Source organism: Procambarus clarkii, chromosome 67, assembly GCF_040958095.1.
Source record: "Procambarus clarkii isolate CNS0578487 chromosome 67, FALCON_Pclarkii_2.0, whole genome shotgun sequence".
NCBI classification, from domain to species: domain Eukaryota; kingdom Metazoa; phylum Arthropoda; class Malacostraca; order Decapoda; family Cambaridae; genus Procambarus; species Procambarus clarkii.
The window spans coordinates 6,396,957-6,469,045 of NC_091216.1; the positions used below are offsets into that span (position 1 = coordinate 6,396,957).

Below are 72,089 nucleotides of genomic sequence, written 5' to 3' on the forward strand. Positions count from 1 at the left end.
ACAGGGAGACTGATGAGTATACCAGCATCACGGGGAGACTGATTAGTATACCAGCATCACGGGGAGACTGATGAGTATACCAGCATTAAAGGGAGACTGATGAGTATACCAGCATTAAAGGGAGACTGATGAGTATACCAGCATTAAAGGGAGACTGATGAGTATGCCAGCATCATAGGGAGACTGATGAGTATACCAGCATTAAAGGGAGACTGATGAGTATACCAGCATTAAAGGGAGACTGATGAGTATACCAGCATCACAGGGAGACTGATGAGTATACCAGCATCACAGGGAGACTGATGAGTGTGCCAGCAACGCGGGGAGACTGATGAGTATACCAGCATCACGGGGAGACTGATGAGTATACCAGCATCACGGGGAGACTGATGAGTATACCAGCATTAAAGGGAGACTGATGAGTATACCAGCATTAAAGGGAGACTGATGAGTATACCAGCATTAAAGGGAGACTGATGAGTATGCCAGCATCACAGGGAGACTGATGAGTATACCAGCTTCACGGGGAGACTGATGAGTATACCAGCATCACGGGGAGACTGATGAGTATACCAGCATCACGGGGAGACTGATGAGTATACCAGCATCACGGGGAGACTGATGAGTATGTCAGCATCACGGGGAGACTGATGAGTATGCCAGCATCACAGGGAGACTGATGAGTATACCAGCATTAAAGGGAGACTGATGAGTATACCAGCATTAAAGGGAGACTGATGAGTATACCAGCATTAAAGGGAGATTGATGAGTATGCCAGCATCACGGGGAGACTGATGAGTATGCCAGCATCACAGGGAGACTGATGAGTATACCAGCATTAAAGGGAGACTGATGAGTATACCAGCATTAAAGAGAGACTGATGAGTATACCAGCATTAAAGGGAGACTGATGAGTATGCCAGCATCACTAGGAGACTGATGAGTATGCCAGCATCACAGGGAGACTGATGAGTATGCCAGCATCACGGGGAGACTGATGAGTATGCCAGCATCACAGGGAGACTGATTAGTATGCCAGCATCACAGGGAGACTGATGAGTATGCCAGGATCACAGGGAGACTGATGAGTATGCCAGGATCACAGGGAGACTGATGAGTATGCCAGCATCACAGGGAGACTGATGAGTATACCAGCATCACAGGGAGACTGATGAGTATGCCAGCATCACAGGGAGACTGATGAGTATGCCAGCATCACAGGGAGACTGATGAGTATGCCAGCATCACAGGGAGACTGATGAGTATGCCAGGATCACAGGGAGACTGATGAGTATGCCAGCCTTACTGGGAGACTGATGAGTATGCCAGCATCACGGGGAGACTGATGAGTATGCCAGCATCACAGGGAGACTGATGAGTATGCCAGCATCACAGGGAGACTGATGAGTATGCCAGGATCACAGGGAGACTGATGAGTATGCCAGGATCACAGGGAGACTGATGAGTATGCCAGCATCACAGGGAGACTGATGAGTATGCCAGGATCACAGGGAGACTGATGAGTATGCCAGCCTTACTGGGAGACTGATGAGTATGCCAGCATCACAGGGAGACTGATGAGTATGCCAGCATCACGGGGAGACTGATGAGTATGCCAGCATCACGGGGAGACTGATGAGTAATGATAAGTATGAATTGAAGATTGAAGTTCAAATGGCATGAGATGGAGGGAAAGTAGGAATATGTCAAGAAATGATGAATTCATTTGGAGTTAATCAGGATCAATGATGTTCACTAATTAAAAATCAATACTTAAAATTAATCTGATTAAACCTCTGAAAATCATTCATTTCTTTCTTCATTCACTAAATTTTCAGGATCCAGTTAGGCTCTATATTAACTTACTCGTCAAAACAGGAATATAAATAGGCAATCCCTTTGAGCTGGTTGTGGGGGGTGCCACCTGGGCAGGGGTCAGTAATTTGATCTTGGATTCCTCTATATAGGCCTAACATGTATATATCTACACTGTCTGCCTGTCCCTAAGCTTAAGCTCTCGCAACATGTACAAGTAATCACAGATCTTACTAAATATCTGGTTATCAAGATCTCTTTATTTCGCTCCATCAGTAATCAATATCTAATATAGATGACTAGAAACTGAATGACTGTAATAAATACCAATACCAGATTCCATACCTTTCATGTTCCGACATTAACCTTTCCTCGTCCTAATTACTTATAATTACTTCTTACAATTACTTTACAATACATTAAAGATACCATCCTTGACTACGGCTTGGACATACATAATCATACAAAAATGAAGCAGCTTCACTGAGTGATGAGTTGTTGGGTAAGGAGAGGTGAGGTTGTGTAGTGTGAGGGTAGCGGGAGGGAGAGGTGAGGTTGTGTAGTGTGAGGGTAGAGGGAGGGAGGGGTGAGGTTGTGTGGTGTGAGGGTAGAGGGAGGGAGAGGTGAGGTTGTGTAGAGTGAGGGTAGAGGGAGGGAGAGGTGAGGTTGTGCAGTGTGAGGGTAGAGGGAGGGAGAGGTGAGGTTGTGTAGTGTGAGGGTAGAGGGAGGGAGAGGTGAGGTTGTGTAGTGTGAGGGTAGAGGGAGGGAGAGGTGAGGTTGTGTAGTGTGAGGGTAGAGGGAGGGAGAGGTGAGGTTGTGTAGTGTGAGGGTAGAGGCAGGGAGAGGTGAGGTTGTGTGGTGTGAGGGTAGAGGCAGGGAGAGGTGAGGTTGTGTGGTGTGAGGGGTAGAGGGAGGGGAAGGGGGAGAGATGAGTGAGGGGAACAGAGAGAGAGAGAGGAGTGAGTGAGGGAGACGTATGGTGTGAGAGAGGAGTGAGTAAGTGTTACGAACCCGGATCCAGCGTCCGAGCACGGAGCAGTGACGACCGCGCCATCTGTGGGTCAGCTCCCGAAACCCCCACCAAATGGACGATGACACCTCGTGAGGACAAGGTGTACTGGCCACAAGGGCCAGTTTCTAGTCCTGTTCAGCGCTCAACACAGCCGCTGCTGACCTCTGGTGAGGTGGTGCTCAGACACCAGCGCCATCTATGGAGTGGATAGGTGGGCGTTTGTGTCTGAGCCTGTAAGTGAGGTGCCTTAGTGTGTCCCAGTTATTGATGACGTGTCTGCTTACAGAGTCGACCTGGGACTGCTGTGATGGAAGTTGAGTGAGTCTACCCGAGGCAGCCATCTCCATACCTTGTGCTTTGCTGCAGCAGCTGTGAAGTCGTCCCCCGGAAGAACACTGTGGTGTTACCCTGCCAGTGGAGTGGCAGTAGAAGGATTACCCGGGACCGACTGCTGGAGACGATTATCCACTGGGGTATTGAGGACAGGAGAGTGATTTGTGGTATCACACGAGGCTCCTGTCTAGGGCGTTACCCTAATATCGCCCGTGGAGTGGCCTGACCAGCGTTGTTGGTCCGGAACCTGCCAGCAGACCTGCTGGATTTGTGGTTGACGGCCTCCACGGCGGTGCCCCCAGTAGAACTGTGTTTTGGCTGGCCTGTGTTTGGGGTAGACTCAGCTTGGTCGAAGGATTCGTCAAGAGACCACGAAAGCACCGAGGACTCAGCACCGAGAGAGTGGATCCAGAGTCTTCAGGAGAAGACAATTGTGTGAATAATTCCCCTGTATAGTGTTAATACCCCTTCCCCTGTGTACTCTTTTTATATATTATTTATTGGTGATGGTAATTATAGTCTTAAGTTCTTAACTTTCTTTCCCTTCCCCCTTTAAGTTTCTTGTGTCACGGATCACATCCCTTGAAAGCCACTACTGGCTTGGGGTCGGATACAACTTCCTCTAACAACATCAGAGTAAGAACCCCGTTGCGTCCCGAGAGGGCCGTAACAGTAAGAGGTTCCAGGCTCACGTCCAGTGGTCCCAAGTGGTGACTTACTCAGGTCACGCGACTCAATATACTCAGAAACACTATCAGATCACAGCGGGAATATATCACCACAGTGAATACGCAGCTCGTCTCCAGAAGTGGAAGTAGTCACAGTAACGGTGTGCTCTCAGGCACCAATATGACCTCATAGTAGTTACAGTAACGGTGTGCTCTGAGGCACCAATATGACCTCATAATAGTTACAGTAACGGTGAGCTCTCAGGCACCAATATGACCTCGTAGTAGTTATAGTAACGGTGAGCTCTGAGGCACCAATATGACCTCATAGTAGTTACAGTAACGGTGTGCTCTGAGGCACCAATATGACCTCGTAGTAGTTACAGTAACGGTGAGTTCTGAGGCACCAATATGACCTCATAGTAGTCACAGTAACGGTGAGTTCTGAGGCACCAATATGACCTCATAGTAGTCACAGTAACGGTGAGTTCTGAGGCACCAATATGACCTCGTAGTAGTTACAGTAACGGTGAGTTCTGAGGCACCAATATGACCTCATAGTAGTCACAGTAACGGTGAGCTCTGAGGCACCAATATGACCTCGTAGTAGTTACAGTAACGGTGAGTTCTGAGGCACCAATATGACCTCATAGTAGTCACAGTAACGGTGAGCTCTGAGGCACCAATATGACCTCATAGTAGTCACAGTAACGGTGAGCTCTGAGGCACCAATATGACCTCATAGTAGTTACAGTAACTGTGTGCTCTGAGGCACCAATATGACCTCATAGTAGTCACAGTAACGGTGTGCTCTGAGGCACCAATATGACCTCATAATAGTTACAGTAACGGTGAGCTCTGAGGCACCAATATGACCTCATAGTAGTTACAGTAACGGTGAGCTCTGAGGCACCAATGTGACCTCATAGTAGTTACAGTAACGGTATGCTCTGAGGCACCAATGTGACCTCATAGTAGTTACAGTAACGGTGTGCTCTGAGTCACCAATATGACCTCATAGTAGTTACAGTAACGGTGTGCTCTGAGGCACCAATATGACCTCATAGTAGTTACAGTAACTGTGTGCTCTGAGGCACCAATGTGACCTCATAGTAGTTACAGTAACGGTGTGCTCTGAGGCACCAATGTGACCTCATAGTAGTTACAGTAACGGTGTGCTCTGAGGCACCAATGTGACCTCGTAGGTCTCTGACTCCGATTTTATTAACTTTGGACAAACTGGAAAAGATTTTAAATATATGACTAATGTGTCCGGCCACGCGTTGCTGTGGCTCATGAGTCACAGCAACCTTTCCCGGTCTCGTACTCTTCCCCACCATTCCCCACTCTCCTGCTCTCCTCGTCCTCCCAACCATTCCTCGCTCCCACGTCCTCTCATCCTCCCAATTATTCCCCTCTCCCCCATCTCCTCGTCCTCCTCCACCATTCTCCCCCCTCCCCCTCACTTTGTCATCCCCACCATCCTCCCCACCATCCACCACTCCACCGTCCCCTCGTCCTCCTAACCATTCCCCACTCCAACATCCCATCGTCCTCTCCATCATCTTCCCCCTCTTCCGACGCCTCGTACTTTCTATTATTCCCCTCTCCCCCGTCCCTTCATCCTTCCCACCATCCCCCACTCCCCTGTCCCCTTGTCCTCCCCACAATTCTCCATTCCCCTGTCCCCTCGTCCCCACCATCCCCAGCTCCCCCGTCCCATCGTCCTCCCCAACTATCACCCCCCTCCCCTGTCCCCTCGTCCTTCCCACTATCCCCCACTCCCATCTATTGTACTCGCCACTATTCTCCACTACCTTGTATAATGCATTCCCAAATGATCTGATGTTCCCATCAGAAAATTAGGAACGTCAATTCATCTGATGTTCCAATCACTGAAATATTAGAAAAATAGTTAAAAAAAAGAAATTAAAAAAAATGAATAAAGATAAACTATACTCACGAAATATGAACGGTATGGTAAACAACACAGCTCAGTTCCAATGCAATGTCACACAAAATAATTAAATCAAAAGGAAAATAAATCGATAATCTACGAAAATTTAATTTATCAATGTAATTCGAAACATTGATAAAAAATCGTAACGTATTTAGTATAACGTGTGTTCCTCTTACATGTAACAGATTACGCTGTTTAAAAAACAACAACATATTTTTACCTGTCTCAGGTGTGGCACCTATACTTAAACTCACGAAATGAACGGGATGGTAAACAAAACAGCTCAATTTCAATGCAATGTCACACAAAATAGTGAAATCAAAATGAAAATAAATAAAAATCTATGGAAATTCATTTTAGCAATGCAACTGGAAACATTGAAATGGAATCGTAACTCATTTAGTATAGTGTGTGTGTTGCTATTACGTGCAATAAATGGAGCTGTTATTTTTTAAAATATGTTTTACCTGTCACAGGTGTGGCATCTATATAGTAGGTATATAAAACACACACGTGTATTCGAATGGAACGTTGTGGTAAACTTTCAAAGCAATCCGTGAAGAACTTTCAGACATTAAAGCATGTGTTGCTCTTACATCCAACAGATGGCACTGTTTTTCAAATAAGCTTGTTTTTTCCTGTCACAGGTGAAGTATGTATATAGTAGATATATAAACACACGCGCCTATTTGAATGCAACGTTTTGTCAAAATTTTAAAGCAATCGGCAAAGAGGTTTCGAAGATTCCCTCACATGAAAAATACATGAAAAACACAGTTTTCCCAAAAAAAGCATGTTTTCCCTGTCACAGACGTGACATCTAAATAGTATGTATATAAAAATCAGCTCGGATGCGAATGGAACGTTGTGTGAAAATTTGAAAACAATCGGTGAAGAACTTTCGGATATTAGTGATTTAACAAACGAACATTTCCATTTTGATTTATATAGATATATATTTATTTATATAGATAGATGTTATTTATATAAGATAGATTTATATAGATAGATGTTAATAAAACCTAACCTAACTCTCGTAGGCCTAACTCACCCTATCTGAGGCCTTATAATAGCGCATATGTGGGCAATACTAGGCCTATGGAAAATTAAAGTTTGGTTTTAGCTTTATTTTTTCCTGACAATAAAATAGTACCAAAAATGGCTTATTGGAGCTCCATTACTACTTAATGGTACGATCAAACACAGTTACACAAAATATTACACTTGAGGAGGCTGGGTCGGCAGACAGTAGTGAACACTGCAGAGAAGAAGTTTCCACAAACAACAACGAGCAACAAGTAATATGCAACAAAATACTTTCTCATTTACAAGGCAATCGATCCCAATGTTTTTCCAAAAGAGATATTGTTGATTGACAGCTTTTTCAGTGTTGAATATAGTTGTAAGCTTGTCACAAGATTGTCTCTATTTTCAGTCGTTATTACGACCGTGTGCAGAAGTATTTGGGTCATGTAGTTTGCGGCGAAAGGCCTAGTTACCTAATTTAACTGCGTAGTCAATCCTGATGAGTTAGGTGCACCGGATTACAACTAACTAAAGTGTTTTGGCAATATAGGTAAATTCTTCTAAAGATTCATAAGAATATACAAAATATTGAAACCGTTGAGGTCCTATTGGCCCGTACGAGGCAGCTCCTATTTAAATCCCCATAGATTTATTCCTATAAATGTTTAAAATATGCTTGAAACATTCAAGGTATCCCAAGCCTATTAGGTTACTCGGTGGGCTGTTCCACCAATCATCAACCCTGTTTCTAGATCAGTATTAAGGAGATTGAACACGTAAATAGGCAGGCACACACACACACACACACACACACACACACACACACACACACACACACACACGCACGCACGACTCCATACACAGTTTAAAATATAGATATGATAGAGCCCAGTAGGCTCAGGAACCTGTACACCAGTTGATTGACAGTTGAGAGGCGGGACCAAAGAGCCAAAGCTCAACCCACGCAAGCACAAATAGGTGAGTACAAATAGGTGAGTTTACACACACACACACACACACACACACACACACACACAGGCCTGGTAGCCTGGTGGATAGCGCGTAGGACTTGTAATTCTGTGTCGCGGGTTCGATTCCCGCACCAGGCAGAAACAAATGGGCAAAGTTTCTTTCACCCTGAATGCCCCTGTTACCTATCAGTAAATAGGTACCTGGGAGTTAGTCAGCTGTCACGGGCTGCTTCCTGGGGTGTGTGTGTGTGTGTGTCGTGTGGGGGGGAAAATAAGTAATTAGTAAACCGTTGATTGACAGTTGAGAGGCGGGTCGAAGAGCAAAGCTCAACCCCCGCAAACACAACTAAATGAATACAACTAGGTGAATACACCTACATTTGGCAGGAATAAGGGAAGCTTGGCAGGGGGAAGGGGGAGTAGTAGTAGATGGAGTAGAGAGTGTGAGAGTGGTGGGGGTCAGCCAAGGGGGGGGGGGGCGACCAGCATGACCCTTCACTGAGAAAGAGTTCAATCATAATCCATGGATTGTTTGAAGCCAAGGCACCATCGAGGCAGGAAACGATGGAGATTGAAGATTTGGAGCAACAGGGGATCGTGAGTGATATCAGAGCCCAGATGGCAGGGAAAGAGGTGCAAGTCCCCTGATGCATTGGGCCATAAATCTGTGACAAGAACGACCTGTCCTGGTACAGTTCACTAACGAAGAGCCAGAGGATTACATACTGCATCACAAATACTTACTCAGAGGTAGCGAAAACTACTATAACGTGTATATTGATAAATATATGACGAAAGAGGAACAGATAGCCCACAGGGCGAGCAAACCTCCACAATACAACTCTTCCTATTTGAGCGTAGTTACACACCCCAGTGCTAACCAGCTCACACCTGCTTCCCAGGTCACTGCCTCCCCAAATCAGCCCTCCCTGCCCCTGCTTTTCTCCCCAACACCTCCCCTGATCCCCTCTGACCCCACTACATTCAAATCCATCTGCTTCATCCCACATTCCAAGGACCCCCTCATCCCCCTCAACCCCCATAACCCACCCAACCCTCATCCCTCAACCCCTAAAACCCACCCAGCCCTTCATCCCCTCAACCCCCAAAACCTGCTCGACCCTCACCCCTCCTCATCCCCTCTTCTTCCATGTGACTCCGCTACCCTTGCGAGGGGGGGGGGGGGGTCCACATGGACCCCCCCCCCCCGGTGGGGGACTGGGGGATCCCCCTACATTTTCCTCCATTTCCCTCTTCCCTCCTTCTGCCCCAATGCCCACACCTACCCCTGAGTTCCCCCTGACTAATACAACCTCCCTCCCATTATTCTCACTATCCATGTTCCATCTGCCCCTCTTCCCCCCCACCCCCCTCTATCCTCTTCCCCCCCAACTGTCAACCTCTATATGACTCCCAACCTTACGCTACCTCCCTAACCCCTCTATGCCTATCACACCCTCCCTAATCTTCAGACCCAGTATGCCCTTCCTACTCCAGACCTACCTACCCAGACCCTACCCCAGACCATACTACCCTACCTTCCTAGATGCCCAGCCCCATTCGCCCCCCAAGCACCCCTCCCGACACCTTTTACCCCCCAGACTACCCCCGAATTCCCCAGAATCCCCCAACACTCCCCGCATCCCCCCAGATACCCCCCGGATGCCCCCTAGACACCCCTCGGATCCCCCCAGCCCCCAGTCACCCCTCCAGATCCCCCGGATCTCCCTAGTTCCCCATTCACCTTCCCAGACACCACCCAGATTCCCCAGAACCCCAGAAAAAGGGCGAACTCTGGTACAAGAGTTTCCATGAAGAATCTCAAGGTTTGGTACACCAATGCTGATGGGGTATCTAATAAAGCAGAAGAGATAAAAGAAAAAGTGAGTGAGGCAGATCCTGACATAGTTGCAATTATGGAAACTAAAAAAAATGACATGATCTCAGATGCAATCTTTCCAGAGGGCTACCAGGTGATAAGAAAACAGAGGACACAGAGACAGGGAGGGGGAGTAGCACTCCTAATAAAGCGGAAATGGAAGTTTGAAGACCTGGGAAATCGGGTTACCAATGACAGCATAAGCTTCATACATAGAACTCTGACAGCAGATGGGAGGAAGAATGTTATCTTAGTAATCTACAATCCCCCCTCCTAAACAGTAGAAGACCCAGGCAGGAGTATGATCACAACAACAAGGCATACATAGGTGAACTGCAGAAGGCAGCAACACTAGCCCACAGAAAGAAAGTGAAGCTGCTGGTCATGGGGAACCTAAATCATGGAGAGATAAACTGAGAATCAAGGAATCCCCATGGAGGTGGACAAGACGTGGGGAGCAAAGTTAGTAGATGTTATAGATAGGAATTTCCTAACACAACATGTGAAGGAAGACACAAGGGAAAGAGGAGGGTATACACCGAGCCCATTAGACCTGATTTTCACCCAGAACGTAGAAGACATCGAGAATTCGGAGCATGAAATACCTCTAGGGGCCAGCGACCATTGTGTCCTAGTCTTTGACTACATGATGGAATTCAAACTTGTGACCATGGGACAAGAGGTCTGTGAAAGGAGAGTTGACTACAGGAGGAACTATAGGAGGATATGGGACTATCTAGGTGAAGTGTAGTGGGAGGTAGAAATTAGAGGAAAAACAGTCCAAGATATGATGGACCTAGTCATACTGAAATGCCAGGAGGCCGAAGAGAGATTTATACCAACAGTAAAGGGAAAAAATAAGAGGAAATATAATAACCCATGGTTTAATAGACAGTGTCAGGAAGCAAAAATGGCCAGCAGGCGGGAGTGGAGAAAGTACAGAAGACAAAGGACAGAGGACAACAGGATCAGATACAACAGAGCTAGGAACGATTACATAAACATAAGACGAACATCGGAAAGGGACTATGAGAACGATATTGCGATCAAAGCGAAAAAAGCAACCTAAGTTACTACACAGCCATATAAGAAGAAAAATGTTGGTGAACGACCAAGTGACAAGACTAAGGAAGACAGAAGGGGCATATACTGAAAGTGACAAGAAAATCTGCGAGGCACGAATGCCAGTTTCCATGGAGTGTTCACTACCGAGCCTGAGCAGCTCCCATTGTTAGAAGGGGTTACCCAAGATGAAAGACTATCAGATATAGAGATGACAGCAAGGGAGGTAATGAAACAGTTGACAACACTGGATGATACTAAAGCATTTGGACCAGACAAAGTATCACCGTGGATACTAAAAGAAGCAGCGCAGGCACTCAGTGTGCCTCTGGCAATGATCTTTAATGAGTCACTTATGTCGGGAGAATTGCCCAGTTGCTGGAAGACGGCAAATGTCGTACCGATCTTCAAGAAAGGCGATAGGGAGGAGGCACTTAACTATAGACCTGTATCTCTGACAAGCATCCCCTGTAAAATACTGGAAAGAATAATTAGGCTACGACTGGTTGCACACCTGGAGAACGTTAGGTTTGTGAACCATCATCAACAAGGGTTCTGGAAAGGGAAATCGTGCCTAACAAACCTTTTAGAATTCTATGATAAAATAATGAGGATAAGACAGGACAGAGATGGTTGGGCAGACTGCATATTTCTGAACTGCCAAAAAGCCTTTGATACATTACCGCACATGAGACTGCTGTTCAAACTCGAGAGGCAGGCGGGGGTGGGAGGAAAGGTCCTAGCATGGATATGGAACTACCTAACAGGAAGGAGCCAAAGAGTTACGGTAAGGGGCGAGAGTCGGACTGGCGAACAGAAACTAAAATACCACAAGGATCGATGCTGGGACAAATTCTATTTCTAGTAAATGTTAACGACATGTTTACAGGAGTAGAGTCCAACATGTCGATGTTCGAAGATGACGCAAAGTTGATTAGAAGAGTTGTGACAGATGAGGATTGCAGGATCCTCCAAGAGGACCTGAACAAGATGCAGAGATGGTCAGAGAAATGGCTAGTGGAATACTGGAGTTCAACACGAGCAAATGTAAAGTTATGGAAATGGGACTAGGAGATAGGAAACCAAAGGGACAGTACACAATGAAGGGGGAACAGCCTTCCTGTGACGACGCGAGAAAGAGACCTGGGAGTGGACGTAACACCTAATCTATCTCCTGAAGCACATATAAATAGGATAATGACAGCAGCATACTCAACACTGGCATAAATGAGAACATCATTCAGAAACCTAAGTAAGGTGGCATTTAAGGCACTTTACACTGCCTATGTGAAGCCAGGCTTAGAGTATGCCGCCTCATCATGGAGTTCCCATCTGAAGAAGCATATAAGGAAACTGGAAAAGGTTCAGAGGTTTGCAACGAGACTCGTCCCAGAGCTACGAGGGATGGGATATGAGGAGCACCTGAGGGAACTGTGCCTTACGACAATAGAAAGAAGAAGAGAGAAGGGGGACATGATAGGAACGTATAAAATACTCAGGGGGATTGACAGAGTGGACATAGACGAAATGTTCAAACTGAATAGTAACAGAACGAGAGGACATGGGTGGAAGCTGGAAACTCAGATGAGTCACAGGGATGTTAGGAAGTTTCCTTTCAGCGTGAGAGTAGTAGCACACACACGCACACACATCCATAACGGCCATACCACGTTGAGAACACCGATTCTCGTCCGATCAGCGAAGTTGAGCAACGTTGGGTTTGGTTAGTACTTGGATGGGTGACCGCCTGGGAGCACGAAATGCTGTTGGCAATAATGCTTTTGGTTTGCCACCAGACTAGTACCCGAGCTGAGAGGTATGAGCTACGAGGAGAGACTACGGGAATTAAACCTCACTTCACTGGAAGACAGAAGAGTTAGGGGAGATATTATCACCATATTCAAGATTCTGAAGGGAATTGATAGGGTAGATAAAGACAGTCTATTTAACACAAGGGGAACATGCACAAGAGGACACAGGTGGAAACTGAGTGCCCAAATGAGCCACAGAGATATTAGAAAGAACTTTTTTAGTGTCAGAGTGGTTGACAAATGGAATGCATTAGGGGGTGATGTGGTGGAGGCTGACTCCATACACAGTTTCAAGTGTAGATATGATAGAGCCCGATATGCTCAGGAATCTGTACACCTGTTGATTGATGGTTGAGAGGCGGGACCAAAGAGCCAGAGCTCAACCCCCGCAAACACAACTAGGTGAGTGCACACATACACACACACACACATTCACACACACACACACACACACACACACACACACACACACACACACACACACACACACACACACACACACACACACACACACACACACACACACATACACACACACACACACCTCCCCCCTCCCTCCCTCACCTGCTCTCTCCCTCTCCTCTCTCCCTTCCGCCTCTCTCTCCATGTCCTCCCCTTCTAATTTCTTTTCACTTCAGTGGAAGGGTCGGATCCCCCCCCCACTCTCCCTTTATCACTTCCTTTCTCTCTCTCTCTCTCTTTCTCTCTCTCTTCCTCTCTCTCTCTCCCTCACCCATCCCGCTCTGCCCTCCTGACAAATCCTATCACGGCACAACTATAGGAACAGGGTCAAGCATGGCAGCCAGAGGTACCAGGGGAACAGGGAAGAGCCAAGGTGACGAAATGAAGGATATGTTCGCCCAGTTTCTGGAGGACATCAAGAGTGAGATGCAGGAAATGAAATAGAGCCCTCAAAGAGAATGGTATCGAGGCTGAGAATCACAAAACCATCCAGGGAGAAGGTGGTAATAGTTTTTTGGATGAGAATGCCACAATAAAAGCAACATTTGCGGAAATACTAAAAAAAATAACTCTGAAGTTATGACTGCAGTGATGGAGGTGGCCATGAAAGCAGCCACCTCACAGGAGGCAGCATGCTCCACTAGCCAACTGCTGGAAAGGAACAGATCAGTGATTGCTGTGGGTATTAAAGAGCAGGAAGGCTCTAATAGGACAGAGTGGAATGACAAGGACAAAGCAGCAGTGAATGAAGTACTAAAGGCACTAGACATGGAAGGGGCTGAGCATAGCATTGAGAAGGTTTTCAGGCTAGGCTGGTACAACAAAGACCGATACCGAATGATAAAGATAGTGTTTGCAAACGAGAGCACAAAGGAGAAGATCCTATCAAGGAAGAGCTCCCTGAAAAACGTGGGAAAATTCAAAAATGTATTCCTCCAGAGAGACATGACAAGGTAGGAGAGAGCCGTGGCGGCAGAAGCAAGGAAAAGGCGCAGGGCGATAGGGGAAAACCAGGAAGTCACAGCTCCCAACACAACACCCCCAGAGGCGAGGGGGGAACCCACAACCAGCTACCCAGTAACACCAGAAGGGAGGACAACCCCGCCTCCCTCCTCTGCATAGAAACCCCCCCTACCCCATACCCTCCCTGCCCGCACTCAAATGTTCAGCCAAATCTCCCTCCCCCCACACCCAATCCCCACCCTTCTACCCCTCCCCTCCTCCCGAGTCCTCCCTCCCCAGCCCCTTTCCTTCCCGTCCTCCCTACCCTTTCACCCCATACCCTCCCCCTTCACTGGATCCCCCGCCCCTCATCCCAGTATCCTCTGAGACCCTGTTATCCACCTCACAGGTCCTCACACCCATGGAACAGCCTCCCCCACCAGCAGAACACTCACCAAGGAGGCGATTTGAGAAGGGACAGAAGAAAGTGAGCCTCAAAGCGATGTACACTAACATAGATGGAATTACAAATAAAGCAAATGAGCTTGGAGAACTGGTACTAAAGGAAAACCCAGACATAATAGCCCTCACAGAAACAAAGATCACGAAAACGATAACAAACGCAGTGTTCCCACAGGACTATTATGTTATGAGGAAAGAGAGGGAAGGATGAGGTGGGGGTGGTGTAGCTCTGCTGGTAAGAAAAGGCTGGGATGTTGAGGAGATTGATATTCAGGGCTGTGAAGGTTTCAGTGACTACATAGCAGGTACTGTAACAAATGGAGGGAAAAAAATTATAGTTGTAGTCATATATAATCCACCACCAAATGACAGAAGACCTAGACAGAAATATGATAGAAACAACATGGCCACCATTAACATAGTTGAAAGAGCAGCTTCTGTTGCTAGCAGGAATGGATCTGAACTACAAATTATGGGAGACTTCAACCATGGGAAGATAGATTGGAAGAACAGAGACCCGCATGGAGGACCAGAAACATGGAGAGCTAAGCTGCTGGACGTGGCAACAAGAAACATTCTAAGCCAGAACATCAAAGAACCAACAAGAATGAGAGGAGAAGATGAACCAGCAATGCTTGATTTGATATTTACCCTAAATGAGTGGGATATAAGGGAAGTTAAGATGGAAGCGCCCTTGGGAATGAGTGACCACAGTGTATAACTTTGAGTACCTGGTAGAGCTAGGACTTATCTCCCCCAAAAAAGAACTAGGAATCAAAAGGCTGGCATACCGAAAGGGGAATTATGAACAGATGAGAAGTTTCCTAAGTGAAATACCTTGGGACACAGACCTCAGAGATAAGTCTGTACAGGGTATGATGGACTATGTTACCCAAAAGTGTCAGGAGGCAGTAAACAGGTTCATCCTGGCCCAAAGGGAAAAATCCGAGAAGCAACAGATGAATCCATGGTATAATAGGGCATGTATGGAAGCGAAGAAACTGAACAAAAGGGCGTGGAGGAACTTCAGGAATAACAGAACACCAGAAAGCAGAGAGAGATACCAGAGAACCAGGAATGAGTACGTCAGGGTGAGAAGAGAAGCAGAGAAAAGTTTTGAAAATGATATAGCAAACACAGCCAAGACCGAACCAAAGCTACTAAACAGTCACATCAGAAGGAAAACAACAGTGAAAGAACAGGTATTGAAACTTCGAACAGGCGAGGACAGGTATACAGAGAATGACAGAGAGGTGTGTGAAGAACTCAACAAGAGGTTCCAGGAGGTCTTCACAATAGAACAAGGTGAGGTCACTGTGCTAGGAGAAATGGAGGTAAACCAGGCGGCCTTGGAAGAGTTCGAAATTACGAGAGAGGACATCAAGAGACACCTGCTGGATCTGGATGTTAGAAAGGCTGTTGGTCCAGATGGGATCTCACCATGGGTACTGAAAGAGTGTGCAGAGGCACTTTGCTTGCCACTCTCCATAGTGTATAGTACGTCACTGGAGACGGGAGACCTACCAGAAATATGGAAGACAGCGAATGTGGTCCCAATATACAAAAAAGGCGACAGGCAAGAGGCACTGAACTACAGGCCAGTGTCCTCGACTTGTATACCATGCAAGGTGATGGAGAAGATCGTGAGAAAAAACCTGGTAACACATCTGGAGAGAAGGGACTTCGTGACAAATCGCTAACATGGGTTCAGGGAGGGTAAATCTTGCCTTACAGGCTTGATAGAATTCTACGATCAGGTGACAAAGATTAAGCAAGAAAGAGAGGGCTGGGCGGACTGCATTTTCTTGGATTGTTGGAAAGCCTTTGACACAGTACCGCATAAGAGGCTGGTACATAAGCTGGAGAGACAGGCAGGTGTAGCTGGTAAGGTGCTCCAATGGATAAGGAAGTATCTAAGCAATAGGAAGCAGAGAGTTACGGTGAGGGGTGAGACCTCCGATTGGCGTGAAGTTACCAGTGGAGTCCCACAGGGCTCTGTACTCGGTCCTATCTTGTTTCTGATATATGTAAATGATCTCCCGGAGGGTATCGATTCATTTCTCTCAATGTTTGCGGACGATGCTAAAATTATGAGAAGGATTAAAACAGAAGAGGACTGTTTGAGGCTTCAAGAAGACCTAGACAAGCTGAAGGAATGGTCGAACAAATGGTTGTTAGAGTTTAACCCAACCAAATGTAATGTAATGAAGATAGGTGTAGGGAGCAGGAGGCCAGATACAAGGTATCATCTGGGAGAGGAAATTCTTCAGGAGTCAGAGAAGGAAAAAGACTTGGGGGTTGATATCACGCCAGACCTGTCTCCAGCAGCACATATCAAGAGGATAACATCAGCGGCATATGCCAGGCTGGCCAACATACGAACGGCATTCAGAAACTTGTGTAAAGAATCATTCAGAACTTTGTATACCACATATGTCAGGCCAATCTTGGAGTATGCAGCCCCAGCATGGAGTCCATATCTAGTCAAGGATAAGACTAAACTGGAAAAGGTTCAAAGGTTTGCCACCAGACTACTACCCGAGCTGAGAGGTATGAGCTACGAGGAGAGACTACGGGAATTAAACCTCACTTCGCTGGAAGACAGAAGAGTTAGAGGGGACATGATCACTACATTCAAGATTCTGAAGGGAATTGATAGGGTAGATAAAGATAGTCTATTTAACACAAGGGGAACACGCACAAGGGGACACAGGTGGAAACTGAGTGCCCAAACGAGCCACAGAGATATTAGAAAGAACTTTTTTAGTGTCAAAGTGGTTGACAAATGGAATGCATTAGGAAGTGATGTGGAGGAGGCTGACTCCATACACAGTTTCAAGTGTAGATATGATAGAGCCCGATAGGCTCAGGAATCTGTACACCTGTTGATTGACGGTTGAGAGGCGGGACCAAAGAGCCAGAGCTCAACCCCCGCAAACACAACAAGGTGAGTAGAACTAGGTGAGTACACACACACGCACACACACACACACACGGCCGGCCGAGCGGACAGCACGCTGGACACGTGATCCTGTGGTGCCGGGTTCGATCCCGGGCACTGAAGGGAAACAATGGGAAGAGTTTCTTTCACCCTATGCCCCTGTTACCTAGCAGTAAATAAGTACCTGGGAGTTAGTCAGCTGTCACGGGCTGCTTCCTGGTGTGTGAGTGTGGGGGGGGGGAGGTACTACAAACGGTTGATTGACAGTTGAGAGGCGGGCCAAAAGAGCAGAGCTCAATCTCCGCAAGCACAACTAGGTGAATACAAACACTCACGTTGTTGACGATCTAATCATTTACACCTATTTTAGACTGGCACGACCCTACTCATCAAACTCTGCGCGCCTGTATGAGTATTAAGTAGTTGCCCTCAGTCACTCACATATAGTTGTCCAATGGTTCCCAGTCTTGATCTGAAGTTCTGTGTTGCACTTCGGGTCCTCATTAAACAAAGTCAACACTGGACCAGTTCTCTCTGCTCCATATATGAGGAGATTGTGAGGACCCCGAGTGTGAGTCTTTGCTGGAAGGTCCCAGGAGTGTACAGGTTCTGCTGGAAGATCCCTGGAGTGTAAATGTTCTGCTGGAAGGTCCCTGGAGTGTAAAGGTTCTGCTGGAAGGTCCCTGGAGTGTAAAGGTTCTGCTGGAAGGTCCCTGGAGTGTAAAGGTTCTGCTGGAAGGTCCCTGGAGTGTATAGGTTCTGTTGGAAGGTCCCTGGAGTGTATAGGTTCTGCTGGAAGGTCCCTGGAGTGTACAGGTTCTGCTGGAAGGTCCCTGGAGTGTAAAGGTTCTGCTGGAAGGTCCCTGGAGTGTATAGGTATTGCTAGAAGGTCCCTGGAGTGTGCAGGTAACCCACGTCTCGTTTAGCACAGTTGCTTCATTCTTTACTAATTGACAAAAATATTTAAATATAAGCTGTCTAATTCCATCCCGTCTTCCTAATAGTACGTCGCATTTTGACGTATACTTTATCAAAGGCCAAAGACTGTCGTACTGGAAAATGGCAGCGGCTGCCGCAAATAACATAATGTCCAGTTTTGAGTTCATGGGTTTTCTGGTAGGATAGGCACTTTAGCACGACGGTTTCTTGACGTTAGTAACGCTCGCGAGAACGGCTGTGTATTTACCAAGCTACAACAGTACATGTAGTATTTACCAGGTACCAGCAGTATATGTAGTATTTACCAAGCACCAACAGCATGTAGCATTTTCCGAGCTCCAACAGTATATGTAGTATTTACCAAGCTTCACCAGTACATGTAGTAGATAATGGTTTGTATCTTGTATTTTTTACCAGCCATGAGGACTTTCCTTCCTCTTGTACAGTGTTCCCAAAATTTCCCGAGGTTGCAGGTGGCCCTCCACAGTCGCCCTCAGACACCTGCCCCTCCACAGTCGCCCTCAGACACCTGCCCCTCCACAGTCGCCCTCAGACACCTGCCCCTCCACAGTCGACCTCAGACACCTGCCCCTCCACAGTCGCCCTCAGACACCTGCCCCTCCACAGTCGCCCTCAGACACCTGCCCCTCCACAGTCGACCTCAGACACCTGCCCCTCCACAGTCGCCCTCAGACACCTGCCCCTCCACAGTCGCCCTCAGACACCTGCCCCTCCACAGTCGACCTCAGACACCTGCCCCTCCACAGTCGCCCTCAGACACCTGCCCCTCCACAGTCGCCCTCAGACACCTGCCCCTCCACAGTCGCCCTCAGACACCTGCCCCTCCACAGTCGCCCTCAGACACCTGCCCCTCTACAGTCGACCTCAGACACCTGCCCCTCCACAGTCGCCCTCAGACACCTGCCCCTCCACAGTCGACCTCAGACACCTGCCCCTCCACAGTCGCCCTCAGACACCTGCCCCTCCACAGTCGCCCTCAGACACCTGCCCCTCCACAGTCGACCTCAGACACCTGCCCCTCCACAGTCGCCCTCAGACACCTGCCCCTCCACAGTCGCCCTTAGACACCTGCCCCTCCACAGTCGCCCTCAGACACCTGCCCCTCCACAGTCGCCCTCAGACACCTGCCCCTTCACAGTCGCCCTCAGACACCTGCCCCTCCACAGTCGCCCTCAGACACCTGCCCCTCCACAGTCGCCCACAGACACCTGCCCCTCCACAGTCGCCCTCAGACACCTGCCCCTCCACAGTCGCCCTTAGACACCTGCCCCTCCACAGTCGCCCTCAGACACCTGCCCCCCCACAGTCGCCCTCAGACACCTGCCCCTCCACAGTCGCCCTCAGACACCTGCCCCTCCACAGTCGCCCTCAGACACCTGCCCCTCCACAGTCGCCCTCAGACACCTGCCCCTCCACAGTCGCCCTCAGACACCTGCCCCTCCACAGTCGCCCTCAGACACCTGCCCCTCCACAGTCGCCCTCAGACACCTGCCCCTCCACAGTCGCCCTCAGACACCTGCCCCTTCACAGTCGCCCTCAGACACCTGCCCCTCCACAGTCGCCCTCAGACACCTGCCCCTCCACAAGTAACAATAGTGTATTAATAATAATGACATTGATGAAGGTGAAGGATCCAATATAAGTGTGTATTATAACCCAAGTTATCCCATGTATCCTACAGCAGAAATTGACATTTCAGACTGAAACTGAGGAATACATAGTGACAATTGTATACTGCACCTTGAGAAACGATGTAGGTTACATACGATTGTGTTTTGTTTTAATTCACTAACACATATATTGAGTCTTTCCTTCACCTCCATGCATGCCCCAGGACATGGTAGAAAGTTTCTACAATGGTATTAACAACATTGATGATGACTGACTATTCTTATTGTAACAAAAATAAAAGTTATGTCATTACTAACAAAAATATACTAATAAAAGTGAATGCTTGTTAATAAGTAAACATGTATTTCAGCCATAGGTTAGAGCCGCTAGTAAGGTTACAGTCACTAGTAAGGTTACAGTCGCTAGTAAGGTTACAGTCACTAGTAAGGTTACAGTCGCTAGTAAGGTTACAGTCACTAGTAAGGTTACAGTCGCTAGTAAGGTTACAGTCGCTAGTAAGGTTACAGTCGCTAGTAAGGTTACAGTCACTAGTAAGGTTACAGTCGCTAGTAAGGTTACAGTCGCTAGTAAGGTTACGTCACTAGTAAGGTTACAGTCGCTAGTAAGGTTACGTCACTAGTAAGATTACAGTCACTAGTAAGGTTACAGTCTCTAGTAAGGTTACAGTCGCTAGTAAGGTTACAGTCGCTAGTAAGGTTACAGTCTCTAGTAAGGTTACAGTCGCTAGTAAGGTTACAGTCGCTAGTAAGGTTACAGTCGCTAGTAAGGTTACAGTCGCTAGTAAGGTTACAGTCGCTAGTAAGGATACAGTCGCTAGAAAGGTTAGTCACTAGTAAGGTTACAGTCGCTAGTAAGGTTACAGTCGCTAGTAAGGTTACAGTCACTAGTAAGGTTACAGTCGCTAGTAAGGTTACAGTCACTAGTAAGGTTACAGTCGCTAGTAAGGTTACAGTCGCTAGTAAGGTTACAGTCACTAGTAAGGTTACAGTCGCTAGTAAGGTTACAGTCGCTAGTAAGGTTACGTCACTAGTAAGGTTACAGTCGCTAGTAAGGTTACGTCACTAGTAAGGTTACAGTCACTAGTAAGGTTACAGTCTCTAGTAAGGTTACAGTCGCTCGCAAGGTTACAGTCTCTATTAAGGTTACAGTCTCTAGTAAGGTTACAGTCGCTAGTAAAGTTACAGTCGCTAGTAAGGTTACAGTCTCTATTAAGGTTACAGTCACTAGTAAGGTTACAGTCGCTAGTAAGGTTACGTCACTAGTAAGGTTACAGTCGCTAGTAAGGTTACAGTCTCTATTAAGGTTACAGTCACTAGTAAGGTTACAGTCGCTCGTAAGGTTACAGTCTCTATTAAGGTTACAGTCTCTAGTAAGGTTACAGTCGCTAGTAAGGTTACAGTCACTAGTAAGGTTACAGTCTCTATTAAGGTTACAGTCACTAGTAAGGTTACAGTCACTAGTAAGGTTACAGTCTCTAGTAAGGTTACAGTCACTAGTAAGGTTACAGTCGCTTGTAAGGTTACAGTCACTAGTAAGGTTACAGTCTCTAGTAAGGTTACAGTCGCTAGTAAGGTTACAGTCGCTAATAAGGTTACAGTCTCTAGTAAGGTTACAGTCACTAGTAAGGTTACAGTCGCTAGTAAGGTTACTGTCTCTATTAAGGTTACAGTCGCTAGTAAGGTTACAGTCACTAGTAAGGTTACAGTCTCTAGTAAGGTTACAGTCACTAGTAAGGTTACAGTCACTAGTAAGGTTACAGTCGCTAGTAAGGTTACAGTCGCTAGTAAGGTTACAGTCTCTAGTAAGGTTACAGTCGCTAGTAAGGTTACAGTCGCTAGTAAGGTTACAGTCTCTATTAAGGTTACAGTCACTAGTAAGGTTACAGTCGCTAGTAAGGTTACAGTTGCTAGTAAGGTTACAGTCTCTAGTAAGGTTACAGTCACTAGTAAGGTTACAGTCGCTAGTAAGGTTACAGTTACTAGTAAGGTTACAGGCTCTAGTAAGGTTACAGTCACTAGTAAGGTTACAGTCGCTAGTAAGGTTACAGTCGCTAGTAAGGTTACAGTTGCTAGTAAGGTTACAGTCTCTAGTAAGGTTACAGTCGCTAGTAAGGATACAGTCGCTAGTAAGGTTACAGTCGCTAGTAAGGTTACAGTCACTAGTAAGGTTACAGTCACTAGTAAGGTTACAGTCACTAGTAAGGTTACAGTCGCTAGAAAGGTTACAGTCACTAGTAAGGTTACAGTCGCTAGTAAGGTTACAGTCGCTAGTAAGGTTACAGTCGCTAGTAAGGTTACAGTCACTAGTAAGGTTACAGTCACTAGTAAGGTTACAGTCACTAGTAAGGTTACAGTCGCTAGTAAGGTTACAGTCGCTAGTAAGGTTACAGTCACTAGTAAGGTTACAGTCACAAGTAAGGTTAAAGTCGCTAGTAAGGTTACAGTCGCTAGTAAGGTTACAGTCTCTAGTAATGTTACAGTCACTAGTAAGGTTACAGTCGCTAGTAAGGTTACAGTCGCTAGTAAGGTTACAGTCACTAGTAAGGTTACAGGCTCTAGTAAGGTTACAGTCACTAGTAAGGTTACAGTCACTAGTAAGGTTACAGTCACTAGTAAGGTTACAGTCACTAGTAAGGTTACAGTCGCTAGTAAGGTTACAGTCGCTGGTAAGGTTACAGTCATTAGTAAGGTTACAGTCACTAGTAAGGTTACAGTCGCTAGTAAGGTTACAGTCGCTGGTAAGGTTACAGTCGCTGGTAATGTTACAGTCATTAGTAAGGTATTCACGTGACAATTTAAGTTCAGATAACAGTGCAATTATGTATATTCATAACACTATAATCTTGTTTATTACTTAGTAATTATATAATTGACATCGTTGTAACATCTATCGCTCCATCCCCCTAGCCTCCCACCTCTCCCTCCATCCCCCTAGCCTCCCACTTCTCCCTCCATCCCCCTAGCCCCCCACCTCTCCCTCCATCCCCCTAGCCTTCCGCCTCTCCCTCCATCCCCCTAGCCCCCCAATTCTCCCTCCATCCCCCTAGCCTCCCACCTCTCCCTCCATCCCACTAGCCTCCCACCTCGCCCTCCATCCCCCTAGCCCCCCAATTCTCCCTCCATCCCCCTAGCCTCCCACCTCTCCCTCCATCCCACTAGCCCCCCGCCTCTCCCTCCATCCCCCTAGCCCCCCACCTCTCCCTCCATCCCTCTAGCCCCCCACCTCTCTCTCCATCCCCCTAGCCTCCCACCTCTCCCTCCATCCCCCTAGCCTCCCACCATCCCCCTAGCCTCCCACCTCTCCCTCCATCCCCCTAGCCTACCACCATCCCCCTAGCCTCCCACCTCTCCCTCCATCCCCCTAGCCCCCCACCTCTCTCTCCATCCCCCTAGCCTCCCACCTCTCCCTCCATCCCCATAGCCCCCCACCTCTCCCTCCATCCCCCTGGCCCCCCACCTCTCCCTCCATCCCCCTAGCCCCTTAACTCTCCCTCCATCCCCCTAGCCCCCCACCTCTCCCACCATCCCCCTAGCCTCCCACCTCTCCCTCCATCCCCCTACCCCCACACCTCTCCCTCCATCCCCCTAGCCCCCCACCTCTCCCTCCATCCCCCTAGTCCCCCACCTCTCTCTCCATCCCCCTACCCTCCCACCTCTCCCTCCATCCCCCTAGCCCCCCACCTCTCCCTCCATCCCCCAAGCCCCCCACCTCTCTCTCCATCCCCCTAGCCTCCCACCTCTCCCTCCATCCCCCTAGCCCCCCACCTCTCCCTCCATCCCCCCAGCCCCCCACCTCTCCCTCCATCCCCCTAGCCCCCCACCTCTCTCTCCATCCCCCTACCCTCCCATCTCTCCCTCCATCCCCCTAGCCTCCCACCATCCCCCTAGCCTCCCACCTCTCCCTCCATCCCCCTAGCCCCCCACCTCTCCCTCCATCCCCCAAGCCCCCCACCTCTCTCTCCATCCCCCTAGCCTCCCACCTCTCCCTCCATCCCCCTAGCCCCCCGCCTCTCCCTCCATCCCCCTAGCCCCCCACCTCTCCCTCCATCCCCCTAGCCCCCCACCTCTCTCTCCATCCCCCTAGCCTCCCACCTCTCCCTCCATCCCCCTAGCCTCCCACCATCCCCCTAGCCTCCCACCTCTCCCTCCATCCCCCTAGCCTACCACCATCCCCCTAGCCTCCCACCTCTCCCTCTATCCCCCTAGCCTCCCTCCATCCCCCTAGCCCCCCACCTCTCTCTCCATCCCCCTAGCCTCCCACCTCTCCCTCCATCCCCCTAGCCCCCCACCTCTCCCTCCATCCCCCTGGCCCCCCACCTCTCCCTCCATCCCCCTAGCCCCTTAACTCTCCCTCCATCCCCCTAGCCCCCCACCTCTCCCACCATCCCCCTAGCCTCCCACCTCTCCCTCCATCCCCCTAGCCCCACACCTCTCCCTCCATCCCCCTAGCCCCCCACCTCTCCCTCCATCCCCCTAGTCCCCCACCTCTCTCTCCATCCCCCTACCCTCCCACCTCTCCCTCCATCCCCGTGGCCCCCCACCTCTCCCTCCATCCCCCTAGCCTCCCACCTCTCCCTCCATCCCCTTAGCCTCCCACCTCTCCCTCCATCCCCCTAGCCTCCCACCTCTCCCTCCATCCCCCAAGCCCCCCACCTCTCCCTCCATCTCCCTAGCCTCCCACCTCTCCCTCCATCCCCCTAGCCTCCAACCTCTCTCTCCATCCCCCTACCCTCCCACCTCTTCCTCCATCCCCCTAGCCCCCCACCTCTCCCTCCATCTCCCTAGCCCCCCACCTCTCCCTCCATCTCCCTAGCCCCCCCCCACCTCTCTCTCCATCCCCCTAGCCCCCTGCCTCTCCCTCCATCCCCCTAGCCTCCCACCTCTCCCTCCATCCCCCTAGCCTCCCTCCATCCCCCTAGCCCCTCACTTCTCTCTCCATCCCCCTAGCCTCCCACCTCTCCCTCCATCCCCCTAGCCCCCCACCTCTCCCTCCATCCCCCTAGACCCCCACCTCTCCCTTCATCCCCCTAGCTTCCCACCTCTCCCTCCATCCCCCTAGCCTCCCTCCATCCCCCTAGCCCCCCACCTCTCTCTCCATCCCCCTAGCCTCCCACCTCTCCCTCCATCCCCCTAGCCTCCCACCTCTCCCTCCATCCCCCTAGCCCCCCACCTCTCCCTCCATCCCCCTAGCCCCCCACCTCTCCCTCCATCACCCTAGCCTCCCACTTCTCCCTCCATCCCCCCTAGCCTCCCTCCATCCTTCTAGCCTCCCTCCATCCCCCTAGCCTCCCACCTCTCCCTCCATCCCCCTAGCCTCCCTCCATCCCCCTAGCCTTCCGCCTCTCCCTCCATCCCCCTAGCCTCCTACCTCTCCCTCCATCCCCCTAGCCCCCCACCTCTCCCTCCATCCCCCTAGCCCCCCACCTCTCCCTCCAAACCCCTAGCCTTCCGCCTCTCCCTCCATCCCCCTAGCCTCCCACCTCTCCCTCCATCCCCCTAGCCCCCCACCTCTCCCTCCATCCCCCTAGCCCCCCACCTCCCCCTCCATCCCCCTAGCCTTCCGCCTCTCCCTCCATCCCCCTAGCCTCCCACCTCTCCCTCCATCCCCCTAGCCTCCCACCTCTCCCTCCTTCCCCCTAGCCTCCTACATCTCCCTCCATCCCCCTAGCCCCCCATCTCTCTCTCCATCCCCCTAGCCTCCCACCTCTCCCTCCATCCCCCCAGCCTCCCACCTCTCCCTCCATCCCCCTAGCCCCCCACCTCTCCCTCCATCCCCCAAGCCCCCCACCTCTCTCTCCCTCCCCCTAGCCTCCCACCTCTCCCTCCATCCCCCTAGCCCCCCACCTCTCCCTCCATCCCCCCAGCCCCCCACCTCTCCCTCCATCCCCCTAGCCCCCCACCTCTCTCTCCATCCCCCTAGCCCCCCGCCTCTCCCTCCATCCTCCTAGCCTCCCACCTCTCCCTCCATCCCCCTAGCCTCCCACCTCTCCCTCCATCCCCCTAGCCTCCCACCTCTCCGTCCATCCCCCTAGCCTCCCACCTCTCTCTCCATCCCCCTAGCCTCCCACCTCTCCCTCCATCCCCCTAGCCCCCCTCCTCTCCCTCCAACACCCTAGCCCCCCATCTCTCTCTCCATCCCTCTAGCCTCCCACCTTTCCCTCCATCCCCCTAGCCCCCCACCTCTCTCTCCATCCCCCTAGCCCCCCACCTCTCCCTCCATCCCCCTAGCCTCCCACCTCTCCCTCCATCCCCCTTGCCCCCCGCCTCTCCCTCCATCACCCTAGCCTCCCACCTCTCCCTCCATACCCCTAGCCTCCCACCTCTCCCTCCATCCCCCTAGCCCCCCACCTCTCTCTCCATCCCCTAGCCTCCCACCTCTCCCTCCATCCCCCTAGCCTCCCACCTCTCCCTCCATCCCCCTAGCCCCCCACCTCTCCCTCCATCCCCTTAGCCCCCCACCTCTCTCTCCATCCCCCTAGCCTCCCACCTCTCCCTCCATCCCCCTAGCCTCCCACCTCTCCCTCCATCCCCCTAGCCCCCCACCTCTCTCTCCATCCCCCTAGCCCCCCTCCTCTCCCTCCATCCCCCTAGCCTCCCACCTCTCTCTCCATCCCCCTAGCCTCACACCTCTCCCTCCATCCCCCTAGCCCCCCACCTCTCCCTCCATCCCCCTAGCCCCCCACCTCTCCCTCCATCCGCCTAGCCCCCCACCTCTCTCTCCATCCCCCTAGCCCCCCGCCTCTCCCTCCATCCCCCTAGCCTCCCATTTCTCCCTCTATCCCCCTAGCCTCCCACCTCTCCCTCCATCCCCCTAGCCTCCCACCTCTCCCTCCATCCCCCTAGCCTCTCACCTCTCCCTCCATCCCCCTAGCCCCCCACCTCTCTCTCCATCCCCCTAGCCTCCCACCTCTCTCTCCATCCCCCTAGCCTCCCACCTCTTCCTCCATCCCCCTAGCCCCCCACCTCTCCCTCCATCTCCCTAGCCCCCCACCTCTCCCTCCATCCCCCTAGCCCCCCCACCTCTCTCTCCATCCCTTTATCCCCCCGCCTCTCCCTCCATCCCCCTAGCCTCCCACCATCCCCCTAGCCCCCCACCTCTCTCTCCATCCCCCTAGCCCCCCACCTCTCCCTCCATCCCCCTAGACCCCCACCTCTCCCTCCATCCCCCTAGCCTCCCACCTCTCCCTCCATCCCCCTAGCCCCCCGCCTCTCCCTCCATCCCCCTAGTCCGCCACCTCTCCCTCCATCCCCCTAGCCCCCCACCTCTCTCTCCATCCCCCTAGCCTCCCACCTCTCCCTCCATCCCCCTAGCCTCCCACCATCCCCCTAGCCTCCCACCTCTCCCTCCATCCCCCTAGCCTACCACCATCCCCCTAGCCTCCCACCTCTCCCTCCATCCCCCTAGCCTCCCTCCATCCCCCTAGCCCCCCACCTCTCTCTCCATCCCCCTAGCCTCCCACCTCTCCCTCCATCCCCCTAGCCCCCCACCTCTCCCTCCATCCCCCTGGCCCCCCACCTCTCCCTCCATCCCCCTAGCCCCTTAACTCTCCCTCCATCCCCCTAGCCCCCCACCTCTCCCACCATCCCCCTAGCCTCCCACCTCTCCCTCCATCCCCCTAGCCCCACACCTCTCCCTCCATCCCCCTAGCCCCCCACCTCTCCCTCCATCCCCCTAGTCCCCCACCTCTCTCTCCATCCCCCTACCCTCCCACCTCTCCCTCCATCCCCGTGGCCCCCCACCTCTCCCTCCATCCCCCTAGCCCCCCACCTCTCCCTCCATCCCCCAAGCCCCCCACCTCTCTCTCCATCCCCCTAGCCTCCCACCTCTCCCTCCATCCCCCTAGCCCCCCGCCTCTCCCTCCATCCCCCTAGCCCCCCACCTCTCCCTCCATCCCCCTAGCCCCCCACCTCTCTCTCCATCCCCCTAGCCTCCCACCTTTCCCTCCATCCCCCTAGCCTCCCACCATCCCCCTAGCCTCCCACCTCTCCCTCCATCCCCCTAGCCTACCACCATCCCCCTAGCCTCCCACCTCTCCCTCCATCCCCCTAGCGTCCCTCCATCCCCCTAGCCCCCCACCTCTCTCTCCATCCCCCTAGCCTCCCACCTCTCCCTCCATCCCCCTAGCCCCCCACCTCTCCCTCCATCCCCCTGGCCCCCCACCTCTCCCTCCATCCCCCTAGCCCCTTAACTCTCCCTCCATCCCCCTAGCCCCCCACCTCTCCCACCATCCCCCTAGCCTCCCACCTCTCCCTCCATCCCCCTAGCCCCACACCTCTCCCTCCATCCCCCTAGCCCCCCACCTCTCCCTCCATCCCCCTAGTCCCCCACCTCTCTCTCCATCCCCCTACCCTCCCACCTCTCCCTCCATCCCCGTGGCCCCCCACCTCTCCCTCCATCCCCCTAGCCTCCCACCTCTCCCTCCATCCCCTTAGCCTCCCACCTCTCCCTCCATCCCCCTAGCCTCCCACCTCTCTCTCCATCCCCCAAGCCCCCCACCTCTCCCTCCATCTCCCTAGCCTCCCACCTCTCCCTCCATCCCCCTAGCCTCCCACCTCTCTCTCCATCCCCCTACCCTCCCACCTCTTCCTCCATCCCCCTAGCCCCCCACCTCTCCCTCCATCTCCCTAGCCCCCCACCTCTCCCTCCATCTCCCTAGCCCCCCCACCTCTCTCTCCATCCCCCTAGCCCCCTGCCTCTCCCTCCATCCCCCTAGCCTCCCACCTCTCCCTCCATCCCCCTAGCCTCCCTCCATCCCCCTAGCCCCTCACTTCTCTCTCCATCCCCCTAGCCTCCCACCTCTCCCTCCATCCCCCTAGCCCCCCACCTCTCCCTCCATCCCCCTAGACCCCCACCTCTCCCTTCATCCCCCTAGCTTCCCACCTCTCCCTCCATCCCCCTAGCCTCCCTCCATCCCCCTAGCCCCCCACCTCTCTCTCCATCCCCCTAGCCTCCCACCTCTCCCTCCATCCCCCTAGCCTCCCACCTCTCCCTCCATCCCCCTAGCCCCCCACCTCTCCCTCCATCCCCCTAGCCCCCCACCTCTCCCTCCATCACCCTAGCCTCCCACTTCTCCCTCCATCCCCCCTAGCCTCCCTCCATCCTTCTAGCCTCCCTCCATCCCCCTAGCCTCCCACCTCTCCCTCCATCCCCCTAGCCTCCCTCCATCCCCCTAGCCTTCCGCCTCTCCCTCCATCCCCCTAGCCTCCTACCTCTCCCTCCATCCCCCTAGCCCCCCACCTCTCCCTCCATCCCCCTAGCCCCCCACCTCTCCCTCCAAACCCCTAGCCTTCCGCCTCTCCCTCCATCCCCCTAGCCTCCCACCTCTCCCTCCATCCCCCTAGCCCCCCACCTCTCCCTCCATCCCCCTAGCCCCCCACCTCTCCCTCCATCCCCCTAGCCTTCCGCCTCTCCCTCCATCCCCCTAGCCTCCCACCTCTCCCTCCATCCCCCTAGCCTCCCACCTCTCCCTCCTTCCCCCTAGCCTCCTACATCTCCCTCCATCCCCCTAGCCCCCCATCTCTCTCTCCATCCCCCTAGCCTCCCACCTCTCCCTCCATCCCCCCAGCCTCCCACCTCTCCCTCCATCCCCCTAGCCCCCACCTCTCCCTCCATCCCCCAAGCCCCCACCTCTCTCTCCATCCCCCTAGCCTCCCACCTCTCCCTCCATCCCCCTAGCCCCCCACCTCTCCCTCCATCCCCCCAGCCCCCCACCTCTCCCTCCATCCCCCTAGCCCCCCACCTCTCTCTCCATCCCCCTAGCCCCCCGCCTCTCCCTCCATCCTCCTAGCCTCCCACCTCTCCCTCCATCCCCCTAGCCTCCCACCTCTCCCTCCATCCCCCTAGCCTCCCACCTCTCCGTCCATCCCCCTAGCCTCCCACCTCTCTCTCCATCCCCCTAGCCTCCCACCTCTCTCTCCATCCCCCTAGCCCCCCTCCTCTCCCACCAACACCCTAGCCCCCCATCTCTCTCTCCATCCCTCTAGCCTCCCACCTTTCCATCCATCCCCCTAGCCCCCCACCTCTCTCTCCATCCCCCTAGCCCCCCACCTCTCCCTCCATCCCCCTAGCCTCCCACCTCTCCCTCCATCCCCCTTGCCCCCCGCCTCTCCCTCCATCACCCTAGCCTCCCACCTCTCCCTCCATACCCCTAGCCTCCCACCTCTCCCTCCATCCCCCTAGCCCCCCACCTCTCTCTCCATCCCCTAGCCTCCCACCTCTCCCTCCATCCCCCTAGCCTCCCACCTCTCCCTCCATCCCCCCTAGCCCCCCACCTCTCCCTCCATCCCCTTAGCCCCCCACCTCTCTCTCCATCCCCCTAGCCTCCCACCTCTCCCTCCATCCCCCTAGCCTCCCACCTCTCCCTCCATCCCCCTAGCCCCCCACCTCTCTCTCCATCCCCCTAGCCCCCACCTCTCCCTCCATCCCCCTAGCCTCCCACCTCTCTCTCCATCCCCCTAGCCTCACACCTCTCCCTCCATCCCCCTAGCCCCCCACCTCTCCCTCCATCCCCCTAGCCCCCCACCTCTCCCTCCATCCGCCTAGCCCCCCACCTCTCTCTCCATCCCCCTAGCCCCCCGCCTCTCCCTCCATCCCCCTAGCCTCCCATTTCTCCCTCTATCCCCCTAGCCTCCCACCTCTCCCTCCATCCCCCTAGCCTCCCACCTCTCCCTCCATCCCCCTAGCCTCCCACCTCTCCCTCCATCCCCCTAGCCCCCACCTCTCTCTCCATCCCCCTAGCCTCCCACCTCTCTCTCCATCCCCCTAGCCTCCCACCTCTTCCTCCATCCCCCTAGCCCCCCACCTCTCCCTCCATCTCCCTAGCCCCCCACCTCTCCCTCCATCCCCCTAGCCCCCCCACCTCTCTCTCCATCCCCTTATCCCCCCGCCTCTCCCTCCATCCCCCTAGGCTCCCACCATCCCCCTAGCCCCCCACCTCTCTCTCCATCCCCCTAGCCCCCCACCTCTCCCTCCATCCCCCTAGACCCCCACCTCTCCCTCCATCCCCCTAGCCTCCCACCTCTCCCTCCATCCCCCTAGCCCCCCGCCTCTCCCTCCATCCCCCTAGTCCGCCACCTCTCCCTCCATCCCCCTAGCCCCCCACCTCTCTCTCCATCCCCCTAGCCTCCCACCTCTCCCTCCATCCCCCTAGCCTCCCACCATCCCCCTAGCCTCCCACCTCTCCCTCCATCCCCCTAGCCTACCACCATCCCCCTAGCCTCCCACCTCTCCCTCCATCCCCCTAGCCTCCCTCCATCCCCCTAGCCCCCCACCTCTCTCTCCATCCCCCTAGCCTCCCACCTCTCCCTCCATCCCCCTAGCCCCCCACCTCTCCCTCCATCCCCCTGGCCCCCCACCTCTCCCTCCATCCCTCTAGCCCCTTAACTCTCCCTCCATCCCCCTAGCCCCCCACCTCTCCCACCATCCCCCTAGCCTCCCACCTCTCCCTCCATCCCCCTAGCCCCACACCTCTCCCTCCATCCCCCTAGCCCCCCACCTCTCCCTCCATCCCCCTAGTCCCCCACCTCTCTCTCCATCCCCCTACCCTCCCACCTCTCCCTCCATCCCCGTGGCCCCCCACCTCTCCCTCCATCCCCCTAGCCTCCCACCTCTCCCTCCATCCCCTTAGCCTCCCACCTCTCCCTCCATCCCCCTAGCCTCCCACCTCTCCCTCCATCCCCCAAGCCCCCACCTCTCCCTCCATCTCCCTAGCCTCCCACCTCTCCCTCCATCCCCCTAGCCTCCCACCTCTCCCTCCATCCCCCTAGCCTCCCACCTCTCTCTCCATCCCCCTAGCCTCCCACCTCTTCCTCCATCCCCCTAGCCCCCCACCTCTCCCTCCATCTCCCTAGCCCCCCACCTCTCCCTCCATCCCCCTAGCCCCCCCACCTCTCTCTCCATCCCCCTAGCCCCCTGCCTCTCCCTCCATCCCCCTAGCCTCCCACCTCTCCCTCCATCCCCCTAGCCTCCCTCCATCCCCCTAGCCCCTCACTTCTCTCTCCATCCCCCTAGCCTCCCACCTCTCCCTCCATCCCCCTAGCCCCCCACCTCTTCCTCCATCCCCCTAGACCCCCACCTCTCCCTCCATCCCCCTAGCTTCCCGCCTCTCCCTCCATCCCCCTAGCCTCCCTCCATCCCCCTAGCCCCCCACCTCTCTCTCCATCCCCCTAGCCTCCCACCTCTCCTTCCATCCCCCTAGCCTCCCACCTCTCCCTCCATCCCCCTAGCCCCCCACCTCTCCCTCCATCCCCCTAGCCCCCACCTCTCCCTCCATCACCCTAGCCTCCCACTTCTCCCTCCATCCCCCTAGCCTCCCTCCATCCTTCTAGCCTCCCTCCATCCCCCTAGCCTCCCACCTCTCCCTCCATCCCCCTAGCCTCCCTCCATCCCCCTAGCCTTCCGCCTCTCCCTCCATCCCCCTAGCCTCCTACCTCTCCCTCCATCCCCCTAGCCCCCCACCTCTCCCTCCATCCCCCTAGCCCCCCACCTCTCCCTCCAAACCCCTACCCTTCCGCCTCTCCCTCCATCCCCCTAGCCTCCCACCTCTCCCTCCATCTCCCTAGCCCCCCACCTCTCCCTCCATCCCCCTAGCCCCCCACCTCCCCCTCCATCCCCCTAGCCTTCCGCCTCTCCCTCCATCCCCCTAGCCTCCCACCTCTCCCTCCATCCCCCTAGCCTCCCACCTCTCCCTCCTTCCCCCTAGCCTCCTACATCTCCCTCCATCCCCCTAGCCCCCCATCTCTCTCTCCATCCCCCTAGCCTCCCACCTCTCCCTCCATCCCCCTAGCCTCCCACCTCTCCCTCCATCCCCCTAGCCCCCCACCTCTCCCTCCATCCCCCAAGCCCCCCACCTCTCTCTCCATCCCCCTAGCCTCCCACCTCTCCCTCCATCCCCCTAGCCCCCCACCTCTCCCTCCATCCCCCCAGCCCCCCACCTCTCCCTCCATCTCCCTAGCCCCCCACCTCTCTCTCCATCCCCCTAGCCCCCCGCCTCTCCCTCCATCCTCCTAGCCTCCCACCTCTCCCTCCATCCCCCTAGCCTCCCAGCTCTCCCTCCATCCCCCTAGCCTCCCACCTCTCCGTCCATCCCCCTAGCCTCCCACCTCTCTCTCCATCCCCCTAGCCTCCCACCTCTCTCTCCATCCCCCTAGCCCCCCTCCTCTCCCTCCAACCCCCTAGCCTCCCATCTCTCTCTCCATCCCTCTAGCCTCCCACCTTTCCCTCCATCCCCCTAGCCCCCCACCTCTCTCTCCATCCCCCTAGCCCCCCACCTCTCCCTCCATCCCCCTAGCCTCCCACCTCTCCCTCCATCCCCCTAGCCCCCCGCCTCTCTCTCCATCACCCTAGCCTCCAACCTCTCCCTCCATACCCCTAGCCTCCCACCTCTCCCTCCATCCCCCTAGCTCCCTACCTCTCTCTCCATCCCCTAGCCTCCCACCTCTCCCTCCATCCCCCTAGCCTCCCACCTCTCCCTCCATCCCCCTAGCCCCCCACCTCTCCCTCCATCCCCTTAGCCCCCCACCTTTTTCTCCATCCCCCTAGCCTCCCACCTCTCCCTCCATCCCCCTAGCCTCCCACCTCTCCCTCCATCCCCCTAGCCCCCAACCTCTCTCTCCATCCCCCTAGCCCCCCACCTCTCCCTCCATCCCCCTAGCCTCCCACCTCTCTCTCCATCCCCCTAGCCTCACACCTCTCCCTCCATCCCCCTAGCCCCCCACCTCTCCCTCCATCCCCCTAGCCCCCCACCTCTCCCTCCATCCGCCTAGCCCCCCACCTCTCTCTCCATCCCCCTAGCCCCCCGCCTCTCCCTCCATCCCCCTAGCCTCCCATTTCTCCCTCCATCCCCCTAGCCTCCCACCTCTCCCTCCATCCCCCTAGCCTCCCACCTCTCCCTCCATCCCCCTAGCCTCTCACCTCTCCCTCCATCCCCCTAGCCCCCCACCTCTCTCTCCATCCCCCTAGCCTCCCACCTCTCTCTCCATCCCCCTAGCCTCCCACCTCTTCCTCCATCCCCCTAGCCCCCCACCTCTCCCTCCATCTCCCTAGCCCCCCACCTCTCCCTCCATCCCCCTAGCCCCCCCACCTCTCTCTCCATCCCCCTATCCCCCCGCCTCTCCCTCCATCCCCCTAGCCTCCCACCATCCCCCTAGCCCCCCACCTCTCTCTCCATCCCCCTAGCCCCCCACCTCTCCCTCCATCCCCCTAGACCCCCACCTCTCCCTCCACCCCCCTAGCCTCCCACCTCTCCCTCCATCCCCCTAGCCCCCCGCCTCTCCCTCCATCCCCCTAGCCTCCCACCTCTCCCTCCATCCCCCTAGCCTCCCTCCATCCCCCTAGCCCCCCACCTCTCTCTCCATCCCCCTAGCCAACCACCTCTCCCTCCATCTCCCTAGACCCCCACCTCTCCCTCCATCCCCCTAGCCTCCCACCTCTCCCTCCATCCCCCTAGCCCCCCACCTCTCCCTCCTTCCCCCTAGCCCCCCACCTCTCCCTCCATCCCCCTAGCCCCACACCTCTCCCTCCATCCCCCTAGCCTCCCACTTCTCCCTCCATCCCCCTAGCCTCCCTCCATCCCCCTAGCCTCCCTCCATCCCCCTAGCCTCCCACCTCTCCCTCCATCTCCCTAGCCTCCCTCCATCCCCCTAGCCTTCCGCCTCTCCCTCCATCCCCCTAGCCTCCTACCTCTCCCTCCATCCCCCTAGCCCCCCACCTCTCCCTCCATCCCCCTAGCCTCCTACCTCTCCCTCCATCCCCCTAGCCCCCCACCTCTCCCTCCATTCCCCTAGCCCCCCACCTCTCCCTCCAAACCCCTAGCCTTCCGCCTCTCCCTCCATCCCCCTAGCCTCCCACCTCTCCCTCCATCCCCCTAGCTTTCCGCCTCTCCCTCCATCCCCCTAGCCTCCCACCTCTCCCTCCATCCTCCTAGCCCCCCCACCTCTCCCTCCATCCCCCTAACTTTCCGCCTCTCCCTCCATCCCCCTAGCCTCCCACCTCTCCCTCCATCCCCCTAGCCTCCCACCTCTCCCTCCATCCCCCTAGCCCCACACCTCTCCCTCCATCCCCCTAGCCCCACACCTCTCCCTCCATCCCCCAGCCTCCCGCCTCTCCCTCCATCCCCCAGCCTCCCACCTCTCCCTCCATCCCCCAGCCTCCCGCCTCTCCCTCCATCCCCCAGCCTCCCACCTCTCCCTCCATCCCCCAACCTCCCGCCTCTCCCTCCATCCCCCTAGCCTCCCACCTCTCCCTCCATCCCCTAGCCTCCCACCTCTCCCTCCATCCCCCAGCCTCCCGCCTCTCCCTCCATCCCCCTAGCCTCCCACCTCTCCCTCCATCCCCCTAGCCTCCCACCTCTCCCTCCATCCCCCTAGCCTCCCACCTCTCCCTCCATCCCCCTAGCCCCACACCTCTCCCTCCATCCCCCTAGCCCCACACCTCTCCCTCCATCCCCCAGCCTCCCACCTCTCCCTCCATCCCCCAGCCTCCCGCATCTCCCTCCATCCCCCTATCCTCCCACCTCTCCCTCCATCCCCCAGCCTCCCGCCTCTCCCTCCATCCCCCTAGCCTCCCACCTCTCCCTCCATCCCCCTAGCCTCCCACCTCTCCCTCCATCCCCCTAGCCTCCCACCTCTCCCTCCATCCCCCTAGCCCCACAATTCTCCCTCCATCCCCCTAGCCCCACACCTCTCCCTCCATCCCCCAGCCTCCAGCCTCTCCCTCCATCCCCCAGCCTCCCACCTCTCCCTCCATCCCCCAGCCTCCCGCCTCTCCCTCCATCCCCCAGCCTCCCACCTCTCCCTCCATCCCCCAGCCTCCCGCCTCTCCCTCCATCCCCCTAGCCTCCCACCTCTACCTCCATCCCCCAGCCTCCCACCTCTCCCTCCATCCCCCAGCCTCCCACCTCTCCCTCCATCCCCATGTCAATAATCACAGCGTGCACAGTCATCACTTGGAAAGCTCCTGGGGCCAGAGTAATGACCTTAGCATGCACAGTCATCCCCTGGATGGCTGCAGTGACCATGACAATTATCTCAGCGTGTTCAGTCATCGGCTGGAAGGCACCCAGGATGAAGGCAATAATGTTAGCGTGCACAGTCATCGCCTGGAAAGCACCAGGACCATTGAATGATCTTATCGTGCACAGTAATCGTCTAGAAAGCTCGAGGGACCATTGGCAATGTGATCTTAGCAAGTACATCATTACCTAGAAGGCACCCCGAACCATGACGATGATATCAGCGTGCACAGTCATCTCCTGGAAGACACCTGGGACCATGGTAAAGACCATAGCATGCACAGTCATCGCTTGGACAGCTACAGGTACATTGCAATGATCTCGGCTTGCACAGACATCGTCTGAAAGGCACCGTGGACCAAGGGGATGATCTTAATGTGCACAGTAATGGCCTAGAAGGCACCAGTGACCACGGCAATGATCCTAGTATTCACATCATTGCCTAGAAGGTACCAAGCACCATGGGAATAATCTCCGCGTACTTAGTAATCGCCTGGAAGGCACCTGGGAGTCCAGGGACCATGGTAATGATCTCAGAGCGCGCAGTTATTGCCTGAAAGGCACTAGGCACCATAGCAATGATCTCAGAGTGAACAGTCGTCGTTTGGAAGGTACCCGGGACCATTACAATGATCTCAGCGTACACAATCATCTCCTGGAAAGTACCAGGGACCAAAATAATGGTCTCAGCGTTCACAATCATCGATTTTAAGGCACCCGGGACAATGACAATGATCTTAGCATGCACAGTCATCGCCTGGAAAGCTCCAGGGACCATGACAGTGATCTTAGTGTGCACAGAAATCACCTAGATGGCACCAGGGGCCATGGCAATGATCTCAGCGTGCACAGTCATTGCATGGAAACCTGCAGGGGACCATGGCATTGATTTCAGCGTACACATTCGTCGCCTGGAAGTCACCTGGGACAATAGAAAAGATGTCAGCATGCACGGCCATCGCCTGGAAGGCTCAAGGAAACACGGCAATAATATAAGAGTGCACAGTCATCGCCTGGATTGCACCCGGTACTATGGCAATAATTTTAGCATGCATAGTCATCGCCTGGAAGGCATCAGGGACCATGGCAATGATCTTACTGTGTACAGACATCGCCTGGAAGGCACTAGGGACCTTAACAATGACCTCAGCGTGCACAAACATCGCTTGGAAATCTCAAGGAACCATGGTAAGGATCTTAGCACGCAGAGTTATCGCCTGGAAGGCACCAGGGATCATTGGCAATGATCTTAACGAGCACAGTCATCGCCTGAAAATTTCTAGGGACCATGACAATGATCTCAGCTTTCACAGTCATCGCCTGAAAGGCTCCAGGGACCATTGCAATAATCTCAGCATGCACAGTCATCACCTGGTAAGCACCTGGGACCAAGGTAATGACCTTAGCGTGAACAGTCATCGCCTGAAACGCACCAGGGACCATAAAAATAATATTTGCATCCACAGTCTTTTCCTGGAAGGCACCAGAGACCATGGAAATGATCTCAGCGTTCACAGCTATCACCTTCAAGGCACCACCCGCCAAACACACACCGAAACTACGACGTTGGTACAACGTTCAAACAAGTTTTAACACCACCTAACCAGTTATAACAACCAATATAGCAAGTTGTAACAACGTTCTAATACGTCATAAACACGTTAAGCCAAGATGTAACAACATTATTACAAGTTGTAACAAGCGGAAAATAGAGACAGTTTCGGTTTGTGTTTCCAGGGCAGGGACAATGGCATTTATATCAGCATGCATGGTCTTCGTCTGGAAGGCATCCAGTACAATAGCAATGATCTCAGCAAACACAGTCATCGGCTGGAAGACGCCAGGGACAATTTCAATTATCTCAGTGTGCACAATCATGGCCCGAAGACACCATGGACAATGGTGATGATATTAGAGTGCACAGTTATCAGCTGGAGAGCACCCAGCTTGATGGGTGATCATAACAATGATATCAGTGTGCGCAGTCATCTCCTGGAAGGCACCACGGACCATGTCAATGATCTCCGCATGCACAGTCATTGTTTGGAAGTCATCTGGAACCATGGCAAAGATGTCAGCGTACACAGTAATCGCCTTTAAAGCTCCAGGGGAACATAGAAAAGATTTTAGAGTGCATAGACATCGTCTGAAAAGCTCCAGAGATCATGGTAATGATCTCAGAGTGTACAGTCCTCGTGTGAAAGGCACCAGGAACCATGGCAATGATCTCAGCGTGCACATTAACCGCCAAAAAGGCACCAGGGACCATTGCAATGATATTAGCATACACAGTCATTGCTTGGAAGGCACCAGGGACCATGACAATGATCTCAACGTGTTCAGTCATCGCCTGGATGGCTCCAGGGACCATGGCAATGATCGATTCATGCGCAATCATCGCCTGAAAGGCAATGACTATGTCAAATGGACCATGTCAATGATCTCAGAGTGCACAATCATCGTACTGAAAGCTCCAGAGACCAAGGTAATGATCTTATCGTGCTCCGTCATCGCCTGGAAGGCACCCGGGACCATGGAAATTATGTTAGTTTGCACAATCATCGCCTGGATGGAACCAGGGACCATAGCGATGAGTTTAGTGTGCACAGTCATCGGCCGGAAGGCACCACCGACTATGGCAATGATGTTAGCGATCACTGTCATCGCCTGAAAGGCAACGGGTACCTTGTAAGTGATCTCAGAGTGCACAGTTATATCCTTGAAGGCACTAGGGACCATAGCAATGATCTTACTATGCACAAACATCGCCTGGAATGCACCAGGGATCATGGCAATAATCTCAGTGTGCACAGTCATCACCTGGAAAGTACCTAGGACCTTGGTAATGATCTTAGCGTGCACAGTCATCACCTGTAAGGCACCAGGGACCATTTGAATAATATAAGCATGCACAGTCATTTCCTGGAAGGCACCCAGGACCATAGCAATAATATCAGCCTGCACAGTCATCACCTGGAAGTCACAAGGGACCATTGCAATGATTTTATCGTGCACAGTAATCCCCTAGAAAGCAACAGGGGCATGACATTTATATCAGTGTGTACAGTCATCTCCTGGAAGACACGAGGGACCATGGCAATGATCTCATCGTGCACAGTCATCGCTGGAATGTACCCGGGACTATAGCAATATTCTCAGCATGCACAGTCATCGTCTGGAAAGCTCCAGGATACCATAGCAAAGATTTTAGCGTGCATAGTCATCGCCTGGAAGGATCCAGGGACCATGTCAATGATCTTAGCGTGCGCAATCATCGCCCAGATATCCACCCAGCATCGTGGCAATGATGTTAGCGTGCACAGTCATCGCTTAAGAGGCACAAGGTACCATGGCAATGATCTCATCTTGCACAGGTATCGCCTGGAAGGCACCAGGGATCATGACAATGATGTAAACTTGCACAGTTATTGCCTGGAAATCTCCTGGGGACCATGGTAAGGATATTAGCATTCGCAGTCAAAGTCTGGAAAGCACCAGGGATCATAACAATGATCTGAGCGTATACAGTCATCGCGTGGAAGGTTCCAGGGACATTGACAATTACCTCATCGTGCACAGATATCGTCTGGATGTCTTCTGGCACAATTGCAATGATTTCAACGTGCATATTCATCACCTGGAAGGAACCCGGGACCATGTCAATGATCTTAGAATGCACAGTCATCGCCCAGAAGGCTACCCAGGACCATGGCAATGATGTTTGCATTCAGTGTCATTTGCCAGAAAGGCACCCTGACCATAGTAATGATCTTAGTGTGCACAGTCATCGCCTAAAAGGCACAAGGGACCATAGCAATGATCTCAGCATGCACAGTCATCGCCTGATAGGCATTAGTGACCATGTCAATGATCTCCGCGTGCACTGTCATCGCGACCATGGCAAAGATGCCAGAGTGCACAGTCATCGCCTGGAAGGCTCAAGGAAACACGACAATGATTTTAGCATGCACACTCATCGCCTGGAAAGCTCCTTGATGCGATAGCAAACGTTTTAGCGGGCATAGTCATCGCCTTGAAGGACCCTGGGTCCAAGATAATGATCTTATCTTGCACAATCGTCGCCGCCCAGATATCCACCCGGCACTATGGAAATGATGTTTGCGTGCACAGTTATAGCTTGGAAGGCACAACGTACCATTGCATTATTTTAGTGTGCACAGTCATCGCTTGGAAGTCATCTGGGACCATGGTAAAGATGTCAGCGTGCACAGGCATCCCCTGGAAGGCACCAGGGACTTTGGAATGATCTCAGCATGCATACGCAACGCCTGGAAAGCACAAGGAACCATAGCAACGATCATAGCCAGCACATTCGTCGCCTGGAAGGCTCCAGGGGAAACGGCATTAATCTCAGCGTACAATGTCATCGCCTGGAAAGCTCCAGGGGACCATAGAAAAGATCTTAGCGTGCAAAGTCATCGCATGGAAGGATCCTGGGACTATATCAATGATATTAGCATACACAGTTATCGCCTGGAAGGCTCAAGGGACCATGGTAATGATCTCAGCGTGAACAATAATCTCCTAGAGGGCATCAGAGACCATTACAATATTCGCAGCGTGCACTTTAATTGCCAAAAAGGCACCAGGGACCATTGCAATGAACTTATCATAATCATCATCATCTAGATGGCACCCGGCACAATATCAGTGATATCATCGTGCACAATCATCTCCTGGAAAGCGCCAGGGACTATAACAATGATCTCAGTGTGCACAGTCATCACCTGGAAAGCTCCAGGAACCGGGGTAATTAAAGCGTGCACAGGCATCGCCCAGAAAGCTACCCGGGACCATTGCAATGATGTTGGCATTCACAGTCATTGCTTGGAAGGCACAAGGGACCATGGCAATGATCTCAGCGTGCAAAGACATTGCCTGGAAATCTCCAGGGGGACCATGACAATGATCTCGACGTGCACAGTCTTTACCCGGATGATTCCAGGGACCATGGCAATGATATTTACGTGCACAGTCTTCCCCTGAAAGGTAACAGGGACAATGCCAATGATCTCAGAGTGCTCAACCATCGTATTGATGGCTCCAAAGACCTTGGTAATGATCTTAGTATGCACAGTCATCGCCTGGAAGGCCCCAGAGCCCATGGCAATGATTTTAGCATGCTCAGTCATTTCCGGGAAGACACTCAGGACCATAGCATTGATATCAGCGTGCACAGCCATTGCCTGGAAGGCACCAGGGTACATAGTAGTGATCTCGTTTACAGTCATCGTCTGGAAGGCACCAGGGTACATAGTAATGATCTCGTTTACAGTCATCGTCTGGAAGGCACCAGGGACAATGGCATTAATCTCAGCGTGCACCAGCGGGAAGGCACCATGGACCATTGAGATGATCTTAGAGTTCACAGTAATCGGCTGGAAAGCACCTAGGACGAAGGCAATGATGTTAGCGTGCACAGTCATCGCCAAGAAAGCACATGGGACCGTTGCAATGATCTTATCGTGCACAGTAATCGCCTGGTATGGCACCTGGGATTATGGAAAAATGTCAGCATGCACAGTCATCACCTGGAATTCACCAGGGATATTTCAATGATCTCAGCATCTAAAGACATGGCTTGGAAGGTACAAGGGACGATAGCAATGATCTTAGCATGCACAGTCATCGCCTGAAAGGCTACAGGGAACACGACAATGATCTAAGCGTGCACAGTCATTGCCTGGAATGCACCCGGGACTATAACAATGATCTCAGCTTGCCCAGTCCTGGCCAGGAAAGCTCCAGGACAACATTACAAAGATTTTAGCGTGCATAGTCATCGCCTGGAAGACTCCTGGGACTATATCAATGATCCTGGCGTGTGCAATCATCGCCCAGTTATCCATCCGGCACCATAGCAATGATGTTAGCATGCACAGTCATCGCTTGGATGACACAAGGCACCATGGAAATGATCTCAGTGTGCAAAGCCATAGACTGGAAGGCTCCAGGGTCGATTGTAATGACCGTAGCATGCACAGTCATCTCTTGGAAGACACCAGGGACCATTGCAATGAACTTAGTTTGCACAGGTATCGCAGGGAAGGCACCAGGGATCATGCCATTTATCTCAGAATGCACGGATATCGCAAGGAAGTCTCCAGGGACCATGTCAATGATCACAGCGTGTTCAGCCTTCGCCTGGGAAGGCACCAGGAACAATTGCAATTCTCTTATCGTGCACAGCCATTGCCTGGAAAGCTCCAGGGACCATCGTAAGGATCTTAGCATGCACAGTCATCGCCTGGAAGGCACCAGGTACCATGGTAAGGATCTTAGCATTGCACAGTTATTGCCTGGAAGGTTCCAGGGACCATGACAATGATCTCAGCGTGCACAGACATCGCCTGGAAGTCTACAGGGAATTCAATGACTTAAATGACTTCAATGTCAATGACTTTAGCGTCCATAGGCATCACCTGGAACCATGTCAACCGGGACCATGTCAATAATCTTAGCATGAAAAGTCATCGCCCAGAGAGCTACCAAAGACCATGAAAATGATCTTGATGATCATTGTTGGTGCATGCCATGATTGTAGCATGCATCAACATCGCCTGGAAGGCATCATGGTCCCAAGAAGCAGAGAAGCTTTGAGAAGCAACAGAAGAATCCATGGTATAATAGGGTATGTATGGAAGCAAAGAGGCTGAACAAAAGGGCGTGAAGGAACTTCCGGAATAACAGAACACCAGAAAGCAGAGAGAGAGATACCAGAGAACCAGGAATGGGTATGTCAGGGTGAGAAGAGAAGCAGAGAAAAATTATATAGCAAACAAAGCCAAGACCCAACCAAAGCTGCTCCATAGTCACATCAGGAGGACACCAACAGTGAAAGAACAGGTAATGAAACTTAGAACAGGCGAGGACAGGTATACAGAGAATGACAATGAGGTGTGTGAAGAACTCAACAAGAGGTTCCAGGAGGTCTTCACAATAGAACAAGGTGAGGTCACTGTGTTAGGATAGGGGAAAGTAAACCAGGCGGCCTTGGAAGGGTTTGAAATTACGAGTGAGGAGGTCAAGAGACACCTGCTATGTGTGGATGTTAGAAAGGCTGCTGGTCCAGACGGGATCTCACCATGGGTACTGAAAGAGTGTGCAGAGGCACTTTGCTTGCCACTCTCCATTGTGTATAGTAGGTCACTGGAGACGGGAGACCTACCAGAAATATGGAAGACGGCAAACGTGGTCCCAATATACAAAAATGGCAACAGGCAAGAGGCACTGAATAACAGGCCAGTGTCCTTGACTTGTATGCCATGCAAGGTGATGGAGAAGATCGTGAGAAAAAACCTAGTAACATATCTGGGGAGAAGGGACTTCGTGACAAATCGCCAACATGGACTCAGGGAGGGTAAATCTTGCCTGACTGGCTTAATAGAATTCTACGACCAGGTGACAAAGATTAAGCAAGAAAGAGAAGGCTGGGGGGGGGACTGCATTTTCTTGGATTATCGGAAAGCCTTTGACACAGTACCGCATAAGAGGCTGATACATAAGCTGAAGAGACAGGCAGATGTAGCTGGTAAGGTGCTCCAGTGGAAAAGGGAGTACCTAAGCAATAAGAAGCACTGAGTTAAAGTGAGGGGTGAGACCTCAGATTGGCGTGAAGTCACCAGTGAAGTCCCACAGGGCTCTGTACTCGGTCCTATCTTGTTTCTGATATATGTAAATGATCTCCCAGAGGGTATAGATTCATTTCTCTCAATGTTTGCTGACGATGCCAAAATTATGAGAAGGATTAAGACAGAGGAGGACTGCTTGAGGTTTTAAGAAGACCTAGACAAGCTGAAGGAATGGTCGAACTAATGGTTGTTAGAGTTTAATCCAAGCAAATGTAATGTAATGAAAATGGGCGTAGGGAGCAGGAGGCCAGATTCTAGGTATCATTTGGTAGATGAAATTCTTCAAGAGTCAGAGAGAGAAAAAAACTTGGGGGTTGACATCATGCCAGACCTGTCCCCTGCAGCCCATATCAAGAGGATAACATCAGCGGCATATGCCAGGCTGCCAAACATAAGAACGGCATTCAGAAATTTGTGTAAAGAATCATTCAGAACTTTGTATACCACATAGGTCAGGCCAATCCTGCAGTATGCAGCCCCACCATGGAGTCCATATCTAGTCAAGGATAAGACCAAACTGGAAAAAGTTCAAAGGTTTGCTACCAGACTAGTACCCGAGCTGAGAGGTATGAGCTACGAGGAGAGGCTACGGGAATTAAACCTCACTTCGCTGGAAGACAGAAGAGTTAGGAAGGACATGATCACCACATTCAAGATTCTCAAGGGAGTTGATAGGGTAGATAAATACAGGCTATTTAACACAAGGGGAACACGCACAAGGGGACACAGATGGAAACTGAGTGCCCAAGTAAACCACAGAGACATTAGAAAGAACTTTTTTTAGTGTCAGAGTGGTTGACAAATGGAATGCATTAGAAAGTGATGTAGTGGAGGCTGACTCCATATACAGTTTCAAGTGTAGATATGATAGAGCCCAATAGGCTCAAAAACCTGTACACCTGTTGATTGACGGTTGAGAGGCGGAACAAAGAGCCCGAGGTCAACCTCCGCAGGCTCAATTAGGTGAGTACCAGGGACTATGGTAATAACCTTAGCGTGCACAGTCATCACATAGAAGGCACCAGGGACCATGACAATGATATCACTGTGCACAGTCATCTCCAGAAAGGCACCCGGGACCATGACAACGATCTCAGCGTGCACAGTCACCACGTGGAAGGCACCCAAGATTATTGAAAAGATTTAAGCGTGCACAGTCATCGCCTGGAAGGCACCCAGGACATTTCAATGATCTCAGCATGCACAGTCATCGCCTGAAAGGCTCCAGAGAACATAGCAACGGTTTCAGCGTACACAGTAATCGTACACTGAAAGAGACCATGGTAATAAAATTAGTATGCACAGTCATTGCCTGGAAGGCACCTGGGACCATGGCAATGATATCAGCGTGCACAGACATCGCCTGGAGGGCATCAGAGACCATGGTAATAAAATTAGCATGCACCGTCATTGCACGGAAGGCACCCGGGACCATGGCAATGATATCAGCGAACACAATCATCGCCTGGAATGCACTCGGGACCATGGCAATGATCTTAGCATGCACAATCATCGCATGGAAAACTCCAGGGACCATTACAATGATCTTGGCATGCACAGTTATCGTTTGGAAGACCCCAGAAACCATGGCACTAATATTAGCATGCACAGTCATTGCCTGGAAGGCACCCAGAGCCATGGCAATGACATTTGCGTGCACATTCAATGCCTGGTAGGCACCAGGGCCCATGGCTATGATCTCTACAGGCTCAGTCATCTCCCGGAAGGAACGAGGGTCCTAATCAAAGATATCAGGGTGCACAGTCATCACGTGGAAGGCACCAGGGACATTGCAATGAACTCAGCGTTCTCAATCATCGAATGGAAGCCTCCAGGGAGCATGACAATTATCTCAGCATGCACAGTCATCGCCTGGAATGCACCCGGGACCAATGGCAATGATCTTAGCGTGCACAGTGATTTCTTGGGAGGCTCCCTGGGACCATTGCAAGGATCTCAGAGTGCACATACATCGCCTGGAAGGAACATCGGAACATAGCAATGATCTCAGCATGCAAAATCATCGCGTGGAATGCACCCGGGATTATGGCAATAATCCTAGCGTCCACAGTCATAGCCTGGAAAGCTCCAGGGACAATGGAAAGGATCTTAGCATGCACAGTCATCGCATGGAAGGCACCAGGAATCATGGAAATGAACTTAGCGTGCACCTTAGTCGCCTGGAAGGTTCCAGGGACCATGGCAATGATCTCAGAGTACACAGATATCGCCTGGTATGCACCCGAGACCGTTGCAGGGGTCTTAGCATGGACAATCATCGCAAGAAAGCTCTAGAGACCTCGGCAATGATCTTAGCGTGCACAGTCATCGCCTAGAAGGCACCCAGAGCCATTACAATGATATCAGCATGCACAGACATCGCCTGGATGTCACACGGGACTATGGCAATGATCCCTCCGGGCACAGTCGTCGCCGGGGAAGAAAAAAAGGGCCTTGGCAAAGATCTCAACGTGCTCAGTCATCGCCTAGACGGCACCAGGGACATTGCAATAGTCTCAGCGTTCACAGTCATTGTCTGGAAAGTACTCGTGCCAATGACAATGTTCTTAGTGTGCACAGCCAACGCCTGGAAGCCACCCGGGACTATTGCAAAGATCTCAGTGTGCACAGTCATCGTCTGGAAGGCACCATGGACCATAGAGATGATCTTTGGGTGCACAGTCATCGGCTGAAAAGCATACAGAACCAGGACAATGATGGTAGCGTGCACAGTAATCGTCTAGAAGACACCAGGGACCATGGCAATGATTATAGCGTGCACAATCATCGCCTAGAATGCACCCTGGTCCATAACAATGATATCAGCGTGCCCAGTCATCTCCAGGAAGGCTCCAGGGACCATGGTAATAATCTCAGTGGGCACATTAATCGTCGCCTGCAGTACACCATGAACCATGGCAATGATCTCAGCCTGCACAGTCATCGAATGGAAGGCACCCAGGACGAAGGAAAAGATCTCAGCGTGCAGAATGATCGCCTGGCAGGCACCCAAGTCATTGCAATTATCTCAATTATCTCAGCGTAAACAGTCCTCGCCTGGATGACTCCAGGGAACATAACAATAGTCTCAGCATGAACAGTAATCGTCTAGATAGCTCCAGGGAACCATAGCAATGATTTTAGCGTGTATTGGCATCGCCTGGAAGGAAGTCGGAACCATGTCAATGATCTTTGCGTGCACAGTTATCGCCTGGATGTCACCAGGGACCATGGCAATGATCTTAGCATGCACAGTCATTGCTTGGAAGGCACCAGAGACCATGACCATAACATTAGAATGCACAGTCATCGTCTGGAATGCACCCGGGATCATTGCAATGATCTTAACATGGACTCCAGGGACCTGTAAGCCTCGAAGGACCATGGTATTGATCTTAGCGTGCATAGTCCTCGACTAGAAGGCACCAGAAACCATTGCAGTGATCTTATCGTGCCCAGTCATCACCTGGAAAGCTCCAGGGACCATGGTAGAAATCTTATCGTGTACAGTCATTGCCTGGAAGATTCCAGGGACAATGGCAATGATATCAGCGTAAACTAACTTCGCCCTGGAAGTCTCTAGAGTCCATTGCAATGACTTTAGCGTGCATAGTCATCACCTGGTAAGAACTCGGGACCATGTCAATGATCTTAGCACGCACAGTAATCGCCCAGAAAACTACGAAGGACCATTGCATTGATGTTAGCGTGCATAGTCATCGCTTGGAAGACACCAGGGACCATGACAATGATCTTAGATTGTATAGTAATCGTCTAGAAGGCACCAGGAACCATGACCATGATCTTAGCTTGTACAGTCATCTCGTGGAAGGCTCCATGGAACATGTTAATGATATCAGCGTGCACAGTCATCGCCTCGATGGCTCCAAGGACCATGGAAATGATCTTAGCGTGCACAGACCTCGCCTGGAATGCACATAGGACCATACCAATGATCTCAGCATGCGCAGTCATCGCCTTAAATGCTCCAGGGAAGATAGCTACTATCTCAACGTGCACAGGAGGTATCGCCTGGAATGCATCAGGGACCATGGCAATGATCTTAGCGTGCAGTCATTTCCTGGAAGTCTCCAGAGACCATAGCAATGATCTCAGTGTGCACAGTCGTCTCCTGGATGGCTTCAAGGACCATGGTAATGATCATAGTGTGCAAAGTCATCGCTCTGAAGCAATCCAGAACCATGGAAATGTTGCTAGCATGCACAATCATATCTTGGAAGTTACAGTGACCATGGTAATGATCTCAGCGTTCACAGTCATCGCCTGGAAGGCACCCGAGACAATGGCAATGCTCTCAGTGTGCCAGGCATTGCCTGAAAGGCACCCGGGACCATTGCAATGATTTCGGCCTGCACAGACATCGCCTGAAAGGCACTATGGGACATGGTGATGATCTTAGCATGCACAGTCATCAACTAGAAAGCACCCAGGACGAAGGCAATGATGTTAACGTGCACAGTCATTGCCTAGAAAGCACCTGGGACCATTGCAATGATCTTAGTGTGCACAGTCATCTCCAAGAAGTCACTAGAGACCATGATGATGTTCTCAGCGGGCAAAGTCATCTCCTGCAATGAACAAGGGACCATGACAATGATCTCAGTGTGAACAGTTATCGCCTGGATTGCACCCAGGACCATGGCAAAGATCTTAGCGTGTACAGTCATCACCTGGAAGGCTCCTGGGACATTGTAAGGATCTTACCGTGCACAGTCATCGATTGGAAGGCAAAAGGGACAATAATAAGGATTTCAGCATGCACAGGCATCGCCTGGAAGGCTTCAAAGAACATGGCAATGGACTCAGCGTGCAAAGTCATCGGTTGGAAAGAACCCAGAACCAAAGCAATGATCTTAGCGTGCACAGAAATCGTCTGGAAGGCTCCACGGACCATTGCAATGATCTTAGCGTGCACAGTCGTTGCCTGGAAGGCACCCAAGACCATTACAATGATCTCAGCGTGCACAGACATCCCAGGGAAAGCACAAGGGGCCATAGCAATGATCTCAACATGCACAGTCATCTTGAGGTTATCTTGAGATGATTTCGGGGCTTTAGTGTCCTCGCGGCCCGGTCCTCGACCAGGCCTCCACCCCCAGAAAGCAGCCCGTGACAGCAGACTAACACCCTAGGTACCTATTTTACTGCTAGGTAACAGGGGCATAGGGTGAAGGAAACTCTGCCCATTGTTTCTCGCCGGCGCCCGGGATCGAACCCGCGACCACAGGATCACAAGTCCAGTGTGCTCTCTGCTCGGCCGACCGGCTCCCTAGTCATCGCCTAGTGTTGGAAATAACCAACAGTTTTCATACATCCTTTGTATTTTTATACAACATTTTTTGTATTAACATTAAGTAATTACTAAAAATTACTAACTTCTAAAATTAACCATAATCATGATTTTATAAAGCCCAATGTTCTGTTAAATCCTTCCTACTGCGTGTGTCGCCAGGCAGCGACGGGAATATTTCCACATATTGTTGGATTTAAAGAGAGTCCAGTTCATTACTTCCTTTACTCAGGATAATTGCTTACTAACAAGTATATTTACGTAGCACATTACTGCTTACTGGAACTTCCTTATTTAGTAGAATTCAACCAGTCCAATGGAAATTATTAAAAGGGTAAAATAGTTCCCCTTTATATACCTCTCATTTATTCACGCAGCTTTAATAAACCAACTTACGCTACAAGAGGTTATATTATAACATGAAAAATTTAATTGTGACAAATATTAGTCACAACTTCTTCCTTCCCTAATTAACTTCGAAATACATAAATTCATTTACGCTCGAGGTACCTAGCCCGAGCCGCGCATGTGCAATCGAAGGAAGGAGGAGACTTGACGCCATTACCAGCGTGCAAAGAGTTACTGTGTTGAAGAGCTCCCACTAAACGACTCATCTATGTCACCCTTGCATCAGCGGGTGCCAGAGTTCGTGGAGATCTTCTTCTGCATTCAACACAATTTCCTGAGAGCATAATTTCTTTATTGTCCCTACTGATATTTGTTAAAAAGTCCACTTTATTTAACATTTTCTGTGCAGGTTGCTCGTACGTTAAGCCACGCGACGACAACATAATCAATGTTAGTTTCATTTAATTCTTGGTTTCCACTTTCAATCAGCAATAGTGGCATATTAAGTCTAGCCTATACTATTTGTACATTTAATTTAGCTTTCAGCTGGAGTAGTAGCGGCGAGAGGAGAAGAATAATCTTTCATTCCATGTGCATGTCTGGTCAGCGTGTTGCGACAAGTGTGACCTCGTGACCGCCCAAAACATTTTACTATCAAATCCACAAAATAACTTAGCTGAACTTACATTTATAGTATTGTAGTATTTTTATAGAGTTCTAACAATTAAGCACAAGAATAACTTGCAGGCGATGAGTCACAATAACGTGGCTGAAGTAGACAGCCGACAGTGAAGAAGACAATCGACTTGAGTCCAAACACGCTTAAATTCAAATATTGGAGTCAAGTTTTCCCACACCTGGAAAATGTCCGGCAGGGAACCATGGCAATGATTTTAGCGTGCAAAGTCATCGCCTGGAAGGACCAGGGATCATGTCAATGATCTTAGCGTGCACAGTTATCGCCTGGAAGGCTCCAGGGACAATAGCAATGATATCAGTGTGCTCAGTCATCGTTTGGAAGGCTCCAAGGACCATTTTAATGGTCATATCGTTTACAGTCATCACCCAGAAAGCTCCCTGGAACCATGGCAATAATGTTAGCATGCACAGTCATCGTTTGGAAGGCCTCAGGGACCATGGCAATCTCTTATTGTGCACATTAATCGCCTAGAATGCTGCAGGGACCATAGCAATGATCTCGGCGTGCGCAATCATTGTATGGAAAATTCGCGGGGACCATGGAAATGATCTCAAAGTGCACAGTCATCGCCTGGGTGGCTCCATTGACCATGGCAATAATCATAGCGTGCAAAATTATCGCCTGGAAGGGACCGTGACAATGATATCAGCGTGCACAGTCATCATTTGGAAAAATCAAAGGTCCGTGTCAATGATCTCAACATGCACAGTCATAACCTGGATGACTCCAAGTACCATGGCAATAGTCGTATCATGTACAACCATTGCCTGGAAGGCACCAGGAACCATGGATGATCTTAGCGTGCACAGTTATCGCCTGAAAAGTACTGTGGGAAAACTTGACTCAATTAAATTGACACTATTTTCGATAGCTACGAAGGAACACCACCTTTTGTGAAAAAGTGGAAAACTAGGTAGAGCAAGTGGTTTGATATTAAATCCATGAACTAGTGTCCAATGGATGTTCTTAATTAATAATATATTGAATATTAAAAGGACTGTATTTTGAGTCAAATTAACTCACCCATAATGGCGGGTTACATGCGAAAAGATGAATATATCCTTAGCATGATTTCAGTGCTGGTTCTTCACTGAAGTAATTGAATATGAATAAAAATTAAGTAAATTATAATAACAATTAGAAGCAGTAATACTACAAATACTACATTATACTAATAGTATACTGTAGTATTACTATATATTACAAATACTAATAGTAAAATATATATATCAATGGGTTAGTAGAATTGATCTCATTAGGAGATCATTAATATAACTACATGGTTATTTCTTCAAATAAACATTAACAGCTTAGCTGTAAAAATGCAGATCAGTTGCCACCCTCCACCGACGACGAGTTGCGTCGAGGAAATTGTTACACGTGAAGGAGGTCGTGGGATAGCCTAGCTCCTCACGTGACGTGGACTCTGGAACTGGAAAGCAATTACATTGTAGAAATCTTCTACGTAACTAATTACAGACATATCTAATAATAAGGAATTCTTCCTAATAAATTAAATGATATATCTGTCACTGTAGAATTCTTCTACAGATATTAATGGACATGAATTCCTAAAATAATAACAGAATATTGCTAGAGAGTAAACGTACTGAATTTTTGTTTTAATTAAACGGCCTAATGACAACTAGCCTAATTATAAACATATAATCACAGTGTTTTATAACAGGTAATTAATAGTTGCAGAGTCACGTGTCCGTTGATGGAGAGAACTGTGCAATCCGTCGTCCTCAGCTGCTGTGTGAAGGACGTTGACTACGGGTTTGGTATCACTGGTTCCAGGACACGGCTATTGATTGTCAAATTAACGTGACAACGCTCGTGTAAATGTAAGAACGAATAATTAAACTATGCAAAATCTTTGCAATGGCGTCTCTCTCTGCAAGCAGGCTGGTAAGTATGTCCTCGCTAGAAGGAATGGCGTCTCCTTCCTCCAAGGCTGCGATGCGTATGCGCAGAACGCTTCAAAGTATTCTCAAGCTAGAATATGATGTGTTCAGTGACTTGCAGTAACTTGCGCTCCACATCATATGATGTATTGGAGTACGCAAGATTTTAGCGGCCCGCGGATACAAGGGGTTCATCACACCTTCATCAGGGCTCTTGTAAACAGACGCCATTTAAAACAAATCATGGGCAAAATTCCCGGGTGTAAGGGGGGCCTCAGTATTGAGTGAGCTACCAAGCCTGATGCACGCAGCATGAGCTCACAGCACTGCTGTTCAGCTTGTGACCACAGCATCACCTAAAAATGCCATAATATACATGTTCTTGCAATTATTTAGCGATGATATTATTACAGAAGACCCCTGACTGTGATAAAACTGACCAGGGTTCTGATAATAGCAGGATTGTGGTGATTTAGCGCTGTGCTCCATGGAGGGAGGAGTAATACTGTGGGAGGGAGGGTGGTGGCGTTGTCTTCTGTGTGTGGCCACCTTTTATTGACTGCACTCACCATACCAGCTTAGTGGTTCGCTATGGTGAACACAAATGTAGATACTTATATATAACGTGTGTATAGAGTGTAATAACAGAAATAGGAGTAGGTTGGGAGCCGCCATTTTGGTGAGGGATGTGGCGTCGTCTGCACGACTTATCATGTTGTTTACTGGTGACCACTACGGTCTTTGGGCACCATACCAGTTTACTTGTACAAGTATGGTGAATGAAACAGGTAGATACTTATATATAATGTGTGTATATAGCGTAATAACACTACAAACAGTATTGTTGGAGGAGAAATATTAGTGCGTCTGGCCTTGTGGGTGGCCGCCACCAGCTTGTGTATTTTGAGTAGCTACGTCTTTGTGCCTTTACTCACCATACAAGCTTAGATGTACAGTTATGGTGAACAAAACATGTAAATGCTTATACATAACATCTGTTTATAAAAGCAAAAACAGTATGGTGGGAGGAGAATGGTGGCAAGTCAGGCGAGGTGAGGGAGGGAGGGAGTGGCAGCCAGTGGCGGGCTGCCACTGCCACTCAGCATACCAACTTAGTAGTTCGTTATGGTGAACACGAATGTAGATACTTATATATAACGTCTGTATATAGTGAATAAAAGCAAAAACAATATTGTGGGTGGAGAATGTGGGCGAGTGAGGTGTTGAGGGAGTGAGTGGCAGCGAGTGGCTGGCTGGTACACGGCGGTCACTCCTCGTTACTTTTTGACTCATAATACCAACTTAGTGGTTCGTTATGGTGAACAAAATATGCAGATACTGATATATGTATATAACCTGTGTATATAGTGTAATTTTTTTTTATCTTTATTTAAAAAAATACAATAAAAATTACATATACATAAGTGTTACAAGGCAATTATACATTACAATTCTTAGTGAACAAGTGTTTCAGTAGTACAGAACAAGATCTTTAAAAAAAACTGAATGTTAAACTTATTTACCTACAAACGATTTACAAAAATTGGAGAATAAATTTACATTAAAATACAGGGGAAAATATTACATTTATATATATTTTATATAATTCTCAGTAAACAAATTTTCCATATCATCAGCGAGCATGAGCCTTAAACCCCAGATGTTATACCTGATCCTGCCTCGCAAGAACTTCAATATTTTGTCTACTGAGTAACCTTCCTGCCTGCCTATCCACACACAAAAAATGTAATCAGAAAGTAACATAATTATTGTATTCCTAATTTTCTTGCATTTTATGTCAATATGAAACATTAAAAACCTCATTAACTCGACTCTAATACTTGGTCCACATAAAGCTTTAAGAGTGTCTCTAATCCAGTTTACAAGAACAACTTTCTGCTTACAGAAATAAAATATATGCATATTATTTTCAATTTCAGTACATTGGTCACACCTATTGTTGTCCTTAATGCCCAACATCAACAACCTATCATTAGTAGGAAGGGTCTCATGAATATAGCGATACAACAGCTCACGTTGTTTTGGGGCAATAAATTTAACATGAAGGTTTGCCCATATTACTTGCCAGCTAAAGAGTGGATATGCCTCCTCTACTCTAGGAACTATATTTGGCAGTATAACATCATACACTTGTTTACTGTTCATCATTAAAAAACCTTCAATATTACAAATCCGCCTGAGAACATCAATTGCACATGAATAAAAGTGCGGTGAAATAAAGGCAAGGTCAGTATACTCTGGCATATGTATCAAATAGCTAACACGTAATTTACAATAGTAATGTCCTAGTGTAATAACCGACAAAGTATTTGTTCACTGTTTGATGAACATAATAATTGAATCAACAATATGCACACCATATTTTTTAGTACAGCGATGATTCACTCATTTTATTATATAAATATATCACACTACACACTATTGAATAATATTACAGCAAAAAAACTAGGAAAAATCAATCAGAGACATTGAAATAATTAGGTAATTATCTCTTTGTGGCCACTCCTGCCTGACAGCTGGCGAGCAACAGACCGCCTGGGACACACGCTGAGTCAGCGCCTGTTTTTTGCCAGAATTCTCCACCCTTTAGCGGGCAATATATGCCACTTACGATTTTTTTATTATTTTTCCCATGATCAGTGAACACGAATTAACAGGTTTAGAAAAATATATTTTTTTTTTGGTATGTCACCTATGGGTGACAAATGCTAAATAGCCAGGCGCCATACAAGGGTTAATTAGGAAAGTAAGGAATAGTGACAAGCACTAATGTCACCGATGACAGTATTAAGGTGCCATGTAATTTTGCACAACGCAAGTCATTTATTATGACTGCATAAAATGAACGAAAGGAATAATATATAGAATTGTTTTACATTGCAATATTTTCCACATTAGTTGTTAATTCACCTAAATGAGCGAGTTCAGTAAGTAGTAATATGCTATATAAATAAAACAACTAAAAAAACGCTGATCTTTAATAAAGGAAAGTAACTAACTGGACTCTGTTTAGATTCAACTAAATGAGGAGAGAATTACCTGTGACTTCCTGTCACGTCACTGATACTAGGAAGAATTTGGCAAAAATGGCTTCGCAATAGAAAACATTAATATAAATTATTAATTGGATTAATTCTACGAATTAGTAAGCTTAGTATTACTGTGGATAATACAATAAGGATGTATTATTATACAAAAATGATGTAAAAGTGTTGGATAATCTCCAACAAGTACCCGGGACTATGGAAATTATGTTACTGTGCACAGTCATCTGCTGGATGGCACCACTGACCATAGATATGATGTTACTGTGCACAGTCATCTGCTGGAAGGCACCACGGACCATGACAATGATGTCAGCTTGCACGGTCATCGCCTGAAAAACACCAGGGACTATTTGCAATGATCTTAGCATGCGCAGTCGTTGCCTGGAAGTCACCAGGGACCATGGTAATGATCTTACTGTTCACAGTCATCGCCTCCAAGGCTCCAGGGACCATGGCAATGATTTCACGGACCAATTGCCATTGTAATGATCTTCAGGGAGCAATTGCAATAATCTTGCAATGATCTTAGCCTGCGCAGTCATTGCCTGTAAGGCACAAAGAACCATAGGAATGATCTTGGAGTGCACAGACATCGCCTGGAAGGCACCAGGGACCATTGCATTGATCTAACCGAACAAAGTCATCGCCTGGTAGTCTCCTTGAATCATCAATACTATACCGCTGAGATCAATACCATGGTACCTGGAGCTTTCCAGTCGATGACTGTGAGCAGTAAGATCATTACCATGGTCGCTGGTGCCTTTCAGGCGATGTCTGTGCACGCTAAGATCATTCCCATGGATCCTTGTGCCTTCTAGGTGATTTCTGAGCACACTAAGATAATTGAAATGGTCCCTGGTGCCTCCCAGGCAATGACTGTGCATGCTAAGATCATTACCAAGGTCTCTGGAGCCTTCCAGGCAATGACTGTGCTTGGTAAGAACATTGCAATTGACCCGGGAGCATTTCAAGCGATGACTGTACAAGCCAAGGTCATTACAATGATCCCTGGTTCCTTCCAGGTTATGGGTCTGCACGCTAAGATCAATACCATGGCCCATGGAGAATTACAGATGAGGACTGTGAACGCTGAGATCATTACTATGGTCCCTGGAACCTTCAAGGCGATGACTGCGCACGCAAGGATCATTGCCATGGCTTCTGGTGTCATCTAGGCAATGACTGTGCACGGTAAGATCATTGCAATTTATCCTGGTGCCTTCTAGGCGATGACTGTGCACGCAAATATCACTATCATGGTCTGTGGTGCTTTCCAGCCGTTGACTGAGCACGCAGAGATCATTACCAAGGTCCCTGGTGCCTTTCAGGAGATGACTGTCATGCTGATATCATTCTCATGTTTCCTGGTGCATTCTAGGCAATCATTCTGCACAATAAGATCACTACCATGGTCTCTAGAGTCTTTCAGGCGATGACTGTGCATGCTAAGGTGATTGCCATTGTCCCTTGTGCATTCCAGGCGATGACTGTACACGCTAAGATCACTGCTATGGTCCCTGGAGCCATTCAGGCGTGACTGTGCACCCTAAGATCATTACCATAGCTTTTGGTGCCTTCTGGGCGATGACTGTGCACGCGAACTGCAATGTGCACTGTGCACATTCATCTTTGTCAACATACAAGGACTGAAAACAAGAACAAACAACAAAGTACAGTTCATTAATGGTCTCCTCACGGAGTCAAATGCAGTATTTGGAGCTTTCACAGAAACCCATGCAGGGGAATTGTTGGACAGTGAGATCTGGATTCCAGGATATAACCTATACAAGTGTGATATGAAAATTAGGTCACATGGAGGAGTGGGTCTGTATATTAGGGAAGACCGTGTATGCTCGGAGCTCCTAAACGTTACAAATGAGGTGGTAGAGGTACTGGGATTAAAAATAGAGAAAATAAATTTAGTGATTATCTAATATACAAACCGCCAAATGCAACGGCTGAGGAATTCACAGAACAGATAAGCAAAATAGAGAATAGCCTTGATAATTTGGAGAACCCGATATCTGATATTATCTTCCTAGGTGACTTCAACTTGCCTAGTCTCAGGTGGAAAATAGCAAACAATAATATTATACCAGGAAATCTATCAGGACCTAACCAACCACAGATTAGAGAACTACTTAGATTCTGTGACAAATTTTCACTCAATCAGCAGATATCGGAGCCAACGAGAAATGAAAATATTCTAGATCTGGTCTTTACGAACAATGAAGACATTATCAGAGACATTACGATATCAGATTCCACATATTCAGATCACAAGCTCATTGAAGTGCAAACGACCATCAATACTCAGAATAGACCTAAAACGTTGATAAAGCGAGAGGGGCTATTCAGTAAATTCAATTTTAATGATAAAAGGATAGACTGGGAGATAATAAACAGGGAACTTACAAACATTCCATGGGGAACTGTTCTAAGTAATACAAGTCCTACAGAAGGAATAGAAAAACTGACTTCAGAAGCGTATCAAGTCTGTCTGAAACATGTTCCTTTGAGGAAAGCCAGAAAGAGATCTATCGTAGAAAGAGAACGCAGACGACACTATAAACGCAGGAAAAAAATAACGGAACTGCTTATGCAAACACGAATTTCCCGTCAAAGAAGGAATAATTTAAATAGGGAGATTGAAGAAATCGAGCGGAAATTGAAACACTCATATGAAACTGAAGAAAGGCAGTTAGAACAGAAAGCCATTCAGGAAATAAAGAAAAATCCAAAATATTTCTTCTCATATGCGAAATCAAAAGCAAAAACCACTGCCAGTATTGGACCTATTCGTACAAGTGAAGGTTCATACACGGAGGATGACAAAGAAATTAGTGAAATCCTAAAAAAAGCAGTATGAGGACATGTTTAGCACTCCAATAAACAACATGAAGGTGGAAGATCCAGACAATTTCTTTATGCGGGATATTCAAACCCCTGTAAATATAACTGATATGAACACGAGCGCACTAAATTTTGAAAAGAAATTGAAAACATGCCCATGCACTCGGCCCCAGGTCCAGACTCATGGAATTCAATATTTATAAAGAAATGCAAAGTGCCGGTAGCACAGGCACTCAGTATAGTGTGGAGGAAGAGCTTGGACACGGGGGAGATACCAGATGCACTTAAAGTAGCAGACATAGCCCCTCTACACAAGGGAGGGAGCAAAGCACTGGCAAAAAATTATAGACCAGTTGCACTAACATCGCACATCATAAAAGTATTTGAGAGAGTGATTAGGAGTCAGGTCACCAATTTCATGGAGACCAATGACCTTCACAACCCAGGCCAACATGGATTTCGAGCGGGAAGATCGTGCCTCTCACAGCTACTTGAGCACTACGACAAAGTCACTGAGGCATTAGAAGAGAAACAGAATGCTGATGTGATATACACGGACTTCGCAAAGGCTTTCGATAAATGTGACCATGGCGTGATAGCACACAAAATGAAGTCATTGGGATTAACCGGTGAAGTAGGACGCTGGATACTCAGTTTTCTGTCAAACAGGACTCAGTGAGTAACTGTCAACCATATAAAATCTAGTCCAAGTGCAGTGAAAAGCTCTGTACCTCAGGGTACAGTCCTTGCACCGCTGCTTTTCCTTATTCACCTATCAGATATAGACAAAAATACAAGTCACAGCTTCGTATCATCCTTTGCAGATGACACAAAAATCAGTATGAAAATTACCTCGGCTGAGGACATTGAAAAACTTCAAGCTGATATTAATAAAGTTTTCGACTGGGCATCAGAAAATAACATGATGTTTAACAGTGATAAATTCCAGGTACTCAGGTACGGTAAAAATGAGGACCTTAAACATAATACAGAGTACAAAACACAATCAAATGTACCCATAGTAGGAAAACAGCATGTAAAGGATTTGGGAATAATAATGTCTGACGACCTAACGTTTAAGGAGCATAACCAAGCAAATATTGCGACAGCCAGAAAAATGATAGGATGGATTACGAGAACTTTCAAATCCAGGGATCCCATCACAATGGTTGTACTCTTCAAGTCACTTGTGTTGTCCCGTCTTGAGTACTGCTCAGTACTCACTTCCTCCTTCAGAGCAGGAGAGATTGTCGAAATAGAGGGAATACAGAGAACATATACGGCACGCATAGACGCAATAAAGCACCTAAATTATTGGGATCGTCTCAAAGCCCTCCAAATGTACTCACTAGAAAGAAGACGAGAGAGATATCAAATAATATACACCTGGAAGATACTGGAGGGCCAAGTACCAAATCTACACAGTAAAATAACAACGTACTGGAGTAAACGATATGGAAGAAAATGTAGAATAGAACCAGTGAAGAGCAGAGGTGACATAGGCACAATCAGAGAACACTGTATAAACATCAGAGGTCCGCGGTTGTTCAACGTCCTCCCAGCAAGCATAAGAAATATTGCTGGAACAACCGTGGACATTTTCAAGAGGAAACTAGATTTATTCCTCCAAGGAGTGCTGGACCAACCGGGCTGTGGTGGGTATGTGGGCCTGCGGGCCGCTCCAAGCAACAGCCTGGTGGACCAAACTCTCACAAGTCAAGCCTGGCCTCGGGCCGGGCTTGGGGAGTAAAGGAACTCCCAGAACCCCATCAACTAGGTATCAACCAGGCGAAGGTCATTGACATGGTCCATGAAGCCTTCCAGGCATTGACTTTGAACAATGAGATCATTGCAATGGTCGCTAGAGCCTTCCAGGCGATAATTGTGCACGGAAAGATCATTGCCATGGTTCCTCTTGCCTTCAAGGCGTTAACTGTGCACGCTGAGATCATTGCAATGGTCCCGAGTGCCTTCCAGGCGATGACTGTTCTCACTGTGATCATTATCATGGTCCCGGGTGCCTTCTAGGAGATAACTGTGGACGCTGAAATCATTACTATGGTCTCTGGTGCGTTCCAGGCGATGACTGTACACGTTGATATCATTGTCATGGTCCCGGGTGCCTTCTAGGTGATGATGTGCATGCTACGATCATTCCCATTGTTCTTTGTGCCTTCTAGGCGATTATTGTGTACACTAAGATCATTACTATTGTCTCTGGTGCCTTCCAGGCGATGCCTGTGGTCGCAAATATCATTGCCATGGTACCTGGGGCCTTCCAGACGATGGCAGTGCACGTTAAGATCATTGTCATTGTCCTTTGCGCCTTCCAGGCGATAACTGTGAATGGTAAGTTCATTGTCTGGTCTCTAGTGCCTTTCAGGCGATGACTGTGCACGCTAAGATCATTACAATGGTCCCTGGAGCCTTCGATGCGGTGAATGTGCATGGTAAGATCATTTTCATATTCCGTGGAGCGTTTCTGTCGAAGACTGTACATGTTAAGATCGTCACCACGGTCCCTGGAGCCTTCTAGGGTCCATGAATGCGTACGTTGAGATATGCGCAATGGTCCCTAATGCCTTCCAGGCGATGGCTGTGCTTGCTAAGATCATTGCAATGGTGCCCGGAGCCTTCTTGGCGATGACTGTGCTCGCTAATATCATGGTCATTGTTTTTTATGCTTTCCAGATGATAACTGTGCACGCTGAGATAATTGCAATGTCCATGGTGCCTTCTAGGCAATAAATATTTACGCTCAGATAATTACTAAGGCTCTTGGCGCCCTCCAGGAGATGACTGTGCACTCTGATATCATTGGCATAGTCCCGGTTCCCTCCCTAGCAATGACTGTGCATGATAAGATAATTACCATGGTCTCTGGAGCCATCCATGCAATAACTGAACTCACCTAGTTGTCGTTGCAGGGGTTGAGCTTCGGCTCTTTGGTCCCGACTCTCAACCCTCAATCAACTGATGTACAGATTCCTGAGCCTACTGGGCTCTTTCACATCTACATTTAAAATTGCGTATGTAGTCAGCCTCCACCACAACACTTTCTAATGGATTCCATTTATTAACTACTCTGACACTGAAAAAGTTCTTTCTAATGTCTCTGGGACTCATTTGGGTACTCAGCTTCCACCTGAGTCCCTTTGTGCGTGTTCCACCCATGTTAAATAATCCATCCATGTCTACCCTGTCAATTCCCCTGAGAATTTTGTATGTGGTGATCATGTCTCCCTAAGCTCTTCTGTCTTCCAGTGAAGAGAGGTGCAGTTCACGTTGTCTGTCCTTATAACTCATGCCTCTGAGTTCTGGGACTAGCCTAGTTGCATACCTCTGAACTTTTTCCAGCTTCGTCTTGTGCTTGACTAGATACGGGCTCCATGCTGGGGCTGCATACTCCAGGATTGGCCTTACATTTGTCGTATTCAAGGTTCTGAAGGATTCCTTACACAGGTTTCTGAAAGCAGTTCTGATGTTAGCCAGCCTCGCATAGGCAACTAATGTTATTCTTTTGATGTGGGCTTCGGGAGACAGGTTTGGCGTGATATCAACTCCTAGATCTTTCTCTCTGTCCGTTTCGTGAAGGACTTCATCTCCCATTCGGTATCCAGTGACTGGCCTCCTAGTTCCTCCTCCTCCTAGTTTCATTACCTTACATATGCTTGGGTTGAACTTTAGTAGCCATTTGTCGGATCATTCCTTCAGTTTGTCTAGGTTATCTTGTAGCCTGATACTGTCCTCCTTTGTCTTGATCCTCCTCATAATTTTTGCATCATCAGCAAACATCGAGAGGAACGAGTCAATTCCTTCTGGGAGATCATTTACGTCTATCAGAAACAATATAGGTCCAAGGACTGATCCCTGCGGGACTCCACTGGTGACTCCCCTCCACTCTGAGACCTCACCCCCTCACGGTGACTCGCTGTGTCCTGTTGCTTAGGTACTCTCTTATCCAGTGGAGTACCTTCCCTTTCACTCCTGCCTGCATCTCCAGTTTGTGCACTAGTCCCTTATGTTGTACTGTGTCAAAAGATTTCTGGCAGTCCAGAAATATGCAGTCTGCCCAGCCCTCTCTCTCTTGCCTGATTTTTGTTGCCTGGTCATAGAACTCAATTAACCCTGTTAGACATGATTTGCCATCTCTGAACCCATGCTGATGTTGTGTTACAAAAATCTTCCGCTCCAGATGTTCCACTAGCTTTTTTCGCACAATCTTTTCCATTATCTTGCATGGAATACAAGTTAGGGACACTGGCCTGTAGTTCAGTGCCTGCTGTCTATCACCCTTCTTGTGTGTGTGGCCACGTCTGTGGTAGAAAATAATAATAAAAAAAAAAACCTTCTTGTATATTGGGACTACATAGGCCGTCTTCCAAATTTTTGGCAGTTCACCTGTTACCAGTGACTTGTACACTATGGAGAGTGGTAGGCACAGAGCCTCTGCTCCTTCCTTAAGGTTCCATGGTGAGATTCCATCCAGGGCTATAGCCTTTGTCACGTCCAAATCTAGCAAATGCTTCCTCATCTCCCCACCGGTAATCACAAACTCCTCTAGTGGTGTCTGGTTTGATATTCCCTCTCTTATCTCTGGGACTTCTCCTTGCTCTGAGGTGAAGACTTCCTGGAATTTCTTATTGAGTTCCTCGCACACTTTCTTGTCGTTGTAGTGAATTTTTCGGCCCTATCCTCAGTTTCAATACCCGTTTCTTCACTGTTGTTTTTCTCCTGATGTGGCTATGTAGCAGTTTGGGTTAAGTCTTTGCCTTGCTCGCTATGTCATTTTCATTTTGCCTCTCTACCTCTCTTCTCACCCTGACGTATTCATTCCTGGCGCTCTGGTATCTTTCTCTGCTCTCTAGTGTTCTATTGTTTCTAAAGTTTCTTCATGCCCTTTTACTTAGTTGCTTTACTAGCTTACAACTCTGAATAAACCATGGGTTTTTCATCTCCTTTTAATTTTTTCCTTTTGGACTGGGACGAACTTGTCTGCTGCCTCCTTACACTTCTGTGTGATGTAGTCCATCATGTCTTTCCTCTGAGCTCTGTTTCCCAAGCTATTTCAGTTAGGAATTTTCTCATCTTTTCATAGTTTCCCTTCCGGAATGCCGGTCTCTTGCTTTTTGGTCCCTTCCCTGAGTACATTAACCCTTCTTCGACCAGATATTCAAACAACAGTACACTGTGATCACCCATACCCACGGGGGCTTCAAGATCGATTTCCCTTATGTCTCAACCGTTCAGAGTGAATACTAGGTAGAGTCTTGGTGGTTCATCATTGCCTTGCTATGGTGATGACTTTCCAGGTCATGACTTTGCCTGCGCTCCCTTAGATCAGCCCTATTGTTCGTAGTACCTTCCAGGCGATAGCTGTGGAATCTAAAACCATTATCATGGTCCCTGGTGCCTTCCAGGCAATGGTTTTACACGCTAAAATCATTTCAATGGTCCCGGGAGCTTTCCTAACGATGACTGGGCACGCAAAATTCATTGCATTGATCCATGGTTTCTTCCAGACGATGACGGTGCACGCTGAGATCATTGTCATAGTCCCTGTGACCTTCCAGGTGTTTCCTGTACATGCTAAGATGACTTGTATGGCCCCTGGAGCGTTACAGGTGAGGACTGTGCACGCTGAGATCATTCCCATGGTCCCTGGGGTCCTTCTAGGCGATGACTGTAAACGCTAACATCATTACCATGGTGTCTGAAACCTTCCAGGTGATGACCGTGCACGCTAGGATCCTTACTATGGTCCCTGGAGCTTTGCAGGTGATGATCTAGCATGCTAAGATCAATACCTAGATCCATTGAGCCTTTCAGGCGATGCTGGAACACTAATATCTTTGCATGGTCGCTGGTGCCTTCGAGGTAATAAATGTGCTTGCTGAGATCATTGCAATGATCCCGGGTGTTTTCCAAGCGATGACTGTGTTCGCTGTGATCATTGACATGGTCCAGGGTGCATTCAAGGCGACGACTGTGCAGGTTGAAATTATTATCATGGTTTTTGGTGCGTTCCAAGAGATGACTGTGCACACTGATATCATTGCCATGGTCCCGGGTGCTTACTATGCCATGGTGAAAATGCAAGGATCATTCCAATGGTTCCTTGTGATTTCTAGGTGATTACTGTGCACACTAAGTTCATGAAAATGGTCATTGGAGCCTTCCAGGCGATAACTGTGCATGCCAATATAATTGCTATAGTTCCAGGATTCCTTCCATTCTTATAGCTGTGCATGCTGAGATAAATGCATTTGTCCCTGGGGCCTTCCAGGTGAGCACTCTGCACTCTGAGATCATTGCTATGAATTATGGAAACGTCTAGGTGATGACTGTGGACGCTAAGATATTTGTCATGGTCCTTGGTGGCATCCAGGTATGATCATTGCAATGGTCCTTGGTGCCTTCCAGTCGATGGATGTGCACGCTAACATCATTACCATGGTTTCTAGAGCCTTCCAGTCGATGGCTGTGCACGCTAACATCATTACCATGGTCTCTGGAGCCTTAAAGGCGATGACTGCGCACGCTAAACTCACTGTAATGGTCCGTGGCGCCTTCCAGTCAATGACTGTGCAAACTGAAATCATTACGATGATCCATTGTGCCTTCCAGATGATAACAGTGCACGCTAACATCATTTTAATGGTCCCGGGACCTATCCAGGTGATGACTGAGCATGCTGAGATCATTGCCATGGTTCCTCGAGCCTTCCAGGCGATAACTGTCCACGCAAAGTTCATTGCCATGTTCCCTGTTGCATTTCAGGCGATGTCTGTGAACGTTAAGATCAAAACCACGGTCCTTTGGATGCTTCCAGACGATGACTGTGCACGCCAAGAATATTACCATGGTCCCTGTGGCCTTCCAAACAATAAATGTTGCAAGCTGAGATCATTGTCATGGTCCTTGGTGCATTCCAGGCACCAAGGCTGGGATGTTCCCGGACGCAGGTTCGAATCCTCGTCACGGCCCTTGTGGATTTGTTCATTTTAATGAATGCGCAATTTGAGATCATTGAAATGGTCCCTTGTGTCTTCCAGAGGAATGACAGTGCTCGTTAAAATCATTGCAATGGTCCCTGGAGCCTATCTGGCAATAACTGTGCACGCTGAGATCATTGCTATTTTAACTGTTTTTTTCCAAGCGAAGACTGTGCATCCTAATATCATGGTCATGGTCCATGATGCCTTCCAGGTGATAACTGTTCCCGCTGAGATCATTGCAAAAGTCCCAGGTGTCTTCCAGGCGATGACTGTGCATGCTAAGTTCATTTCGTAGTCCCTGGTGCTTTCCAGGTGATGACTGTGCACTCTGAGAATATTTTCATGGTCTCTGGAGCCTTTCAGAGGATGAATGTGCACCTTAAGGACATTTCCATATCTTTGGAGCCTTCCAGGCGATGAATGTGCACGCTACGATCATTGTGAAGATCCCTGGTGATTTCCAGGCAATGACTGGGCATGCTTAGATAATTGCCATGGTCTCTGGTACCTCCCAGGTGATGACTGTACACGCTGAGTTCATTGCCATAGTCCTTGGTGCCTTTCAGACGATGACTGTCCACGCTAACATCATTGCCATTGACCCAGCTGCTTTCCGGGCGATGACCTTTACACGCTAAGATCATTGCCACGGTCCCTGATGCCTCCTTGGCGATGACTGTTCATGCTGAGATAATTGTCATTGTCCTTGGTACCGTCCAAGTGATGACTGTTCATGCTGAGATCATTGCAATGATCCCTGGAGCATTCCATGCGATGACTTTACTCGCTAAGATTATTGCAATGGTTCATGGTGCCTCCCTGGCGATGACTGTGCCCGCTGAGATCATTGCAATGTTGCTGGGTGCCTTCTAGGCGATGACTGTGCAAGCTGAAATAATTACCAAGGTCCCTGGTGCTTTCCAGGCAATGACTGTGCATGCTGAGATCATTAACATGGTCCCTGGTGCCTTCCACGCGATGACTGTGAAGAATGATACTATTACCATTGTCCCGGGTGCTTGAGCATTGTGCACGCGTGCACGATGATGTGTACGCTAACATCATTGTCATCGTCCCAGGTGCTTTTCAGGCGATGACTTTTTCATGCTAAGATCATTAGCATGGTCCCTGGGGGCCTTCCAGGCGATGCCTGTTCATTCTGAGATAATTGCCATAGTCCTTGGTGCTTTCCAGGCGATGACTGTGCTGGCTAAGATCATTACAATGGTCCTTTGAGCCTTCTTGGTGATGACTGTGCACAGTGAGATAATTGCAATTGTTCCCTGGTTCCTTCCAGGCGATGACTTAGCACGATAATATCCCTTGTGCAATCCAGACGATAACTGTACTCGTTGAGATAATTTCAATGGTCGCAGGTGCTTTCCAGGCGATGACTGTGCATGCTGATTTCATTGCTATGGTCCCTGGAGCCGTCCAGACGATGAATGCGCACGCTGAAATCATTGCCATGGTCAAGGGTACCTTGCAAGCGATGACTATGTACGCTGTGAACATTACCATGGTCCCTCGTGCCTTCCAAGAGATGACTGTACACGATGATATCATTGTCATGGTCAAACGTGCCTTCGAGGCAATGATAAGCACGCTAAGATCATTCCCATGGTTCCTTGAACTTTCTAAGTGATTACTGTGCACACTAAGATCATTGCAATGGTCCCTGGTGCCTCCCAGGCAATGACTGTGCATGCTATGATCATTACCAACGTCTCAGGAGTCTTCCAGACGATGAGTGTGCTTGCTAAGATCAGTGCTACTTTTCCTGGTTCCTTCCAGGCGATGACTGTGCATTCAAAGATCATTGTTGTGGTCCCTGGTGCCTTCCATGCGATGATTGTGCACGCTAACATCATAGTAAAGGTCCCAGAAGCTTTCCCGGCGATGTCTGTGAACGCTACGTTCATTACAATAATCCGTGGTACGTTGCAGGTGATGACTGTGCTTGCCTACATCATTGTCATGACCCCAAGAGTTATCCAGGCTCTTCACAATAAGATTATTTTTATGGCCCCTGGAGCGTTACAGGTGAAGACTGTGCACATTAAAACATTGCCATGGTCCTTGGAAATATGTAGGTGATGATTGTGCATGCTAAGATCAATATAATGGTTTCTGGAGGCTTCCTGGCGATTACTGTGCCCGCTACGATTATTGCTATGGTCTCTCGAGCTTTCCAGGCAATGACTGTGTACGCTAAGATCATTACCATGTTCCCTGGAGCACTCCGTAGAATTAATGGGCACAGTAAGTTCATTTCAATATTCCCTGGAGTCTTCCAGACGATGACTGTGCACTAAGATCATTGCCGATGTCCCTGTTAGTAGTGAAATATACGCCTAGAACCGTCCCAAACCCGAGGAGAACCTCAGGGATTGAACTCGGTCATAGTCAAAAGTGGTGTGGGAGTCCGTAGAATGGGACGGGTTGCGTCCAGGGGGACGTTTTGGGTCGCAGGGGTAAAATGTAAGGGATGTTGTGGGTCATGTAGGTAAGAGGGGAGGGGAGGATAAGTATGTGGGCATGTGTACATCATCTCAAAGGTTTCCCCGGATGTTATGACGCCTGGCGTCCGGCCAGGCGTCACTTGAGAGAGTGTCATGTTGGGTAGGGGCTGGAAGCTAAGTGGTTGGTATGCAGTCATAGAGTGAGGGGAAAACAAAGCTATGTGGATGGTAAGCAGTCATGTAGGCCGGAGGAGGAGTATGTAGGTTATGTTGTGTAGGGAGAGGGGAGCCCCCATACCTGAGAGGATATCATTAACGTCCATTAGTTCCCCCTTGAGGAAGCCGTAAGTGTTGACGGGGGTATGAGAGAGCAGCCTCTTGCGGATGTGGCTCATTATCTTAATAGTTTTTCAATGTCTTCAGAGTGATCTGGAGATGTTCGTTATCTCCAGGACTCGTTAAGGAGGGGCGACGATCTTACTTCTGCCAGCAGGCCCTCACCTGCCAACCATCAATCACTCCCACCCCTCATCCCCTCCTCTCCCCATACCATCAACCATTAATCTGTGCGAAGCCTTTAGTATTATTTCTGTTAATATGTGTAAGCTATATCGTAACGTGACCAACATGGTATCATCATTCTTTGCCCAAATAGCCTTTTTTTTTAAGAGCAATAAACGAGGGAAAAGTAAACACATTATTTATAAATTTATTTCTTTTATTAAACACTTAAGCGATTTACAACGATAATAATAATAATAATAATAATAAGACTTCTTCTTGCTGGTTTAGCTAGCAGACAGATGGAGAAAGGCTTTCATTCAGTCCATCGAACGTTCCCAGCATGCTAGTCAACCAGCCAATCTGTTGAAAGGGGAAAAAGGTTATAAATTTTTGTTGTTGTCAATGTTGTAAACATAAATACAGACGTAATTATGTTCATCATTCAATCCTAACATAAAGTATTACTCACCGCACGATCATCCTAGCCAACTTCGTCACACAACGTTTCACACTCAGCATCAGTACCGTTTAAGCAGAATGTTTGCTTACACACAGGCAATTTCATCTGAGCATAACTGAATTTCAACACTTTTTCATCATTCTTGCGAAATTGACCATATTTAAATGCTTCATCAAAGTGAAGCAGGGCGGCCTCTAAGCCTAGTCTGGAAAAATGCTACGCAAAATAAACGGCGTAATTCCCACAGAAGTAACTATTCAAGGATTGAATCCTTTTCTTCATAATTTATAGGGTATAGTCTTGGAAGTAGGACATAAACTCTTCGAAATATCTTGAATAAGATCCTATTGCAGGATTGGCATAGCTGTCTAATATAACTATCTCGCTTCTACCTTCATCCTTATTTACATAGAATGTTATCCAATGACCCATTTTATTACGAGAACCCGAGTCCAGAGTGTTCATTATGAACACCACAGGTCTTTTTTTATGTATTTTTGTCAGTATTATCAGCTAGGAAACATCCTAGATAGTTTACCTTATCACCTAAATTACTTATGATAGCCTCAGCGGATTTGAATAGAGTTTGCGATAATCCATTCACCAACGAAACGTTTTTAGTATCTCCTAAAGGTGTTGTTCAATCTTCTTCGGTTAGATCAATAGACAACTCCAAAGCTATAGATGATAAATCCACCAGTTGACCATTCACCCCCTTGATGATGAATTCCAGATAGGTGTCTGTAAACTTATTATTGACCCCAGAATTCACAGGTAATACATCCACCGTTTGTCTGCTGGCGATTGTTGATTCCACCAATCGAGGGGAAAATACTTTAGGAAAGGCTTCACTAACAGCAGCTGTATAATGTTCTAATGGCACCTGGAGGCCCAGAGCGTTATATCCGGCCATGTTCACGCTTTAGACAACACCAGCCGAGTGAGAAGAAGTTATGACAACACATCATTATATTTCGCTTTAGTAAAACGTTTGATGTTTACTAATTTTTTTGTTTGTTTATTCTTTTTCTGCACTCTTCCGCCTATCATTTGCTTCCCCACTCCTTTCAATGTTTCAACTCCGCGTTTCTTAAGAGATTGTTTGAAAGTTTGTTTGTCATTATTAATGTCGTCTAGAACGTTCTGCCCCAAGCTAAGCGCAGCCGGGGCCAGAGTCCTCATGATAAAGGGCGCTGCTCGACGCGCTATCCCGCTTAAAAAGGAAAATATTCCTCCTCCACGCGTATAACGTCTACTGCTGTTGAAAATCCGTATATCATCAGTCCCACCACCTCTAGGAGGGGTTAACAGAATGTATAACCTCAACAGAGGGAGGAATAAAGTGGACACGCATTTCTCCGCTTGTTTCAGACGAATGAGGAGTGGCGGGAAAGCATTGGTGTTATATACCTCCTGCAACGGGACGTACATGCAAGACTGCTATGGTGCACCCACGTTCATCAAAATGTATTGGGTTACCATCTTGATCACTAATAGTGATGCTGACGCTGTCTATCATGTTAGTGTTAAGACGCACATATAGTTTTTTATTGTTGCTGTTATCACTTCCATTTAGGGAGATTACATCCAAAATATTTACAGATTGGTTTCCATATCTAGCAGAAGAGATTTTATCGCAATAAACACACAGAATATCAACTCCTCCTCTAGGTATTGGCGGGAATAGACATGTGTTAACTACACTCGAGGCGTACTGACGTTTTGTGAATATGTCATATTCTATTTCTGGAACTACGCCCAACACTTTCCCAAAAGCGGTTCCAAATGATAATGTAACTCTACTGATGTTTTTATGCCCCGTTGCAGAGCTAATATTCTCATCACTAATCACAGTAGTGAACTTGTTTCGATTGGAGGAAGAATCATATTTAATAAAATGCGTTCCATATTTAGCTGAAAATTGTTTTAATGACTTTCCTAAAAACTCAGTTTAGCATTACTTGAAAATATGGCCTCTATTTCTGTATTAATCGTGGTATTAATTTCTTTATAGTTCCAGCTAAAACATCAGATGATAATAAATGCTTTGAATGCATGTATTTCCCCTCGCTCACTTTCTCATACGTAACGCCTACATGTATATATGCCTCAGGATTATCACGCTTAATAACGTAATGTGAAGTGGGGAGGAGTAATTTTTGTAGACACATTTCATAACTCCTCCTGGGATCTAATTCTAGCTGGTTAAACAATCGATTTTGGAAAGATGCGGGGATGTTATTGGGGAATAAATGCGTATCTGATACGCTGGTGGCGTATATCACGTGAGTGTCCATCGCTCTATCTCCTTAGACTGCTTTTTACCGAATAAAGCTAGCTACAAATTACATGCACATTTATATACACTCACCTGTTAATATACGATCCAGGAAGCATTCCTTTTACAACCCGTTCTCGCAAATTTAATAAGTTAATATTGACTTATTAAATATGTGCATAGGTGACATACTTAACATAATAGTTTCCCTTGAAAAGCTTCATAGAAAACACCGACCTTACCTAACCTACTTAGTATGTTAAGATAAGCATCTTATTGCTTCGTAATTACAATTATTACCTAACCTATACCTATAATAGGTTAAGTAACAATTGTAATTACGATGCTATAAGATGCCTATTTTAACATACTAAGTAGGATAGGTAAGGTCGGTGTTTTCTATGAAGCTTTTCAAGGGAAACTATTATGTTTAGTATGTCACCTATGCACGTAACTAATAAGTCAATATTGACTTATTAAATTTGCGAGAACGGGTTGCCTTTTACTGTGAGGATCAATCTTTGCAGTTGCCTTTCTCTTAACAGATGGAGCCTCATACACTTGACTGCTTGCCATAGTATTACATAATAAATCTCGTGATGTAGATGTTAGTGTGAAAAACAGTTGAGCAATGGGGAGTTTATCCGGTAAAAAAACAGATTTTAGCACAGTCATTTTATGTATAATGTCATTAATTATATGTATGCCAGATACTGGAGCCAATACATTTCCATTCAGCCGTCCTTGGCGCGTAAGGGTACTACTTGAGCGTACCTGGAGAAAATATCTACACATACGAGTAAATATTTCACTCCGTCATTACGTTTGTCCAATAAACTCATCTTGGCCAAGTCTATAGCTTGAAATAGTCGTGGTTAAGGGCTTAACACCCGACGCCGAGGGAATTTATGTGGTTGTAAATAATGCAACGTATAGGAGTCAGAGCTTTTCAGATAGTCCTTTACATCGGCTAGAGTTATACTAGAGTTAATTAATTTGGCGGCCTTATACAACCTCTGTACCCCTCCAAGCCCCCCGCTAGATGAGGGGTCGTTATATACTCGTTCCAGTACATCTTTCTTACTCACCATTGGTAAACTATCTCATAGGGCGGTTCGTGAACAATATAATATTACCGCGTAATGTTATGGTAGATGGAGTGTTCGAGCCCAGATCTACTAGCAAATAGCCGTAGGGTTGGGCTTATATAACTCTACAAATTTCTTTGAATCCACTTTCCCAAATATTTGTCGTCCGAGTGTTATAATTTGTGAGAGGTCTCGTGATTTAACCAATATGAAATGAGAAGCATTTAAACTAATATTCCTCGAATATTTACCAGGAAAAAATATATTTTGAGTAATCAATATGACGGAAACCGTGAAATGTCGGCCCCTAGTAAACATGTCTGATACGATTTTTGAATTTGCAGACTCTGTAAAAAGGTTATCATAGATTACTAAGATATGCGAGTCATTATCTACTCGCTCTTCCACAGGATCAATAATGGTTGAATGCTCGATCAGCTTCCCTTTAATTTGTGGATCTGATCGTAATTCAGAGTAACCTCCTCCGCATATAATTATTGAGGAGAACTTGTGT

General features: G+C 49.4%; 2 protein-coding genes and 1 pseudogene across 2 annotated transcripts; 2 read left to right on the plus strand and 1 right to left on the minus strand.

Moving 5' to 3' along the window:
* The first annotated feature begins 10,938 nt into the window (after window positions 1–10,938).
* Window positions 10,939–19,947, plus strand: LOC123767793 (uncharacterized). The gene is made up of 2 exons (XM_069310719.1): window positions 10,939–11,047; window positions 18,731–19,947. The coding sequence occupies exons 1-2, from the start codon at window positions 10,939–10,941 to the stop codon at window positions 19,945–19,947; spliced, it is 1,326 nt and encodes a 441-aa protein (XP_069166820.1).
* LOC123752294 (5S ribosomal RNA) lies at window positions 12,381–12,499 on the plus strand (annotated as a pseudogene).
* A 315-nt stretch (window positions 19,948–20,262) lies between the features above and the next one.
* On the minus strand, window positions 20,263–22,754 carry LOC138355521 (cysteine-rich, acidic integral membrane protein-like; the record flags this gene model as incomplete). Its single annotated transcript, XM_069310720.1, is given in 7 exon segments — window positions 20,263–20,513; window positions 20,516–20,548; window positions 20,551–20,762; window positions 20,764–20,959; window positions 20,962–20,994; window positions 20,997–21,191; window positions 21,194–22,754. Coding segments are annotated over 7 exon segments (2,481 nt in total), but the record flags the coding sequence as incomplete, so codon positions are not given.
* Between the last annotated feature and the right edge of the window lie 49,335 nt (window positions 22,755–72,089).

Bases quoted from the DNA above. Each gene is read 5' to 3' on its own strand.
- LOC123767793 (XM_069310719.1), top strand. From the start codon at position 10,939: ATGACAGCAAGGGAGGTAATGAAACAGTTGACAACACTGGATGATACT. The intron at 11,048-18,730 runs GTGTGCCTCTGG...CCTCTTGTACAG, and splicing joins AGAAGCAGCGCAGGCACTCA to TGTTCCCAAAATTTCCCGAG.